Source organism: Nicotiana tabacum, chromosome 16 (assembly GCF_000715075.1).
Source record: "Nicotiana tabacum cultivar K326 chromosome 16, ASM71507v2, whole genome shotgun sequence".
In the NCBI taxonomy this organism is placed as follows: domain Eukaryota; kingdom Viridiplantae; phylum Streptophyta; class Magnoliopsida; order Solanales; family Solanaceae; genus Nicotiana; species Nicotiana tabacum.
In genome coordinates, this window is record NC_134095.1 from 135,288,011 (window position 1) to 135,360,099 (window position 72,089).

A 72,089-nucleotide genomic window follows, 5' to 3' on the forward strand; every position below is an offset into this window, starting at 1 on the left:
TCCTTTGAGTTAGCTTTTCAACAATATATTTTTGAGCTCAAATAGAGTTCTGATAAAAAAGTTATGTTTATTTTACTAGACAGTGCGCAATATGCCTACTCGATTCTTCGTTCGTTCGTTCTATCATCCGTTGATCCCTGAACACGATCCCGACTTAATTCCTTGGGCTTTTACTCAGACTTCAAATCTCCAAATCACTTGAATTCATTCCATAATATCTATATAGCTTAGAATCACTCCTACAAAGCATAAAACACACAATTAGTGCAAGACACTAGCGATTAAAGTTCAAACTCAATTAACAACAACCCAGTATAATCCCACAAGTGGGGTATGGGGAGGATAGTGTGTACGCAGACCTTACCCCTACTCTAGGATAGAGAGGCTATTTCCAATAGACCATCGGCATCCTTTCCTCCAAGAACTCCCTACCTTGCTCTTGAGGTGACTCGAACTCACAACCTCTTGGTTGGAAGTGGAGGGTGCTTACCATCAGAGCAACTCAACTAAAGTGCAGTAAATTAGAGTGTAATAATTGACTAAAATACGTAATTATAGCCTATCATCAACACCACACACTTAAATCATTGCTCGTCCTCGAGCAATCAAACTTCACTTTATATAGACACGACCTTTTTAAAACAATTCTATTAACTCATCACACCAAGAATATTTAAAATAGACTAAGCACAAAAGCGTAACATCTTCACCTCAAGATTTGACTCACAAGTACTACTCATTATTCACAATTCACCTACTTACTTTAACATAGAGATCACTGACATTACCTTTCCTTCATGATCAAGTGTCCTCACACAATAAAAGAGAGTAGTTCCACACAATATAAAAGTTAAGAACAATTAGGAACTCAAGATAGAAAGAATTCACTCACTCTCAGAAACGACATTCATATGCCACAAAAGATGCACCATAGGCTTGCTCGTAGTATACTACTCTACTAATCGAGCTTATTCAGTCTAGGATCAAGTAGGACTTTATTTGGTTGTAATGTAGGCTGCGGGACAGGTAGGATACATTTAGGTATAAGAGTGACTACACCTCCCTAAGCACTTTAATACATATACTTTAACATTCAAACCCAATATTTATGTCAAACCAAACTCCACCTTCATATCAATGTATATTACCTCATACTTCTTTAAGTACCAGCACAATTACATCAAGAGTCACCACTTATCAAGGAATTTTTTTTCACAACAATACAACTTTTTTTCCTTTTTGTTTTTTTATTCATGCAGCTCTTACTTTTTCAAAATAGTGCACCTTTCTCCTTATTTCATTAGTTCCACTCAAAAGCCAAACCAACCACCCCACACTTTAAATTTTACACAGCTCATAACAATTCAAGTGCTCATGAGAGGTTAGAAGGTTCAAATAGATGGTTAATTCAAATAAATGGGTAAGGCTTATAATGTGGTTGCCACAAAAACAGGATTACAGGCTCAAAGGGGTTAACTACGATACATAACAATTAGGCGGGTAAAATATACATATTTGGCTCAACAAAGAAACACATATATCACTTCTAAGACTGAACAAAACTACTATTTCTCTTTGCAAACACACGGGGCAAGTTCTAGGCATCAAATGCAATGCACACAATAACACCCAAACCTCATACACACATGGCACATAACTCACTCAGGATTGGATTCATCAAGACACTCTAGTCAAAGCAGTTAAACAAAGTTAAAATCATACAATTTAAGGTACTTATACCAGAGTCAAAAACTGAGCCTAAGCGTCACAATCAAATTACTCATTATTCTCAAGGCATAACAAAGTCAAGAGATATTGCTTCATTTCAAAATACAACACAATGGCTCCTATTCGTAAAAAAAAGATAAACTACACCCGATTCAAATAAAACCCTTGGAAAAGAACAGCGACACAAAAAAAAAACCAAAGGGGAATTTCTACACTACCTAACAAAAAAAATTATTTTTTTTCGTTAGACTTAAATCCCTCAAGAAAATTGTCTAATAGATCCATCGTCAGGAAAAGTCCAATCATTTCTATTTAAAAAAAAATATTCAATTAAACTAACATAACTAAAATAGCATAGAAAGTCACCTAGACAATCTCCTCATCCCACACTTAAAAATGTGCATTGTCCCTAATGCACACCCATACATACAAGAGGGTAAAAAAAACTCCCTGGTAGGCCAAAAGCCAAAGCACTAGCATCTCATAGGGTACTCAGACTTCTCCCAGACCTGGTCCTTCGTGCGGGTACCTCACACTTTGTTCCAACCATCTAGTTTGCTATTGCATCCTTCCAATTGTTTTGCTTTCCATGCTCCTAGAAAATCGAAAATCGACACTACAAAAATAATATAATAAAAAAATTAAAAGAAAGCAGTAAAGTTGGTTGCCTCCCGACAAGCGCTTGATTTAACGTCGCGACACAACGTGAATGACTTTTTGCCTCCACTTCGAACTTATGAATTGGACCCCAAGTTTTGATTCTGCTCTGTGATCATGCTCCTGGGTGGTAGAACGAACATGACTGACCCAATAAAATAATGTAGTATTCTGCACTTCTTGGCCTCGGATGAGATGTGTATTCCCAACTTTCTGGCACGAATAATTCCAGAATGTAGGCATCTCGTTCCTTACTCCTTGACTCCTCAAGTGGCTCGGACGACTCTATTTTCATATCATCATCCATACACAAGGTGGAAAAATACTTTGAGTGTGGACCAATGTGCTCAACTACACAAACACTGGGATTGTCAACATCCTTAACACTAATGATACTAGAGTCAACTAAATATGTATCCTCAATATCCTTGGTTGACTCTAGTATCTCTTCTACGACATCGGCATCTCAAAATCTAGTTCGATTGATTGTTGGTGTTCTATTCTGGCCTTCCCCTCTAGCTCATCCTCGTATTTTTTAAAATCCTCCAGTATAATGGCAATTTCTACAGCCAATTCATACTCATATTGGCTACTATCCACAATGTCAACTTGTTGCGCTTTACAAGGTTCAATTAATTTATTCGTTTGAGTCTCCAAGTTGTGAATAGTTGCCCCTTGCCTTTGTACCCGCAGTTATATCTTATCATATTGTTCCATAAGGCACTTTAGCATATCCTCGATCTCTTTCAGGTCTTCATACCTGGGTTCTTTGTTCCTATTAACTTCACAAGAAAAAAAAAGAACCATCAAAGTAAGGGGTTGGTGGAAGATAAGATATGTAAGCACAACTATGAAAGTGACCATCTTGATTACCACACATATCACACATATTCCACACATAAGATTGAGTTGGTGCACATAACTTGCTCTCGGAAATATTTTGATAATTTTGCCCTGCATGGTTTCCTCCACAATATGCATAACGAGGATCAAAAGTAGAATTACCAACATCAAAACTCTCATAATTCCAAGATGTCATGTCTCTCAGATCAAAAACCAAAAAAAATAAAAATAAACAAATAATCAAATACACGAAAACAAAAATAACAGTTCAAACTCGCTATCTAGAAATATGTACACCTACAGCTACACCGTTAGTTCCCCGGCAACGGCGCCAAAATTTAATCACGCCCAACTATGCCTTATAAAAAGGACTAAAAGGTTGTTGCAAATATAATCCGGTTTACAAGTCCAGAGTCGAATCCCACAGAGAACTAAGGCCTAGCTACAGTTGTTCACTATCACCAAGAAAACAAGCTTGAACAGTTCCTAACTTATAGATATTAAAATTCTTGTGTTTAACTAATTAATTAACAAATTAAAATAGTAAATTAACAACTACAGATACTAAGGGTTAGAGACAAGATTAAGGAGGTCTAGCTAGACCGCGCTTGGACCATGCATATCCACTTTGATTCTGCCTGACGTGCGCGGCCTGAGTGCGGTCGCGCTCTTGACGCGCACTTTTCACCTTATTCTGTTAGGAATTTGGAAAAACGTAAAACCATGAAAGTTGTATTCCTTTGAGTTAGCTTTCCAACCATATATTGTGGAGATCAAATGAAGTTTTGAGCAAAAAGTTATGTCCATTTTACTAGACAATGCACAATGTACTTACTCGATTCTTCATTCGTTCTAACTATCATCCGTTGATCCCCGAACACAATCCCGGCTTAATTACTTGGGCTTTTACTCAGGCTTCAAATCTCTAAATCACTTGAATTCATTCCATAACATCTACATAGCTCAGAATCACTCGTACAAGGCATAAAACACACAATTAGTGCAAAACACTAGCGATTAAAGTGCAAACTCAACTAAAGTACAGTAAATTAGAGTGTAATAATCGACTAAAATACGTAATTATAGCCTATCATCACTGATACATTTGAATACATACTGCAGATACATTTGAATACATATATACATCTGAATACATAAATTATATTAATTAAAAAAACATATGAATACATTCATGGAATACAGCGAGACAGTGAATACAATGAAATACATGGAATATAGCGAGATACATTGAAATACAATAGAATAAAAGACAATGAATACAATAAAATACACGAAAATACAACGAGAAACATTGAAATACAATTAAAAAAAAAGATAACAGAATCTTCAAGTTGCTCAGCCCCAAACTCCGTCGTCTTTGTTCAAGAACAACCCTAATGTCGTCTCGTCGAGAGGGCCGCACTAAGAGGAAGCAAGGGGAGAGAGCCACTACTCATCCTCGTAACAAGTACTCTGATAACCCACCAGATTTCTCTGTCTTGGCCTCTAAATACTCTACCTTTGCCCCTTACGTTTCTATTAAGGTGATGGTCGTCGACCAAGAATTGATTGGACCGACTTCAATGCCACTACTCATCCCCGTAACAAGTATTTCAGGAGGTTGCATTTTCCAATCTTGCTTCACTAGGCAGGAATTTCTGGAACCAACTTGCCATTGATTTTCCTTCACAGAGCAGGAGAGAACTCGTTAGCTATTCTACAAAGTGTTAAGAGAGAGAGAGAGAGAGGAGACAAATCTGAAAGAATGAGAGAGAAAAATAATACAAACCGTATTTTATGGCTTAAGGGTAGGAGGGGACCATAAATAGATATTTGACTATAAAAATCAAAAGGTAGCTATAGAATATAATTTTTTTAAAAGGCATTTATTTAAAATAAATAAGGTATCAACCTTTGCTATAGAAGGTAAAAATTCTTTTAAACTTCAGACCTCAATTTCAAGTGATTCTTAGCCATTGACAGATCTAATTTCAAGCCCACAATTTCAAGTGATTCTTATGCGATTAAATTTTAAACTTTTTTTGGGGGGATTTTCATCTATACCCGCTTTTTGGGTCACGTTTTAACTTGTGCCCACTTTGCAAAAAAATTACAAGTGTACCCACTTTTTCGCGTAACTTCAGCATACGGGGCTGAAGTAGCAAAGACAATCACGCAAAACTTCAGTATTCTAGTAGACGCGAACCAAGTGTGCTGAAGTTTTTGTTTGTAATTGCTGAACTTAAGCATAGTAGCTAAAGTTTTGTTCTCTATTTGCTGAAGTTTTTGTTTGTAATTGCTGAACTTAAGCATAGTAGCTGAAGTTTTGTTCTCTATTTGCTAAAGTTTTTGTTTGTAATTGCACTAAATAAGCTGAAGTTTTTTTGTCCTGGATTCATTAGTTTTATCATTAAACTTTTTCACAAGCTTCAGCAGAAAATGCTGAAGTTATTTAGTTCATTTGTAAAAACTTTAGCACTAAAAGCTGAAGTTTTTTTGTCCTGTAATGTGTATGATCTCATTCAGATAACTGCTAATGAGCATGTCCTTTACCATTTTTCTCAGTACCTCTAAGTCAATGACATTTGCATTCTTTTGGCATGGCTAAAAGTGTAGGCATTAGGATCCTAAACTTCATCGTCACTTAGGTATGATTTCCCCCCCTTTAAATTATAAGTACCTAGTCCAGTAAAAAGCAATTTATGTTCTTATTTTTTCATCAGGTCTTTGTCTTAATATGAAACGACGTCTTATTTCGAAACTTCATCTAATAATCTAAGGCAAGCGGCTGACTGATGCTTTATACAGTATGACACAATATTGATCTCAAAAGGATCAATATTGTATCGGTAAAAGTGGAAATTTGTGGAGGCATACATACACATTACATTATAAAGTCTCTCATGGGAGTGTTCAGGTAGCAGAAGAAAGAAAAAGAAGAAGAAAACGAAGGAGGAGAAGGAGGAGGAGAAGGGGGCTGAAGTTGTTTAAAAAGTGGGTACAAGTTAAAACTTTAAAAAAAAATAAGTATAGTTTAAATGGGGGCGACCAAATAGGGCGGCCCGTGCAATTTTTACCTTTTTTATGTTGCAAATTCGGGCTATTCTATAAATAAGGCCCTAAAATGGCTATTTGCGGACTTCCCATTTAACGTGTAAACCCAACACAACCCAGCCCCACACAATTCAACCCGTTTCCCAATTGGAAATCTTGCTTTTGCTTAAAAAGTTGCACCTCTATATTAATCATATTCAGTTTACTTAAGGTTCTCTGTTCTTAATTCTATTTACTGAAACCAGCGCTCGCTTATCAGGTTATTCGTTGATTACGTATCTAAACTTTGCTTTATGTACATATTCTCTTTTATTATTTGATTTAATATACTAGATAATTTTATCTAGTAATTTTTTACTTGATTTCCTCTACATTAAGAGAATTATGAATCTTTAGACAGATCAATTGACCACCCCTTTTTTGCTGTAAATTATAGATAATTCTGCTGGATTTGAGTTAAAACTGAAGCTGCATTGGACAGTCTCTGTCTTCTAAAGCGCATTATTAGAATCAATTGTTGTTGTTGCTGTTAATATTTTTTTTAGGAGCCAGGGCTCATTCATTAGGGTATTTTGTGATTATAGTGGACTAATTGAAGGATTCCAATTAACCGTTCAACCCACCCTATCTTTGGACATAGTCTTGAAACCTGTTTTAAACAATCAAGAAGAACACTCTTAGCATTGATAAGCATCTTCCCTAGTGTAAATAGGTTTTTCCTGTTTGCAGACTGAATCAAATTATTGAAGAAGTAAAGTGACCTTATATGAAATGGAGTAAACTGCTGTTGTTGTGCTGCTTCTTTTCTGAATTGTTTTTCCGTGACCACTATGTTTATTTCAATTCATATTCTAGGAAGATGGGGTTGCTTCTAATATAAATTGTAACTTCTTTGACGTAAAATATCATTGTATCTTCTTTAACAGTGTTGCAATACCTAAATCTCGAGCTAGTTGAAGTCGGCTATATGGTTTGCTCAAATAATCGTTTCGCCCCATTAGGACCCATTACATTCATTTTCTCTCCTGATGCTTTACAATTTGTTTTGTTGCCTTATAATTCTTGCTATTACAAATAACTTAAAGAATATCCTTATCAAGAAATGACTTAATGATATGCGGCGATAAAGATTTTGAAGCTATCATTAGTTACTAATCAACCTAGTCGAACGGTCTTACATAACACCATTCCCTAGTCTCCATCTCACGAGTAACTTAATACGGCACATCTAAAGTTTGTGATTTGAATTCTGGTAATCTTACTAAAGATGGATAAGTTCTAAGCTTGTTGTATACTTCATTAAGGTCTCACTTTTTGCTGCAGATAATACTATGAAGCATTCCAAGGATCCTTTTGAAGCTGCCATTGAGGAACAGGAGGGCTCGCCCCCTGAATCCCCTGTTGGCCTTGACGAGAATGAAAACGAAGACCAAGCTGCACCTAATGATAGTGTTCATGTAGATGATGATGTTAACATCAATCCTGGTCAAGGAAATCGTTTGACATCTATAACTGCACCAATTCCTGTTGGTACTGCTGGTCCAAGTAGTAAAACAAAAGAGGAAGATGAGGAGGAAGAGGAAGAAAACATGGATGTGGAGTTAGGAAAGTTCGCATCAAGCAGTGATCCTGATAAAGTGGTGAAGATGCAGTAAGTCTTTGATTTTATTTATTTTATTTTATTTTTAAGTTCCTTTTATCAACAAGAAGCCTATCGGTCCTTGTTCTTTAGCATTCTGCTTTATGGATTTCACTCTTCGAAAATCTGGTTGGACTACTTAATAAATGTTATTTGTACACAATGAAAAACTGCTTTTTCATAGTTATCAATATTATTATCTCGCTCTCCCATTTCCTTCCTGCTTGTCTATTTGCTACAAGAAATGCTTACGTCACTTCTGTCTTTAGTATGTTGTTATGCGCCTCTACCTTTAGGATATTTGCTTTATGAATTTTGGAGTACTTATAAGTCCATAACCAGTTGGATTCTTGTATTAAGATCTGTTATAAAATTTGATGAGGCATCTTGCTTAATATGATGCTCGTAAGTACCTGCGGGAAAAAGCAAATGCTATTTGTTCTTTTAAACTAGCTCTATCCATAAATGTGTGAGGTGCCTCCTGGTAGCAATGAAAATATTGCCTTTCCAGCAAGGTACCTAGTTTTGCTGGTACCGGGATTAGTAAGTTAGGGGCAAAATGGGAAGGTGACTAATGTAGATGGTATTGGAGTCATTGCATCACCAATAAAAATAGAAGTAGCTCATTGCAGTTAGTACTTTTCTGATTAGATTTTTCCTTTTGAAAGTGAGGGATGTCTAGGAAACTGCCAAACCTGTGCAAACCATCAAGAAAGCTGAAACTCATGATTTGATGTTTTACAAACCTATATACTCCCTCTATGTCATCTTATAAAACTTTGTTTGTTGGATGCGGAGCTCAAGATGTTAATTTGACTTATGTATTGTATTAGTGGAAAAGGAAGAAAATATAAAGTTAATTTGATAGAGGAAACATCAAATGAAAGTTTAAAATAAGATCCAATGCAAAATTTTGGCCAATTCCCAGTATTCCTCTACCTGGTAATAGAGAGTTGCTATCACATTTTAAGGAAGAGGGTCAAATTTGGTTTGAAAACATGTTGTCGATCTGTTAGGTAAAGACTATGTTGTTTATTCCATGTTTTATGAACATTAGAACAACATGGGTAAGCATGTTTCTGTGGTGCTTTCCTCCCTACAACAACAACCCAGTATAATCCCACTTAGTGGGGTCTGGGGAGGGTAGTGTGTACGTAGACCCTACCCCTACCCTGGGATAGAGAGGCTGTTTCCAAATAGACCCCCGACATCCTTCCCTCCAAGAACTTCCCACCTTGCTCTTGGGAAGACTCGAACTCACAACCTCTTAGTTGGAAGTGAAGGTTGCTTACCATCACAACCTCTTAGTGCTTTCCTCCCTGAGGAGGACATTTTCAAAATTGTCGTCGTCTTAAATGTCTCTTGTTCAAGTGCTAACATAAGCCATAAGAAGTAGGGGTTGAGATTTGGAATCCTTGTGGCTGCTAATCTCACCGGCATTTCTGCATTCACAGGCCCACTCATGTGATGCTAATCTCATGTGGCACATAAACAGGCCATTGCAAAAAACTAATAGTTGCGGTCCTTGACTGCCTGCTTTGTTGGCATGAAAAATTTGGTTCCTACAAACTATACCTTATCAGAAACTTACCCTTACCCTCTCCAGAGGAATTAACCTCACAGCACAGCTACCTTAGTCCGATTAGCTCATTACTGAGTAAATACATTATTTTTACTTATTAAAAAAAGATACATCATTATTGGCATCCATATAGTACTATTTGGATGCTATTGTATTTCAATCTTTATATAGATTCTTTTTTGCAGGTCTATACTATCCCAATTTACAGAGCAGCAAATGAGTCGGTATGAATCTTTCCGTAGGTCTGGTTTTCAGAAATCTAACATGAAGCGGGTATGTCTTTGATGCTCTCGCTATCTCCTCCTTTTAGCCTCTTATGTTTCCTTTTCTCGATGTGTTACAGATGATTGGTATTATCACCCAAAAGTACCATAGAGGATAATTTCAGACTGTTTTCTTCCCTCTCTTGTCGGCATGTATTGCCCTATTCAGATGTTTGTCGTTCGTTGTCCGGGAGACCGGGACAGGGGGTTTAGACAAAATGGGGTATACTGAGAAGAAAATGGGGTAACGGCTCTTCATTCTCTGTCAATTAATCTTTCTAATATGTGCCTAGGCTTTCTAAGTGAACAGTTCAGTTAATACGAACCAATAAATTAACAACAGGAATAGAATAAGTAGAAAAATGCTAATCTCCGTTACAAGAAGACTCTTATTTGCCAACTCCAATTTTCACGTCTAGTCGTAATGCTAGTTCTGCTTCCAGACTTCCATATTTTAAGGTTGGAGGGCCTTCTCATCTGATATTTGACCAGTTCCTTCCATTCAGCCAATTAAAGCAATTAGTATTTTGTCTTTCACCGAGAACATACATTTTTAGAACCTTAAATCTTAATGACACCATTGAGATATTTGCTTGTCCACTTTCATAATGTATTGTGCATGATTTGATTTTATGTGTCATCACTCTTTGCCTATGTTGTCTATGCAGTTACTGACCAGTATCACAGGAAGTGCAAAGATATCTGTTCCAATGACAATTGTGGTGTCTGGTATAGCAAAATTGTTTGTCGGTGAGCTTGTTGAAACAGGTTGGCAAGCATTTACAAATTTATATTAGAAAAGTAGATGAGCCCGAAATATCTTTTCCAGTGAGGCATAATAGACTTAGTCGATTCAGTAATGGGTAAATGCAGTAGCAGCCTTTAGAACCATCCACGAATGAGCATGCTGCCCAGTAAAGTGTTAAAGCACTTTATCTCTTAAACTTGATACTATAAGAGTAACACCAAAATGGCTTCTATTGACAGACTCATCACAATTCAAACTGTAAAGGAAAAGGACTGTGCTTGCTAGCATCTGTGACGTGTCTGAAGTAGCATTTGACATGTGTTCTGTTGATTCAAAAAGCTAGACGTGTCATCTAGGGATAGGAAGATTAGAACTTTTAGACCGAGAAAAAGTGTAATGATATTCTTGCCCCTTTTGACCCAAGCATCCTACCATCTCTTTGATGCCGCTGCCCTCTCTTCATCAGAGCTCAATTTCACTCTCTTTAACTGCCTCTCCTGTACCTTCTTCCCACAATTGACTTACTGAGCTTTATGGCTTCATTAACAGAAAGGTGCCTGGACCAATCTTTTAAGTAGTAGTTTTAGTTGAAAATGCATCATTCTATCCCAAGTAATCACTGTATCTTTCCGTGGAATTCTTTTATCCAGCTAGAATGGTGATGGCGGAGAGAAAGGATACAGGGCCAATCAGGCCGTGTCACATGAGAGAAGCGTATAGAAGGCTAAAACTTGAAGGCAAGATTCCAAAAGGATCAGTACCGAGGCTTTTCCGCTAGCCAACTACAGAAGCAACTTGTGCTTTTATTTCAGGTTTTCTTTGCCCTGTTTTGCCTACTTGACTTTCAAGATCATTCACTTTTTGGATTGCCATAGTAGTTTCCTTGCTCTACTTTTTCATGCCATATAGACGTTGCTGGGCCACAGAGTTTTGGAAGGTATGCAGATGCTTTCGGATTGCTTGTCTAAATTTGTGGAGCCTGTTCGTTATGTACTTCCATCAGAAGGAAGTCACTTGACATCTGGAAGAGAAAGGATGTTATTATTCATGCTACCCCCTGTTTCGGTCTAAAAATGGGGAAAGAGAACCAAATATTTTTGAATTTCTCGGGTAAAACGTCACATCATTGTTTTATTTTGTACCCAATATCCAGAGCGTGTCTATGTAAGAGATGATTAGAGCCTAACAGTATCAATTTTTTATTAGGTACTGTCCTTTGGTTTCTTTTGTGCATAAATTACTAGTAGTTTGGATGTTCAAGCCTTTGGCATGATCAAACAGGCTAGTTGATCGTGTATTGAACACACTCAAATAAAATGAAAGATAGACAATAATGCTTATTCATTCCCTATGTTGTTCATTCAACGAGGCAAAATGACGCAAAATTGTTTATTGACTAGAGAAGAGGTCCAAAAGCAATGAGGAGTAAGTTTGAGTTCTAATTTGGGAACCAGCAGGATTCAAATACCTAATTTCTTATCTTCAAAATACTTGCTCTGGATGTAGCTGAGAAGATGACAAATGCCTTTTTTTTGTATGTTATATTTCACGGGAACTGTGAAAAAAATTTAGCGAGAACTCACATTCAGAGGTACAATTTTTGTAGTTTATGCTATTTTTGATCCATTTCTAGAGTCTAGAGTAGGTTTTCGAGGCGTATTTTCTATTACTTTTCATATATTTTGGTGTCTAGTATAGTTTTGTGCATTACAATTTTCAAGATTTGATGGGACTTTCTTGGTGTTTAAGGTTAAATTCCCCCACAGTTTTCGTCAAATCTAACGAATATAAATTGTTAATTTTTATGGAAGCCAAAGGTGCTAACTTTTGATAAACTTAAAAGGACTAAAACTTTACAATGCACACCTAAGGGATCATTTTTTCTCGGATGTTGCTTTTAAAACTAGGATATATTGGCAAGATTGATTGAGGTAGAAGGTTTGCTTATTGCTCCTCACTGTTGCTCACAGCTGCCCGTGGGGTTGACCTAACTATTTTGTTTTGAAATCTCTAGATGTTTAGATTTCTGTAGCTTCCATATTTTACGCGTTCACTGTAATATAGTATTAACTAGTACAGTACGTTTTAAAAGTTACCCATTACACATCCAATGTAGACATTTGCCTCCATTTATTTTAATTAAGATTAAGTTGTTTGAGACTAAATAGATAGCTTAATATTAAGATTTTGCATTTAGATGAACATTCACTGAATAAGTATAACTACTTTGTTATTTGAACTTTATCTTTATTACTCTCACTATATCAGTTTATATGACAATTTTTTAATTAGTCCCCTTAAAAAAAGATATATTTTTATACTTAAAAATAATTTAATTTTAAATTAGTTATTTTACTTTTAATAAGAATTTTTATAACCACACAAATGATATCAGTACATGTTTAAAATCACAAGTTTCAAAAGAGTCAAACCACGTCACATGAGTTGATGAGTAATTTTTAGAACAACGACATAAAGGGGTGAGTTTGGTCCAATTTTTCATGTTTGGTTAAATTAAATGCTTAGAAAAATATTTTCCTAAAGAGAACTATTTTCTCTCAATTTGTGGGAAATGACTTGAGTAACATAGCAAATGCACTGTGAGCTACCCACCCCACAACCAATTAGTTCAGGTTTTCATCTGTTATGTCAGAAAATGGTCCAAAATATTTGTCACTTTAGAAAATTAAAATAATTTAATTTTTTCAATTTCACCTTTACTACTCCGAGGAGTCATATAATCATTAATTACACATTCAAGATGCATGCGGTGCAACGACAAAGCTAATATTGCACGGTAATTGTAAAAATTATACGGGTCGCCCTATTTGGTCGCCCTCATTTAATCTATATTCATTTTTTAAATTTTTTTTTAACTTGTACCCACTTTTTAAACAACTTCAGCCCCCTTTCTCCTCCTCCTTCTCCTCCTCAAAGTTATATCCGCCTCTTCTTTCTCAAACTTCTCCTTCTCCCTTTTCTGCAAGAAATCTGTTATGGCTATGTATATAACTTGTATTCACACAACGATTTTATTTAGGATTTCGTTTTCAAGAAATTAATAATCATTTTTAGAAAGAGCCTCTAGTACTTGGGATTTTTCCAACATAATTTGTGGAGAAACTTATTGCTATAGCCAGAAGCATAATTGAAGCAAGTAGAAAGCTAACCTTGTATATGTGAATTAGATGTTTCTATGTTCAGAAAAAGAAAAATTTGCGTTATCTGAATGTATAATAAAACTGTATAATGTATTTTCGAATATCAGTTGTTTAGCAATAAAAATGGTTGAGCAAAGTTGAGTGTGAGTTAGACGAAATGAGGTTGCTGCATTTAAAGCGGACAATAAGACGAAATGAGGTTGCTGCATTTAAAACGGATAATAACATAAAAAGCTGATTTTCCAGAAAAAACTTCAGCTCTAGAGCTGAAGTTCGACAGTTACAAAACAAAAACTTCATCTCTATAGCTGAAGCTTACAAACAAAAACTTCAGCTTTAGAGCTGAAGTTCGCCAGTTACAAACAAAAACTTCAGCTCTAGAGCTAAAGCTTACAAACAAAAACTTCAGCTCTAGAGCTGAAGTTCGACAGTTACAAAACAAAAACTTCAGTTCCAGAGCTGAACTTCAGGCCCGACTACTAGAATGCTGAAGTTTTGCGTGATTGTCTTTACTACTTCAGCCCCGTATGCTGAAGTCATGCGAAAAAGCGGGTACGCTTGCAATTTTTTTACAAAGCGGGTACAAGTTAAAACGTGACACAAAAACGGATATAGATGCAAATGCCCCTACTAATTCTACTCTCACGCCCCGTAAAGACAAACTCTGATATTTTACTCCTTATTATAAGTATGGACTTTAATTTACAAAGATTAAAAAATAAAAAAATTCTTAAAAGAGGGGATTAACAATATCTACTCAATATAACTTTCAATAAAATGCAGATATTGACAAAATATTAAAGAGGAAATCAAATATACTCAAATGATGTATCTAGACCAAAAACTGAATATAAAATTTATTGATGAAGAACAGTTTTCAAATTCATCGACAAAATTTATGAATAATCGATCGACAATTTAAAAGGATTATAGTGGAAATTATTATTAATATATGTTTTCTTCTTTTAAAAGCACGATTCTGCTTTTAATGAAACGCTTGATCGATCCTCGTACTATCAAATAATATGATTTCCCACTCATCATCCTTTATTTTTGGGAGTGGTTGATGAGCCTGTAAATCCATACATTTTATTGAGCAAAGATTCTATGCACTGTCAATGTAATTCAAGTCATTTAAAAAATAATTATAAGTCACTGTTTAATACCATCGATTAGTAACTTAAAACAAATGGTAAATAATTTGTTAAATTACACTGGTCAAAAATTCATTACCCTATCAATGTATATAACTTACTATCATATTTTATTAGGGCTGTATAAGGAAAGGCAGAACCCCTAAAATTTTCAAGTTAAGGAAACCAAATTAAAAGCAATTTAGTTATCTAGCTATGGCTTCTGTTACTCCACCATTGTGCAATAGTAATGTCACACCTCCTTTTTACCGCGCCCGCGAGGGTACAAGGGAGTTTTTCCAATTAAAGGACAGTCGAAATGGGATTTATTTGTTTTGTTTCAGAGTCGCCACCTGAGAATTTTAAGGCGTCCCAAGTCACCAATTTTAATCCCTGAATCGAGGAGAATATGACTCTGTTTATTATTCTGCGAACCAGAAATCCTGAGTAAGGAATTCTGTTAATTCGGAAGAAGGTGTTAGGCATTTCCGAATTCCGTGGTTCTAGCACGGTCGCTTAACTGTTTTTATTATTGGCTTAATTATCTTGATTTTACTAAATACGTTTTTATTGCATGATTTTATTACCGTTTTTTTTTACTTATTGTTTACAATTATATGGACGAATTACGCGTACGTATATTCGTATTATATACTTTTTATAATTATCGGGGATCATGCCACGCGTACGTGCACACAATAAAATTGTTCATGTTTAGTTTTTATAAAAAAAAAATATATTTTCGAGATTTAAAACAAAATCAGGAACATCATCACCCTTTTTATTTAAATAATGAACTGCACACCTCGGGTTATATGAAATTATTTTGACATCCGCGGAGAAATCATTTTTATTAAAATATTCGCTCGAAATTGCGCGTACGCATAATCCGAATTTGCTCTTTTTTTTTATATAATCAGGGTGCGCGAACGCATCCCGGATTGCGCAAAATCTTTGTTAATGGCCTTTTTCTCCAAATTGTTTATTATATCATGAGAAATCTCCATTTAAGATACCCTTGAATTCTTGAAAAGAACTTGCAATTTATTAAATGTTACCCGTCGATTATAATTTCCGGATATAAATTATATTCAGCCAGACTATTCAAATTCAAAGAAAAGCGTAAAAATATGATTAACACTATTTTTTGCAAATACAACATATGTATCTATATGCCCAATAATGAATTGTATATGAAACTAAAATGATTTATAAAGGGAAGAATATTTTTCAAGAACTTTTATTATTTCTATTTAGTGCAAGTCCTATTTCTAATTATCGTTGATATAAAGTGTTGCAATTTGTATATCTCATCTTATTCTCATATACTTGCTTTTAATCTAATAGGCCTAATTATTTATTTAGGATGGTAAATAGGCATCAAATTGATAAGAGAGGGAATTATTATACAAATTGATTAACAACATTGCCTTACATGCCACATATTTGTATATCTTGAAACATTCGTAGTACTTTAACATCATAATGAGCCATAACAACTCAACTTACCATCCACTAATGGTTCTATAGATACCTGTTATAATGCCACATAAGAACGTACAACTTATATCATTCCTTTCACAACTAAATCAGATATCAGAATAAACTAGCAATATGGTTTGACATTTTCACGCTATTCTTTATTCAACTAACAACGTCGCGAGGCCTAGTTAATGGCCAATCTTTATGTCATGTTTCCTACCTTAACAGTTCAAACATGACTAAACTAATGAGATGAAGGGCTAACATTATTACAAAGCTTTATACGAATTTCAAAGTAAGATAATTAACTCATAGCTGTCAAATTGAATTCACTATTAATTAACTAACATGAAACAAAAAATGAAATTTAAACTGATGAACTTGGACAAATGGAAAACAGAATTGCAATTCAAACTTCATTGATTAGTCATGTTGACTCTCTTTCCAACATAAAATTTAAAAGACATGTACCTGAAAATGAAGGTAGAAGGAGTAAATTTCAGCAGTAGCAGCAATAACAAAATCAGTAGAATGTACCGATAACACAGCAAGTCTGAACAAGAATAGGATCCGAGGAGCCCAGATGCATAGTAACAGGATTTTTGGGAAAACTTTCAGATTTAATCCAAGTAATATCAAACAAACAGACCCGGACAAATCCAAAGAAAAGTATGTTTCTGATTTTCTTTTTCGTTTCTATATCTGTTTCAGATTGTGCGTATAGGTGTGTATTCTTATTTTTTTTTCTCTGTTTCTTTTCTGTTTTCTTCCTCTTTTTTCAGATTTCTATTTCTGATTTTTCTCAATGTATCTCTCTTTATTTTTCTCTTTCTCTGGAAACTGATATTTCTTCAGATTTTTTCTTCCTCTCTAAAGCTCTTAAAATCTCTCTCTGTCTGAAAACTGCCCTAAATCAGTCCCAATTCCCTCTCTGAAAAACTGACTCCTTCAGTCTGTCCAGCTCCCTGTATTTATACAGGGCTGGTCCTATACAGTTTAGTGCTGGATGGACCCTTTTCTCCTTTAAAAATCAGAAAGTTTTTCCATTAAAACTACTTTTGAATAATTTAAAACTAAGTGCTATTTATCCTGTTTTTCAGCAGCCCCATTATCCCTTGTTTCCCATTAGTATCTTAAATTATAGCCAACCAACATTCCATTGAAAGCACACTATCACATTACCCTACTGTTTCATTTCAAAATAAACCTGAAATCCTTCTGTAATTACAGCCTTTAAACTAAAATCAGAATATGTTGCAAAACAGATTTTAAAGTCTGCTTTAACAGTTATAACCAGTCCTAGGATTAAATTCCTATTACAATTGTATTTAACTAACACTTGTAAACTTGAATTCAAACTTAACATCACAATCAATTATACTGAATTCAACATAGCAATCAAACTGAATTCAACATTGGACTAAAGTTAAACAAACACATGGGCATTGTTAGTATACTGACAATGCCCTGTTCAGAAAATGATATATACAGCACACATTTGAATTCACTGATTCGCAAACAAACATGATTTAATTGACGAGTATTAATCAGTTGATTACTTATAATATTTGTCCATAATTAGTCTAAAACAATAAAAACAGACTGTTTCAATTAGCATTGTCATAAATGAGAATTCATAATATAACTAATCGACGAACTTAATCGAGTCGATTACTTACATTGTGAATAATCACAACCAACAGAAATAGTTTCATATTTTGATCATATAGACGGGTATGAGACAAAGATGACAGAATTTAATCAAAACAAAAATATGAAAAATCAACGAGTTATTAAAACAAACAAAAATACATACAGAATATACAAACAGAAATAGAAAAGTACCTCTGAATTTTAATCAGACTCGAACTCAACTCGGCTTCGGATTTTGTTTGAAATCAAACAGACCTTAGTCGAAGTATTTTCCACTGAAAATACTTCGACTAAGGTCGATTAAACCTCAATCTTTATTCAATCTAAACAGAATCCAAAAGTTTGGTATTTTTAGGGTTCTTGAAAGTTCGATTTGGGACTTAACCATTTCTGGTCAGATTCGAGGAGAACCAAATATGATACAAGGGTGAGGGTAGCCTAGGGGTCATTTGGTGTCAGCTTAAAACGGATCTAAGTTTGTTCTTGTTTGGTCTGAATCTTCAAAAGAAGATTCGAGAAGCTCGGAACTGATTCGAGCCAAACAAACTTCAGATCCATAACAAGGCATGCTAGGGGGTACTATGGTGTTATTTTGGAAGCCATTGGAAAGGTTGGAGTTTTCAGACCCACCTTCGATTTAATATTCGAAGAGTTGGGGTCTGATTCGAATGAAACTAAGGTTGGATCTGTGTAGAGGATGTTCAGGGGATTCTAGGGTGTTATTTTGGTGACCGGCGGCGTTGATGCCGCCGGGTTTCAGACGGTGGGATCCTAGGGCGGCTAGGGTTAGGGAGGGGTCTGAGGAAGGTGATGATGAACAGTAGAGAGGGGGGTTTAGTTAGGGGGCCGGGGTAGGGGTCTGGAACTTATATAGGGGAGGGGTGGATTGATCTTGTCCGTCCGATCAAGTAAGATTCACGGTCAGGATCGTCTCACTTAATCAAATGACATCGTTTGGGTTATCGTTGGGGTCGGACTGAATCAGGTCAATGGGTCGGGTTACGGGTTACGGGTAAGGGGATGAGATCTTAACCGTTGGTTGGATTTGATCCAACGGTTCCTGAGAAGCCACGACCAAACGCTGTCGTTTTGGTTCGTCTGGTTTGGACCGGACCTGGGCTAAAGGGGGTAATTTGGTTTGGGCCTGGATTTAAATCCAGGTCCGATTATTTTTTATATTTTTTTTATTTCTTTTTCAACCATTTCATTTTTCTAATTTAAATTTCTAATTTTAATTATAAAACAATTTTAACTTCACAAAAATATATTAATTACTCTATAACAATTACTTAACACATAGACAAGACATCAATCACACAAGTGGAATATTTAAAATAGAACTATTGCATATTTTTTGTGATTTTATTTAAATTATCTTTTAAATGCATAATTAAATCCTATATGCATGCAATATGTATTTTATTTTATTTTTTATTTTATTATGACAAAGTAAACACTTACGGACATAACACAAGTATTTAACACCACGCAAATTCAAAAATTACACAGTAAAAGAAATTTATTTTATTTTTTTGATTTATTTTGGAGTAGTTTTCGTAAGGCAAAAATCACGTGCTCACAAGTAACACAAACCTCAAAACTCCCTTTCCTTCATCTTCTTTAGCTTCCTCTCAAAAAACCTCTCAGTTTTTCCTCCATGCAAAATGTAACCAAACCTTCAAGGTCTCATGCAAGGTGTCCAACAAAAACCATGATCACAATAACCACGAAACAAACTCTGAATCATCGCTCGATCGGAGAAATGACCTCCTAGGTTTAGAAGGACTCTATAGTGCTGCTTGTATGAGTCAAAATTAGATCAGAGAAATTCGGCATGCAGAGATATAAGGTCGAGGTCGGACAGGCCGAGGTCGAACATGCCGAGGTCGGACAATCATCAATAGTCGAGGTCGGACGGTCACTAATAGCCGAGGTCGGACAACCATCAATAAGGCCGAGGTCGGACAGTGATGAAATAGCTAGTTTGCTTTGGAATCCTCAAAGGGAATATTCTACTGAATATTCCCTCTAATTGTACTTTTTTAGGATTTTCTATGGATACCCCTTATAAATAGGAAGAAGGGACTTCCAAAAAGGGGCTGACTCTCTCTCCCTCTCCCTCTCTCTAGAAAATATATAAACATACCTCTTTAAAGAAATTAGAGGATCTGTGATCCCAGACCTTCATCAGATCTAAAAAGGGTCTTAAGGTTCTTGTATCTGTTACCATTCGTCTTTATCAAATAAAAGAGGATACACTCCACTCAAGATTTGGTGAATCTTTTCCTTTATTTACATTTTATTGCCATTTAATGTTACTTAATGTATCTTTCTTTATGCTATTAAATCTGGCCATAATCACGGCCAATGTTTATACTCGGCTATGTTTTTCTATTCATATTATTCATCTCGGCTATGTCCCCCTTTGCCACCAAAAACAGATGACATTCCTTATTACAAGTTTCCCACTGGTGCAAAGATCCGCTGCTCAGAGTGGGGATGAAGAGGACATGACTACAACTTAGCTATCACTAAAATGAAGGAGTTAACTGAAAAAGATCCACGGAAGACATTAGGAGGCAAACGCAAGGACAACAATAACCCAAATTACTTGAACAATGAATTATCCTTTCATGACGAAGACAAGAACACTTGCTCGGGTTAGAGTCCGAGATTGTTTGGACAGTAGGAAAAATGGAATATGATTACCAACAAATGCCAACCCCATGATGCCATTTTAAGCCACTGAAAAGGAGCAAGATCACCGTTGATCCAAGTTCAGGTCCACCAGCGACTCAAGTATTCCCAATAACAAAGTTGGACAAAATCATTTCATTTTCTGCTCGTAAGCCAACTCCTGGTAGGACTCGGCAGGAGAAAGATGAAAAAGAAGAGATGTTAACTTTGAAAAAAGTCAAGTACAATGATAGCAAGCAAATAAGACTCGATGTGTTTCTCAACATGGGCAATACCTTCAAATGGCATGAGCTAGATAAGGCTGAGTTTGCAGGAAGCTATAGTAACTTATTAAGGAACCAGAGGACTTTCAGCTGGCCATAACCGAGTTGCTTGTGGAAACTGCTGAGATTGAACTTGCAGATTGTTGATCAATTTGTCCAAGTTATTACTACTGTATTAGCGGCTGGCCTGCTTTTGCTTTTCCTTTTCTTTGTGTTGAAATCAGTAATGCACTGGTGTTGTTTTTACTCTCTTAATCTTTTTATACTTTAAATTTTGAGCTGCTTTTATCTTGTATCTAATGAAGAAAATAAAAACTTCTGGTGAGCTAGCCCAAAAAAAAAACATAAAGTAAATTGACATGGTCCTAAATAAGAGTTTAAGTTCTACACAGTACAGTGAAAGACTCTTTATATTATTACATCATCAGAAAGATAACTATGGGTAACCATCCATACAAGTGCGATTGTTAACTTGAAAAGTAAGGCATACTAGTAGCGTAAAAATTCTATACAACTATCAATGTATACAAGTTAAATCCTTCAAAATAAAACGAGTTTTCCAAAATGTGACGAATTTGACTTATAGAAATGAATTTTGAATTGTTATGCAGTAGTTAACTAACATAATAGCACTTTCACTTACGTGTATTCAGTCACACATAAACTACAGAAATCCTAAATAAAGAGTTTCAATTGACTAAGAGAAGGTATTAGGCTCTTTTCAAGTCTCGCATTGCTTTGATTGCCTATGTACTTACATTAATCTGCTAACCAACTAATTAAATCATGGAAAAGGAACTAAAACAAAAAATAAAATTATTACATGCCAAATTAGAAGAAATGGAAAAGCAAAACAGAACTATTACGCCATTAAACAAGAGAGAAAAATAAACAAATAAGATAAATTGTTACATCCTAGTAAATTAACTGAATAAATGGAACTCAAACCAGAAAAACATGTAATCTTTCATTTTCAAACATTGGACGAGAATGTGTCTGAAAATGGACCATTTAGGAGGGGTGTGGACATGTCAAGTTTAAGGGGGGTCTCGAGGTTTTTTCGCCATAATCTTAAGCAAAGAGATTGGCCCTATGTAAAAATCATTTAGGCAGAGGTCCAAAAGTAATAGAGAGCTAAAAAAATCAATTTGTTTTTTACAAGATCATCTCAAAATGTAGCCCTTAGCAATTTTTCTTTTTTTACCCATAGGATTTCTCACAATCCTCATGAAATAAATAGCCAAAAGCTAACAGAGTAGAAAATGAGAATTTACTGACCATTTCCTCAGCCTTTGCAGTAAAGGTGTTTATTCCAGGAGCTAAAGAAGCTGCAAATCTGCAGAAACAGATCTATAGAGGTGGTCTACCTTGGGATTTTAATGTTCCGTTGCCCTTGGAACAGAGCCCCTTGCTGGACACAAGATCGAGACCTGTATACATGAGATAATCACACAGTTTAACATGGTAGTAGAGCAGTCAAAGTCTTCGGTTCAATTCTCAATGCCGCCCATTATCGGAAAAAAAGTTCCACCAAGGCTGGTTGAAGATATAATTAGTAAACTGTGACCTACATGCAAACTAAGCCTGGTATTTAAAAGGATAAGGGTAGAAGACCGAGCCTATTATCCCCGACTTTTGAAGGTTGCTATTGGTCCTAAGAGCTGGCTCCAACGGATTTCTCGGTCATAAGAAAAACATAATATTAGTAAACTGTGAGTCCTCTCTAAATAAGATGGTAATGCAATTCTAGATACAAGTCTCGTTTGCAAAAATTATTATGATCAAAACCCTTGACAAATTCATCACTACAAGACTACTCGTAGAGAGAGAATAAACCGTCCATTATAGTCCCCGGTACAGAATTAAATTTGTTAATCATACAAGAAATGAGTTTAGGAAAAATAGGACTACAGACTTCATCACCCAAAGTTGGGTAATAAAAATACTATCAGATTTCTTCAGAAATGAAGTCACACAAAGAACACTTTAAGGGAAATGCCTTGACAATTGGCAGTTACTTGCAGTTAAAGATAGATTCAAACTTATTGGCAATCAACATAGTACTCCTTAAAACCTGCCTCCTCCATGTCTATCGATAGATCACTACAACTTACGTATAACCTGCTGTCACTCCTCTACATCATTTCCCATTTTCCCTCTTAAGAGAAAATTCAAGCCACTTAGGGGCTAGGGCCACAAGGAAGCAATTGATTCTCATCGAAGATTCAACAATACCTTTTCTCTCATTCATCATTTTGTTCTCATGTTCTGTACGATCTTTCTAAAAATTGCCATGTAGGCAGCTTTATTACACTCTCATCGTAACTTATGCAGAATATTGTCCTGTTTCATCAGTTAGGTTCTTTTTCACCTCATTGCTCCCCTGCTTTGTAGCGCGCTAGCACAATAACAGCCTCTACTTGGAATTAAGAGAGGTATTCTTGGTTTCAGGTACCAGAATTATATAAAGGAAGCTTTGATGAAGTAAAATTGTAATAATTCTCAAGCAAAATGCATGAAGCTAAAAAGCAAAAAATTCAATATTTTCTCTAAATACACACCCAATTGAATTCTGTAAGATATTCCACCACCGTCTATATAATTTACCCACAGCTGAGCAACCCACTGCAGTATAATTGTAAGGGAACTCGTCATGATATAAAGTTAAAGTTTGTGTTTGCTCATTCCAAGGGAATTAGATCATGGCCCTAAAACAGAAGTACAGCCTACATGGAGTTCTTTTTCCAATTATATCTCAAGGAAAGGGAACAATAGGTGAGAAGATACCTGATCCATATTGCAAATTTCGGTCATTTGTAACCTTTTTCATGGTATGTGAATACGCGTAGAAAACAGAATCACATAAAAAGGAGAGGAAACTAGGGTCCAGCAAAGTAAAATTCAGTTACAGTCCAATAGCCGAATATGAAAGAGTATCCTACTAAGTTTTACTGTATACCAGAATATACATCACCTTCCTTCTGCTGAGTTCATGCTCCGGGCAGTAAGCACTGCTTTACATCCAACAAAAGTTCCTTTTCTATGCATCCTCCTATTAAGCTAAATCTTCCTCCCCCCATAGAAGTGCAATAAACACGACACAGAATCAGCAGAAAACAACATTTAAAACCAGGCATAATTTGGAAAACTCCAAACATCTGATATCCTGAAATACAGAGCTCAAAAGCACCGCTTGGAAGCAAACTTCACAAGATTCAGCATGACAAACAAATTAAAGCAACTGTCACATCAGCCAAACTGTTAGTACAATTACACATGAAGATGCATATCAGCTTTCCTTATTTTCAGTTGCACATTTAGATGTTAAGTTTTTGAAACAATCTACCTTGGGCTTTTTTCGCATGCAGCTATAAGCCAGTGAGTCCCTTTATCAATGTCATTGCCCTTATATTTGTTTGAAAGAGATCGCGACTTGCACAAAATAGCAGTAGGCAATTCATCACGAAACATTACTGTTAACAGAAAGTCAGACTCTAAATTCATTGGTTGATATGTGAACATTATAGGGTAGAGCAATATTTTAAACATCATAAAAGTTGTAACAATTGTAATAATTCTCAAGCAAAATGCATGAAGCTAAAAAGCACAACAACAACAACAAACCCAGTTTGATCCCAAAACTAAAAAGCACAAAATTCAATATTTTCTCTAAATACAGACCCAATTGAATTCTGTAAGATATTCCACCCCCACCTATATAACTTACCCACAGCCGAGCAACCCACTGCAGTATAATTGTAAGGGAACTCGTCATGATATAAAGTTAAAGTTTATGTTTGCTCGTTCCAAGGAAATTGGATTATGGCCCTAAAACAGAAGTACAACCAACATGGAGTTCCTTTCCAGTTATATCTCAAGGAAAGGGAGCAATAGGTGAAATATACCTGATCCATATTGCAATTTTCGGTCATTTACAACCTTTTCATGGGATGTGCACACGCGCAGAAACATAACAACAATAACAACAAAAAACCCTGTGAGTTATCACAAGTTGGGTTTGGGGAGGGCAGTGTGCACTTGTTTGCGATAGACCCTCGACTAAGGAGAAGATGAAAAGAAGCATTGGCAACTAGTAGTAACAACAACAAGATATTAAAAACACGCGCAGAAGACATAATCACATAAAAAGGAGAGGAAACTAGGGTCCAGCAAATTAAAATTCAGTTACAGTCCAAGAGCCAAATATGAATGAGTATCCTACTAAGTTTTAATACCAGAATATACATCACCTTCCTTCTGCTGAGTTCATGCTCCGGGTAGCAAGCACTGCTTTACATCCAACAAAAGTTCCTTCACCGTGCATCCTCCTATTGAGCTAAATCTTCCTCTTCCCATAGAAGTGCGATAAACACGACACAGAAACAGCAGAGAACAACTTTTAGAACCAGGCATAAGTAACGTTGTTCCACCGGAAAATGCCAAGCATCTGATATCCTGAAATACATAGCTCAAAAGCACCGCTAGGAAGCAACATACAAGATGCAGCATGAGAAACAAATTAACAATCATATCAATCAAACTTCTAGTACAATTACACATGGAGCTGCATAGTTGCACAGTTAGCTGTTAAGTTTTTAAAACAATCTATACTCTTAGACCTTGGGCTTTTTCCACAATGCAGCTATAAGCCATTGAGTCCTTTATCAATGTCATTGCCCTTATAATTGCTTGAAAGAGAACGCGACTTGCACAAAATGGCAGTAGACAATTCATTATGAAACCTTATGTTAACAGAAAGTCAGACACCTCAGGTTTATCTTAGCAGCACTCACGTGTTTATCTAAAGTAAATACCATCGAACAAGACTAGAGTAAAGGTGTTGATCGTTGAAAATTATAGGCAGAGCAATATTTATCACTTCATAAAAGTAGAGCGTCAAATCTAATATTATCAAACATATGTTCAATGAAATAGCAAGTAGTGACAGAACTTGATGAACCTCAAAACTGTAAGCATACTCGAGCAAATGCAAGTCACAAAAAAATGACACTCATACAATAAGTAGTGAATAGCATGAAACTTTCCATTCTATAACAAATATCACCAACTCAAAGATTGCAAAATTTGAGGCAAATACCCCCAAATAATTCAATATCTAAGTTGTTGCAAATGCACCACCTAAATTGTCCTTGCTACATAAATAGTTCAGTAAGACCTCCCCAATTGGGTTGGTACAAATATCAATAACCCCAACATATCCTAATATCTAAAAATTAGAAAACTAAGGTTCCTAAAAGAACATATAATCCTACTTATTAGTAACTGAGACACCAAGTTTCCCAGCCACGATCACGGTCGTCGCCATATCAAGAAACATGCCATGCTCAACCACACCAGCAAGCCTCAAAATTGCATCACTTGCAGCTTTTAAATCACCCATATCACTCTTGAAATACAAGTCAATAATATAATTCCCGTTATCTGTAACATAAGGCTCACCCCCAACTGTCCTCCTCAGCTTCCCAACACAACCAGCTTCAATAAACAACATTTCCAACCTTTTCAAAGTAAATTCCCAACAAAAGGGCACAATCTCAACAGGCATAGCAAGTCCACTTCCACCCAAATGACTCACCAACTTTGACTCATCAACAATAACTATAAATTTCTTACAAGCAGCCTCTACCATTTTCTCCCTAAGCAACGACCCTCCTCTCCCTTTAACCAAATTCATTTCTCGGTCAACTTCATCAGCACCATCAATTGCCAAATCAAGAATTGAATGTGTATTTAAATCAGACAAAGGAATCCCTAATGAAACAGCTTGTTCATGGGTAATTGTTGATGTGGGTATTCCTACAATGTTCTTTAATTTCCCTAGCTTTAATAATTCACCTATTCTTGCCACAGCATGTTTAGCTGTGGAACCTGTACCAAGACCCACAACCATACCTGACTCAACAAATTCTACAGCTTTATATGCTGCAATTTTTTTCAGCTCATCTTGGGATAAAATGACAGGTGGTGATGATGGGGTAGAAGAAACCATCAATGATGGCTGCTGCTTCAAATTCTTGGACTTTTCAGAAACAAAGAAATGTGGGTATGCAATGGCCATATTTTGCAATCGCAAAAATCAAGAATTGAAGAATGGGTTTCAAGAAAAACGATAAAGTTTTCACCTTTAATGTAAAAAAATGGGGCTTCTTGAGGAGGATTGGGTTAATGGTAGGAGAGATAAGAGGAGATTTAGGGCTAGAAGATGTGAAGTAAGGAGAACCAAGAAAGCATGAAATGGAGTATATATATAGGGAAGTTAAAAGAGAAAAATAAATGAAATAAATATGGGGAAAAAGAAGGGGAACGAAATGGACAAAAAAAGATTAATATGGGTTAGATTGTATGAATCTTGTGGTTAGTATTGACTATAGAATGGGATAGAGAAAGGTGGAGGAAATTGAGGGGTTTTGGGGAAGGAGCGTAATACAGCATTACAGCTAGAAAAGCGTGGAGGTGGAAGCGAGGATTGGTTGGGGGAAGGAGGCACAATATCTTTGTGATTCAATAAATCTAGTTACCGGACAAAAAATTGTAGGTTTCTTCTTTTAATTTGTTGTTTGATATTGTATTGACTCTGGGCCCCACCAAGTGAGTGCCTGAGGTTCATAACTAAAATATGAAAATTTTACATTCCTATACGCTATATGAAACTATATTATCATCCCTACTCAAGTTTTATTATAATTACATTTTATATATCTAATTATAATTAATATATATTTTAAAGGAATTAATATTAATTAGTGTCCTAAAATAATTCTACCGTATATTACCACTCTCCCCACATTTCTCTCTCCACATCTCATCCGCTCACCCACATATCTTGTACAAGAGAGCAACAATTCCACCATTGATAATTATTAAAAAGTTTTGAAGCTTTGAATCAATTTAAACAAAACTGATGGTTCGAAAATCAGTCGACAAAAATATTTATTAGTTGTTCAAAGTTTTGAAAGTTCACTATAATATTTTGCACAATCTAAACTGGTCACTACACATTTGAAGTCAGGAAAAAAGTTTAGCCTTTTGTTTTGTTTGTTTCCCTTTAATTCGAATTTGGGTTTTTTGAAAAACATTATTTGTTTGAATTGGGTGTTGTTGTAAAGAATTGGAATTCTATTTACGCCTCTCTCTATTTCTCAATCCCTAATTTCAGTAATGTAAAACAAAGGAAAAGAGAGTAGCAATTTCCCCATTGACTGCCATTAAAAAACTTTGAAACTTTATATTCGAATTTGGGTTTTCAAAAATTATTATTTATTTGAATTGGGTGTTGTTGCAAACAATTTGGACACATGATTTGGAGTTTATATCTCAATTTTGAGGGTGTTTTGGTGAAGATTAGACTTGATTTTGGCTGAACTTCAGATAGAAACTTGAATAAGAAGAAGAAAAAGAAAAAGAAAAAGAAAAAGAAGACATGATATACATTATATTTACTAAATTGTAATAAAATTGTAGAAAAATTATATTATGTTGTAGAAAAATTGTAGACATGATATACATTATATTTAGAAAAATTATTATTTCACTATTGTATGAAAGTTGAACAATATTGTATAAAATTTGTATTTAAGTTGTTCAATATTGTAGTTGCATATAACCGAGTAGAAATAATGTATGAAAGTTGTAGATAAATTGTATAACATATAATTAGTTGTATGAAATTTGTTTTTACTATGTATAAATCATATACAAAATATACAAAAGACATATTATATAAAATTTGTATTTAAGTTGTATGTTAATGTAGTTGTATTTAACTGGATAGAAATAATGTGTGAAAGTTGTGGATAAATTGTAGATAAGTTGTATAATATATAATTAGTTGTATGAAATTTATTTTTATTGTGTATAAATCAAATACAAAATATACAACTTATGGGAACAATAAAATTACAAATAGTTTTGGTTCTGTAATCACCTTTCTATCTACTCCAGCCATCAATTTTCCCCAAGCCATATGGATGTGGGGTTGTCCCGACACATCGCATTTTGAAAAATAATGCAACTAAACATCAATCAAAAGAAATGTTTGTTTGAACTGTTTTCTGTAACTCAAAAAAAGAAGAAGCATACTTGTTGTGTAATTTCCAAATAATTAGGGATGCTAATTTTTCATCCAAAAATGCAGTTAATTTTGAAGGACAAAATAATATATATAGAACTTCAAACAACAAGTTGATGGTTTTGTTTTCTTAGTACTATCTAATATTCACTAAGTTGGATTCATGATTTGACCAGTTTAATTACCAGACGGCGTAAAAACTCAATTTTGGTGTTTATAGTATAAAACACAAACGAATTAAAGGTCCTCTGTAACAATAATCTGTTCAATTCTACTGATCTCATGGCCTTATAAATATGGATAAAGCAAAGAATCAGACACTTATGAATGATTAAAACTTGAAGGAGGAATAATAACTTTCTAAAATAGCTCACGGCATGATCTGTTTCATTTTGATAAGGAAAACATATTGAAGATATATTCATTAAACGTCACACAAAAAATTTATTTGGAGTGTGGGCCCGTATTAGTTCTTAGGATATAAATGAGTCCAAAAAAAAAAGCTACCCTACTCATGTAAGAAAACAATTCATTAAAAATTATTCTATTCTCTAATTATTACAGCGATCCTCTCATTAAAGTTATTTTACTTTCGCTCCAAAATTTCTATTTAAATTTAAATGTACACATATATATTTTTTTAATAATACATCTTTACAAAAAAAAAATGTAGCCCCCAAAAAGTTGGGCCCCAAGCGATTGCTTTACTGGCTTTATAGTCGAGCCACCCATGGTTCCTGCATATAAACTTCCAGCATATTATGTTGGAACGCCAACACATTATGAATTTCAGCATATTATGCTGGAATCTCATATGTAAAAAAATTCGAACTCTAACATATTATGCTGAAGTTTTTTCGAATTCTTAAGGGTGCTTTTGTTCAAATTTTTACTTTACACTAAAAACTGGCTAAATTTCTATTACTTTTGAAATTGTGGCTATTTTTCAATTATGAGTTGTAACTGACTATTTCTGATTTTCCCCTAAAAATCTCTTGATGGTCGTAACTAGGCATGTCAACTGGGCTGATCCGGAATAAGGGTTTAGCCCGTGGGCCTCTAGTCCTGGCCCATATAAGTGGCTGGATTTCGGGTCCGATTTTTTTGGTACTGAAGCTCTACAGAACTCATGACCCATTAAGCTAATAGGTTGGGCTAAGCTGATATGTGTTTAATTGGGTCATGTTTTTTTTTTTTTTTTGAGTTTGGTCTAATTTTATAAAAGGAAAATATCAATTATGTCCATTTATAAGTAGCTTATTATATAAATTGGGCAATTCATAAAATATTACTAATATTAGCCAAATATTATCAATATTAGCCAATTAGATATTTGTAGACAAAAAAGGTCAATTTTTTGCTTTCTTTTGAGTGAGTGTTATTAGAATAGATTGAGTACATCTTAAGGAGCATGGATCTCAATTTTTTCTCAATTTTGAGATGATTTGGCGGAGTTTTGAGGTGGTTTGAATTGAAAATTCGAAATAGAAGCTGAACTTGAAAAAAAGGATAGGTGTATCACACTATGTATCACATATGTATCATATTTATATCAAATATGTATCACATGTATATCCGTATATACATGCGTATGAGATACATGTGTGGCGGGAGAATTTTTTTAACTCGATTTTAACTACGAAGATACCAAATCAGCCAAATCACCTCCAATCTTCCTCAAATTTTGTATATTGACTCTTCTATATATTTTCAATGAATCTCAAATACCCATTAAAAAAGTCCATTTTTCTTAGATTTTTGAAATATATATATATATATATATATATATCATCACCTTATTTGCTACCCCATCCATGAAATTTCTTTTCCGTCTTGCATTTAATGTTGCGAATCAAGCTTAAAAAAATATGGAAGGAGATATTTGTGTGTGATTCTTGGAGAGAACGAACCTTATTTCTTTGGATTTCTAATTTTTATATGTGCTTGGCTTATTTTGGTAAGTCTATGATTAATGACTAGATGTTGACAAGTTAGGACTTTTTTGGAAAATTTTTGTGAGATTCCCTTTTATGGATAAACTCAAGCTAAAGTAAAGTGTGGTGGCCACCATTAATTAATTTGCTTCTTCAGGTTTCAATTATTGTATGTCTAACTCTCCCTTGCAAAAAGGAAAAGAAATAATTAGCAGAGGGTCAAAGAATTCATACCATGAATGGAATTTTAAAAAATTCACAAGTACAAAACGAAAAAAAATCAACTTTATACATATTCAATATACTAGACCCACAAATAACAAATAGCATTTTCTTATTCATTTCAATTTTGAATCTTCAAATGATATTAACAAATCAAAAGAATCAATCTTAAAGCCATATACATATAGTAGTCGCACAAAAAATAAAAAAACAAAGAACTTTCTTCATCTTTTCTACATATACTTCTGCTATTGAGTCTTTAACAAATATGAACACCAGCCAAAACCCTTTTAGTAAATTCTACGAGATGAAAAAGCACAACAAAAGTTGATGTGGACACACTCAATGCAACAAGTACAACCATCCCTAAAGCCAAGCTTGGCCTTGTATTCATCAACAAAGATTGCAATAATCCCATAGCTTCACAAATACTCGAATTATAATTCCCATAAATCTTCTTCTCCCAATCCATCCACTCTGCTGGTGGCTCGTAATTCTTCTCAATCATCTTCATCTCTTGAATCCTTTTTCTAAGTATAATCATGTTTTCGTCCACATTTCCACCATTATAATCGTTTTGATCATTGGCTTCTCTTTTCATAGCCAAAGTCATTATTCTTGTATGTATCGATCTTCTTTGAGAAAATAGTTTGGATGGAAGTGATGGTATTGAAAGAATAGAAGTTGATGATGCCATTTTTTGAATTTTGTTCTGTCATTTAGAATGTGTTGTGTTTCATTTATAGAAGATCATCATATTTGAAATGTAAGCACACTTTAATTTAATTTCAAGGGAAATGTCTTAGGAAATAAGGAATGAGGCAAAACCGTGTCAGAAAATATAAATTAAATTATGTGTTTTTTAACGTCACAAGTCACGCTAGAAGCTGATAATATATTTAGGGCTCGTTTGGTACGAGGAATAAGAGATAATTTTATCCCAAAATTAAATTTGAGATGAGTTTATTTCACGTTTGGTTGAAATAAAATTGCGGTATAACTAATCTCAAAATTCATTATCCCGAGATTGTAGTGTATTTTTATTTCTATGGGAAAATGAAATAATAATCCTGGAATAATTAATTTTAGGATAACTTGTTTCCCGACCAAACACCCCTATACTTTATACCTTAACTAGTACAAAACAAATTCACGCACGAAATTAATTACTCCCATTATCATCCTATATTTGTTGAAGCAAATATCGGGAGTATCTAGTACTCCTTTTCACATTTTAAAAGAAAGTCTTTTTTTGTTGTATAATCAGTGACAGAACCAGAATTTTCATTAAGGAGGGTCAAAATATAAAGAAATAAACTTACCAAAAAGTCAAGGAGTGTCATTATATAGTATATATGCATATATTTTTAAAAATTACCGAATTAAACGGTGTAATTCCGACGAATGGGCACCCTTGGGTGCACGTGGCTCCCCCACCGGTCATATTATTAGATATGGTCAAAATAAATATACTAATTATTCTAGAAACGCATATAAACTTGTAACTCATGCTCTTATCAGGTGTCCTCAGAACTTGTCAAAGAAAAAGAGAGAGAAATTGTTAGTACTTTTTAAATCGTTTGATATCATAAAAATATATAACACCGCCAGATATCTAATGAAGGCATATATATATATATATATATATATATATATATATATATATATCCCTTATATGTTGTAGATATCTTTGGCTTGACTTTTGATGATTTGACGAGGATGGCTAGTTTATTTATTCTAAGTGATTTCCAACGTAACAGAATCATTTCTGGAATGATGTTCTCTAATTAAAATAAATTACTAGTAGTTTACTATTAATTAATAATGTCGTTTAATTAAGTATTTGTTGGATTGATGGTGTCAAAGAAGAGCTATATGGCTGTATAACACAAGGATGTTTCCTAGGAAGAAACTTTATTAAAATAAGACAAAAGGAGGAAACCTTTTTTCTTTTTTCTTTTTTTAATTAAGAAGTAATTGTTTGGCAAAATTTCAGAGCTTTCTCTGTTGTTTCTTGCAGTTTCGTCATACCAATTTAAAGGGTGTCCTCCTCCTTATTTTATTCTTTTAATTGTTTTATTTTCTTTTCTTTTTCTTTCGCGTTTTATTCAATTTTACTCCAAATCTCTTCATCTTCACACCGCTTTATTCCTATACAGTTAAAATATAATATTACGCATATAGTAATATGATTAATACTCAAAGACGATTAAAAGTACTACAATGTGAGACAATAATGATTAAATTTATGCATTTTTGGCCGAACATCAAAGGGTTATGTATTCAACCTTATTGAGCCAACAAGGTAACTTGGTAATTGTCATCTACCATTGGAGCTTGAGCATAGAGCCTTATGGGCCTTGAAGCAGTTGAATTTGGATATGGAAACAACTGGCACAAGTAGAGTTACAGCGTTGCATGAACCTGAGAAGTTTCGATTCCATGCATTCGAGAGTACAAGATTGTATAAGAAAAGGATGAAGATGATGCACGACAAGCACATTAATTCTAGAGAGAAACTTTAAACCCGGAGATTTGGTGTTGTTATATAACTCGAGATTGAGGTTATTTTCGGGTATGCTAAAATTTAGTTGGTTGGGACCATTTAGAGTTGTGCAACTGTCCCCAAATGGAGCCGTGAAAATAAAGTCCGAAGATGGGACTAACAGGTTTAGACTGAATGGGCAAATGTTGAAACACTATCTTGAAATGATTGAATAAAAAGGAGAGAAAGATGTGATGTACTTGAACGAACCTCAATATGTGAGCGAAACATAATCCTGAAAGCCTGCATCATGCTTCGACGTTAAATAAGGCGTTGCGTGAGAGAAAACCCACGACTTTAAGTCCTTATTGGTATTTTATTTAGATTATTTTAGTTGTAGTAAATTAATTTTAGTTGATTAGTTTTGTTTGTCGTGCAGGATTAATACACAGCTGCGAAGTTCGTGGAGTAAGTAAGGTAACCCGAGAAGGAATTAGCTTGAAAAATTCCACGAATTGTTGTAACTGTAATTAAAAAAAAAAGGTAATTGAACGCATGGACACTGTACAAATTGCTAGAGAAGATTTTCTTTTTCTAAGTCCCGTGCATTGCAGCAAAAGCATGGGCAAGGAGAATTTTTTTCTCCTTAACAGTGAGCTAAATGACTATAGCACAGGTATAGCACAACAGGGAGAATTTTTTTTTTCCTCAACGGTGAGCTAAAAGACAAAGGCATAGTTACAACACAACAAGTAAGTGAATTTTTTTTTTTGAGTCCGAAACTTTTCTAATGCCTTTTTGGGCAAAAAAATACATTTCTACTATTAGAAAAAAAATTACATAAATAACTAAAACGCAGTATAATATTGCGTTTTACTTTAACGGAAAGTTAGCCATTAAAGTAAAACGCAGTACTATACTGTGTATTATTAAAAAATTAATTTTTTTTAAGGAAAATGCAGTATAAATTAATTTAAACGCAGAATTGTGCTGCGTTTCCCTATTAATATTGGGCCCACCTATATTTAATTAAAGGGAAACACAGTATTATACTGCGTTTTCCTTTAATAAAATAAAGCCCTTCTTCTTCCCCAAGACAACGACATAACGTTATCTCCATTAAAAAACACCCCTGCTCCACTGCTGGTCCCCCCCGTCAAATTTTTTAAAAAAAGTTTGGGCCCCACCCTGACCCAAAAAGCAAAGAGTGTAGGTCCCGCACAAAAGACAAGCTTTGGATTCCTTCATTCGGGTGCAAAAATTCGATTTGAATCAATTTCAAAAAACTTAAATCAAGGTATTTCGATTTTGTTTATGACGAAACTCGTATAGTACATGCATATTTGTATTGTTGAATATGTTTCCGTGTTATGTTTGTGTTTAAATTTGTATCTTATTTATACCCGGATTGATTTATTAGCTTTGAGACAAAAAATTGTTAAAATTTGATAAATAATTTTTATTGTTAATGTTATGTTTTTATTTGCTTAAATAATAAATGAATATTATTTATTTAGTTTGTTGTTCATATTTGTATGTTATGTTTGTTGTTTTTATATGTAATAGTGACCTTTTAGCGTAGTAAAATATAGAGCCTTTTAGCGTAGTAAAATATAGAGCCTTTTAGCGTAGTAAAATATATAGCCTTTTAGCGTAGTAAAATATAGAGTCTTTTAGCGTAGAGTCTCTGTAGTTTAAGTATGTAGTAACTGCAAACTCTATCCAATTACACTTTACAAAATTAATTATTTAATTTATAAAAATAATCTTTCAAAAGTAAAAAATTAATATATGTTGTCAAATTAACTCAAATATCGAGCCTGGAACTCATAGATAATTACTCAGTCCAATTCAATAATTAATTATTTAATTTATTAAATTAACAAAATTGTAAAAATGCTGAAATTGACACGCATAATAATTAAGGATAACTTGGTGCTACCGGACGTCAAATATCGAGCCTGAAACCCATACATAATTATTCAGTCCAATTCAATAATTTTTAATTTAATTCCTTAAACTAACAAACACAAGTACAGACACATATTAAAAAAAAACCAAAACAAAAGATTAGGGGTATCCTTGATAGTTGGGTACATTCGACGAACTTGCACCAGGAGCTGAATTACCACCGCCACGCACACCACCTGAAGGACATTTACGACGGTCGTGTCCTGGCTGCGAGCATATGCCACATTTACGCGCATAAACGGTGTCACCAACATCCATTTGGTTCCGTATACGCGTTCTCTTTTTCACTTGCAGCTTGCGTAAATAGTCCTTGTTACATACCATCTTAAAAGGTTCCGGCGGCCAATAATGCTCAGCACCTAATGGCTGCAACTGCCCGCTATACGTGTCTACGTACTCAACAACATTGTATTGCCTATCAATATAGTTGGTTGCCCCATATCCAACTTGTTGAAAGCACTTCAACGCATGTGCGCACGACATGTGGTAGATGGTCCATTTACCACATGAACAAAACCTTCTGGCTTCATTCACCGTTTGTAGATTATTCCCACGGTGTCCGCGGATAGCGGTCTTAACTTCAAAAACATCCCGGTCATCATCGTACTGTAGAAACGAATGCCACTGTGCTCGCCTCCTGTACCCTTCAAATCTTCTCATGGGTATTGGCATAAATTGAACACCCCTGTCCATCAATGCCGATGCAGCTCCATGCCTTTCAACTAACCTCTCCGCACTCTGTTTGAATGTCATGCGGACCATGACAGTGACAGGCAGTCCACGGGCAGACTTCAACAAGCTGTGAGCACGTGATTTTTGCCCTATGTGAATTACTCTAAAAAAAATTCAAAATAAAATAATTTTTCCGTTGTTTGCAATTTTGTGGATTGTTGCGGTATTTTCTGTTATTGTTTGCATTTGTCTGTGCATGTTTATTTGTTAAATTAATGAAAATACAAAAATATGTTGCGTTTGCATTTAAGATTTAATTTTCCAATTAGGATTAGTTAAGTAAGTTGTTTTACAAAAATGAAAAAATCACAAAACAATAACGTACTTCGCATTTTAGCGTTTAATGTCAAAATGGTATGATTTTCTTTTAATTAGGTATTTAGTTATTTGTGATAATAACTACTTAGAATTAATTAATATTTTTTAGGATAATTTGGTCAAGGTTAAATTTAGGTTTGTATTTTTATTTTAATTAAAAAGAAAATTGAAAAGAAAAAGAAAATAAGAAGAGGAAAATCTGGTTTGGGCCAATTTAGTCAGAATCCCAGGCCCAAAACAAAAACCCACCCCAGACCTAATCCCCAGTCCAGACCAACCCGTTCCCTACCCGGTCCGCCCCTACCAGAACCAAACGTCGTCATTTGGACACGCTTTGATCAGGGTCGTCGATTTCATTTGATCGAACGGCCCAAAGCCTTGCCCATTACCCGACCCCGACCCGCCCCTGAACCGGTCCAGCACCCATGAAACAAAACGACCCCGTTTCCCATTCACAGTTTGATCAGAGCCGTTGGATTCCCATCATCCAATGACCCTAATTAAATCAATCATTTTAATATACCAAACCCCCCTCACTCGTCTCTCTTCAGAGATCAAACACATACACCACCTCACACCACTGTCCGCCGCCCGCCGGAAATCGCCCACGGCGGCGGACAACCTCCAATCACCCCCAGTTTTACACCATGGAACCCCCTTGATCTTTTCTTTCTAAATCCATAACCCATTCTCTTCAAATCCCCCTCGAATCCCTCGAATTTCAGATCGAAGTTTGATCCCCGAGCCCTAGCTTACCCAATCGACCCCAAATCAACACCACATAACCTCCATAACTCCCTCATACCAAATCCATCATTGGTTTCCTTCGAATCTGACCGGAACTCGTCGAATTTTAAATCTAAGTTCGAACCTTAAAAGTTCAAAATCAATTTCCGTTGAGCCTGATGACATGCATCGATCCAAGCCTCTAGTTTTTGTGATTAGAAGATCGATTCACTACAAAACTGATGCTGTTCATTTGTTCTTGATAAAGAACAAATGATTAACATCAGTTTGGGGTGAGTCAGAGTATCAAAGCCAAATCCAAGTTCGAGCCCATCCGGTGAGTTCTTTTTTAGATTTTATTTATTTACATTAGTGTTATTCTGATATTCGCCTTCCTCATCTCTTTTTCTTTTCCTGGTCAATTTCAATTGAAATTCGATCAGTTCTTTGGTATAAATTATTCCTGTTCACTGTTGTTTCTTTAAGATTTGGTTTTGTGGATTTGTTTCGATATCAGCTTGTTTTAAGATTGTGAAGTTATCTCTCGTTAATCACTTAGTCAAAATAGTTAGGATTAGTTCAATAGTCTGGTTTAACCTCTTCTCTAATTATGTCGATAAGAAATGATTAATATAAGTATAATTCAAGTGTTTACCTACTTAAGAAGTTTCTAGTGGATAGTAGGGTTAAGATTGCGCTAATGGATTAGATAATTGAGTGGACAATTGAGTGGATGGTTAATGAAATGAGAAGTTGAATTGATAGTGGTAAATGCACTAAGATGAATGCCTATAAAAGGCTGAACTTGAGAAGTGTTAGAAAACAGACAGGAGAGATTCTGAAATACTGGAAATGAAGAAGAACATTCTGAAAATACTGAAAAAATACAGAGTGGAAAGAAAGGAAGAATTTCTAAAAATATTGAAAAAGACAGAGATTTTAAGATTGAAACATACAGAGATAGATATAGAGAGAAATTCTGAAAAAATACCAAGCGGCTGTAGAAATTACTGTTTCATTAAGTTACCTTGGCGATTTCTTAGATTTCGAATTCCTGAAATGAATCCTAGTTTACTGTTTCATTGATCTCTCTTGTTTCGATTTTTAAATTTTCAATCTGTCAAATCTATTTTGGTTCATTTGAGTATTTGAAGTGGATTGGATTTAGTTTTGAGTGGGTGTGAAGTTTGCTGAATAAGTCAATACTCTACTGATTTCTGGGTTGATCTCAACACTTGGTTGTTTGAATCTGAGGCTTATTTGCTGTAATGCTGTCGCTTGAGCTTGCTGAATCTCATTTCTTCTTTGTTTATCCTATTTTCCAGGTATATGATCCTGAACTCTATTGTTTTTGTGAGGTAAATTTGAAGAAATGAAATGAGAATGAGGTCTAAAGCATGGCTCTCATTTAGTTATTTAACAGCACTATTTCAATTTGTCTCTTTTCAATAGGTTCTTCATTTAACCTTAGTTTGAATAAGTTAATTTTTCATTATGTGTCAGCTTTTGGACTGTTACAAAGCTTGGAAAACAAATTATCAATTGAATTAGACCCTAGATTATGTGTTTGAATATAAGTAAACTTGTATTGTGAATGGTATTGGGTCTTGTTAATTTGGTAGTTCATTCGAGCTTTGATAGCATGATTAGTTGTCTGGGATGATTATATATTCAGGTGATGGTTTGAGTTGAATGTGTACTAACTGTGGCAAGAATGAATGAACTCCAATAGAATAGGGTGAAAGCAATTAAGGTTTGTTTTGTGTTTGTAAATGGTCCTTAAGGTTATTGTTAAACTTGTTGTCAAGAATACTTAGAATTGATATGGCTTGGGTGCTTGCCTTTATTCTTACTTGAAATGGCCTTTTGAGTATACAATAGTACTAATTTATGGAATTTGCTAGTATAAGAACTAGAATGGGATTGAATCAAACTATAGTTCAAATGGATTATGGAATCTGTCTTTAATGTAATAGGAAATTCAGGCTAGGTTACATATATCTCTTATATTATGGAATCAATGTTTGCATTTTCCGTTTTGTGTTAAATTTGTTGGAATTTTTGCCCAGGCATGTAATTATAATGGTCTTGTGGGGATATCTATATTAGCAAAGGCGTGTCCTTTACTTGGGGAATCCTGATTACTGTGGTGTCCTTTGCTAGATTCCAGGAGTTTAAATCATTGTGTTAAAATGGATGTGATTAAGAACTGCATTAGATAAATTCAGCACCATGAATAGGCTTGTTTGAAATTGTAATTATATTGTTAAACATGTTGATCAACAAAAATTTCCTTTTTCTTAAAAGGTGATTTGGACTCATTTACTAAAGCTGGGCTGTGGTTTCAGCCCAGCTATTAAAGGCCGTCTTGTGTGCTATGGGATGGTTTGGGCTTCACTCGAGCCCAATGGTTTATTCCAAGGTTAAGATGTTAAGTGTCCCATGTAGGCAGTTGGATCAATTTTGTGGTTTGTTCATTCGCATATATAAGCTAAATTTCATTCTCTTAGACTCCTCCGCTAAAATTTCATAAAATTGGAATTGAGGAGCCTCTTAGATAAGTTACCATTCTTGGGCTTTTCCTTTATTTCTATGCAAATGTTGTCATGGGCCCAAGTCGTTTTCTTTAAGCATTAAAAATAAAAATAAAAAATTTCGAATTCCGCTTAAGGTTCAAGTAATTAGATTCCTTAAAATGAGTTGGATGTGCGCCATGTTAGATCATATAAATAGTTTACGGTCCTCTGAAGCTTAGTTTGAATATCTTTTTATATTATAATTAATGTGTGCCATGCCAAAATCACAATTGCATGGCCTTCATTTAATTAATTTTAGTCTTATCCTTAAAACTCAGGGCGAGCCATTCAGTGAAATTTCGCTGCCCTTCAAAGATGTGTTTTTTTTGATGAATCAAATAATTATAGTTTGCTTTAGGCCCGATTTATATTAGTATTGTGATTATGTATACGTTCGCGTAACACAATTACAAATTAAATTCTTAAAAGATTTGAGGTATGCGTTCACGCAACTTCAACCAAATTTTTAATAATAATAAAGCATTGTTAATTTTGGAAAAAATATATATAGTATCCCTAAGTCATAAATAGGTTAACTTTTTCTAACCATCCTTGCGAATAGACCATAAACTATAATAAATTTTATTTATAAGATTATAATAAGTTTCCTTTACATAAAGAAAAGCTCTCCTCTCTGAGTGTACAATTTTTAAACTGCTTAGCCATGAAAGTTGAAAATTTCTAAGTAGGAATATTTTTTTTTAAAAAAAAAGGGAGAAGAAAGATTACGTTTTTAAGATATATAATTCATAAAGTGCGTTAGGTAGCTTGTTTGAAAGTTTTGTTTTAATATCAAAAGACTATAAAGTTTCATTTTTTATGTTTTGCTCAGTTTTCTAAGTTAGCCAGATTTGTTGCTTTGTGTGATAATATTTTTGTTTTCTATTAACTTAGTTCTTAAGAATGCAAGTATTTAATTTTGAGATTTTAATCCTAAAATGCGAGAATAAGGAAGGCTCACTGTTGAGCCATGAAAATCTTGCTTCCATATATTTACCTCAAAACCAAATCGATAGTATGCTTTTAGGTACGTTCTTAACAAATCAATCATCGTGATTGTGTACACATTCGCGTGACATAATTACGATTTTCAAAATAAATCAAGGTACGCGTATGCGCGACTTTGACCAAGCTTTTTCTTAAATAAACTAAGTGTTGTGAATTGTGTACACATACGCGTGACATGACTCTGGACACGCCAAACCATACAAGTATACGTACGCGTAACGCGATAATTCTTTAAGTACGAATAAATCACGCAATTAAAAGCGGTAAAGGTAAAATACATGTAGGTTCTAAACACGTAATTAAATAATTTAAGCCAAGTATAAATTGTTAAGCGACCGTGGTAGAACCACGGAATTTGGGAGTGCCTAACACCTTCTCTCGGGTTAACAGAATTCCTTACCTAGATTTCTGGCTCGCTGACTGTAATACAGAGTCAATATTTTCCTCGATTCGGGATTCTAACTGATGACTTAGGACACCATAAATTATCCCAAGTGGAGACTCTGAATTTAATATAAATAATCCCGTTTCGATTGTCCTTTAATTGGAAAAACTCCCTTATATCGTCCTTCGGGTGTGTAAAATGGAGGTGTGACAGCTTTGGCAACTCTGATGGGGAACGAACCCAGAATCTCTGGTTCAGGGTTTAAGAATTTGAGCTTAGAATAATTGTTATATTTGGCTTTATTTTTTTTATCTAGTTTTGTCCACATGTTTGTGCTTAATGTGCGAAATTTTGCTTTTTACCGCTTTGATATTATCTGAACTGTATATATAAACTGTTACGAAACCCTTCTTCTTTCTGAGTCTTCTGAATTTATGGTGCACACGTGCGCGTGGCCCACCTTTCTGTTAGAAGTCATACCAAATAGAACAAAGTTGGGCCAAGTAACTAGGCCGGGTAGACTTTCGTCCTCCCGGTATGTTGCCCCACTTCGGCTCAAGCTGTCTGCTTGGGTAAGCCAGGTCTAGAACAGTATACCCCAGGTTTTACATTTAGAATAAATCAGCTTCATGTCGGATCCCTAGTAGGAACGTTTGTTTGCATCACGTGCATTTGACTTCGGAGACTCAACACAGGGGTTGACTCTGTCTAGGACAGGTGTACCCGAAATGAAAAGACCATCTTGATGCATCTTACTTGCTACTTGTGCATTCATTTGTTTCGAATTTGCATGTTGACCAGCTTATAGGAAAAGTTAGAAAAGGAAAATCAACGTGAGGACCGAAAAAGAAAATTGGATGTTTTCGAAAAAAAAAATCAATTTCCAAAATATTTTAAAATACTACCGAAATTTTGAAAAAAAAATAAAAATTTGTGGCCTTTTTATTACGAACTACGTAAGTTTGATTCTCGCCGGATGTGAGATATGTAGGCAACCCACATTGGGCCCAACTATTTTAAATAAAAAATAAATAAATAAAAATAATTAGATAATAAATAATTAAAATGTGGGTACATAAATGCCATTGTGTTGTCATAAGTAAGGCGATGCCATTCTTGTCCAAAATATGCCGAACGTCCCCAAAAGGGCGCCGAAAGGCTGATTTTGCAAGAACAACCGCTTTTGGTCGTTTTTTTTTCAAAAAAAAAAAAGAATTTTTTTTTGCCGGTTAGCAAACACAACCTTTAAATCTTCTTCATCAAAGTGTTTTTTTCATGAATTGTTTAGAAATATTAATGTTTTTTTCAAAATGAGTCTTGATTTTGTTTTTTTAAAATTAAAATCACTCACAGGTACAAAATGAGCACCATCCAAAACCCACCGTTCACAGATGTAGATGAGTTTCTATTTCGGGCTTCAGATGTGGTGGTATGAGTTAGGAGGATATGGTCAAAAATGGGTCATTAAGTATTTGGGAGCTCTCACAGATATTATGAAAGTTAAACCGCGCAATGATTTGATTACGACACTAGTGACTTTTTGGGACCCTGTTCACAATGTCTTTCGCTTCTCTGATTTCGAGCTTACTCCCACATTAGAAGAAATAGTTGGATATTCCGGTTTTGACGGAGATTTGAGAAACCAGAATCTTATATTCCCAAAGGCTCCCTCAGTACACCGATTCTTTGGTCTTCTGAATATTAGTAATCAAATCAGAAAAAGCAATGTTGCCAAAGGGTGTTGTTCTTTCAACTTCCTATATTCAAGGTTCGTAAAGCCGGATGGATTTGAAATTCATGCAAAGGGCCTTACTAACAAACAAAACAAGGACACCTAGCAGATTCACCGACGCTTCGCTTTCATGGTGGCTTTTCTGGGAATCATGGTCTTCCCAAACAAAGAGCGAACGATTGATATTCGCATAGCCAGAGTCGTACAAGTCCTCACTACCAAGGAACATCACACTCTTGCTCCGATCATTCTCAAACATTTATCGAGCGTTGACTTTGTGTAAATCCGGGGCAAAATTCTTCGAAGGGTGCAATATTTTGTTGCAAAATGTGGTTGACTGAACATCTCCGACATCACCCCAAGTTCATGCAGTATGGTCCGAGCAAGGACAATTTTATTGAGAGTTATGAAGAAAGAATAAAAGATTATAAATCTTCAGAAGGGGTGGAAGCCTGGATATCCCATTTTAGATCTTTAATGGCAAGTCAAATTGAGTGGACTTTGGGATGGCTCCCGGTAAGAGAGGTGATACACGTGTCAACCTTAAAGAGTTATTTGCTGCTGTTGGGTTTAAGAAGTGTCCAGCCGTATGCGCCACAGAGAGTTTTAAGATAGCTAGGGAGATACCAAATGGTGCCTGATGATGAAGATTTGAGTGTGCAAGTGATTGAGCTACACCCCGAAGCCACTCTCCCTGAGGATTTAATCCAGCAGATTTGGAATGGTTGTCGATACTTAAAATATGATACCCAAGTTCCAGATCCTGCGAAAGGTGAGATAAATCCGGGTTATGATAGGTGGTTTGAGAAAAGATCCCATGTGGATGATGCACCAGAATCCGATCCTAGAAGGCCCATAAAAAGACCGCATGTTCAAGCCTTTGATGACAAAATCCAAGAACGGTTGGCTTGGGGTGAAAAGGAAAAGGGGTACAAAGCAACTATTCGTGCCTTAGAAGAAAGCCTGAGGAACCTCAATTTTGAGAGAGACTTACAAGCACAAGAAGCAGAAGGTGAAAAGAAGAGTCTGATTAGCGAGAATAAAACTCTCCGCGCTCAGTTTCAACAGATGAAGAAAGCCTCTGAAGCGCCAGTGAGAAGTTGGAAAGATCAGAAAATCATTGCCAATCTGATGGAAAAAATGCAAGATTATGACTCCATCTTGACAAAAACTGAAAAGGCGTTAGACAAAGCTAAGGAAAAAAATCATACAGTTAAATGAGGAGGCCAAATCTAGTAAGGAACGCCAAGTAATGAGATTCGAAGAAGAAATGGCTCAATTCAAGAGAGAGAAGGACCATTGGATACATTTAGAAGCTCAACTCCATGCACAATTGGAAGAAATGAGAAGGTACAATAGAGAACATCAGCATGCAGATATTGATAGGGAGAGAGCACGAGCAAGACTCGATCAGGCCAGACTTCGGGCTCAATTGGAGTCGGCTTTAGATCGCGAGGACCACATAAGAGATATAGCCACCAATCGCCAACAACAGTTACAAAACCAAGACCAGAATCTCCAGGACTTCAGAGCACAAATCCATGATTTGGCTGTTTACACCTCTCAAAGTTTTGTGAACTGCCAAGTGATGGATTATGAGAGGTTTTTAGAGCATGCACCTACTTTGGCCCATCATCTTGCAATGGAGTTAGAAAGAATGTACCGTACACTAGGAGGTCATCCGGGTCAAGCCCCACTGTGAGCAGATGTTCCAGTTATTAAAAGCAAAAGATTGTGGAGTGAAGCGTGGTCACAGTTGTTGGAACTTTTCATATAATAGTCATGTTTAGTTTAAGTCCATGTTGAGTCTTTTAAACCATTTTTTTAAAAGTATTGTCCAAATGTAATGTCATTTATGTCTTTGTACTGTTTTGTTTGTTAAAACAAATAAAAGTATTAATAATTGTTTCCATCAGAACTACGCTCGGTCTGATTCATGCAGGGTCATGATACGTAGGCAATCTTCATAAGATTCGACCACAACCAAAAGAAAAGAATAAAATGAAAAAAGGGGAGGGAAATAAATATAGGCGTGAGTGACAATAAAAGGGAAAGGTCAGGAAAAGTTAGGATGACACAAGCAACCGAGAAATACATGGTAGAAATGACTAATTGCCTAGGTGCATTGCATCCCTATGTGTGGTTGTTTATTTGTTAAAACTCTGATCACTAACAAGTTTGGTTGTTGTTATCCAGAATTCAAGCAGTTAGTACACCTAAGCATACTGGCAACCCACCCCTACCAAACCAGATCCAAAGGAGAAATAATCATGTCTATCCCAATGTAGACACCAGTGTCATTGAAGGAGAAGAGTTGGACATTAACGCCATAAAAGAAGAGATGTACAAATTAAAACAACAATTGGCCGAAATGTATCAGGCCTGGGCTAAAGGATAACCGCCATCCGCCTACCCGGCTAACCCTACCTTCACTCCACCACCGACTCAAACTCAGGATCATCCTGCCACCGATCTATCCCCGAGCTTTCCCATTTACCAACACTACCGGAGCACCACTTCTCATACACCACAATCTCCACCCCTAAACCGATTCCATACCCCCCTCCACCAGTAACTCTTGTCTTCGTAGCATCTCCACCAGCTACACTCCACAAATCTCCTAGCGAGCCTATGTTCCAGGCCCAGGACAACCAATACTACCCCTCGGAGCCCACTTTCAAAGCTCCAGAAACCCTTTCTTATACTCCTCACTTTGACCTCCCGATAGAAGCTGATAAACCAGTCAAAAATACCGAACATGAGGAGATGTTCAGGAAAGTTAAAAGCTTAGAACAATCATTCAGAGACATGCAGGGGTTGGGAGGGCAAGTCAGCGTGGCCTACAAGGACCTATGTCTGTTCCCGAATGTGCAATTACCGGCAGGTTTCAAGATGCCCAAGTTCGATCTATACAACGGGCACGACGATCCAGTAGCCCACTTGAGGGGTTTTTGCAGCAAAATGAGGGGAGCTGGAGGAAAAGATGAATTGTTAATGGCTTACTTCAGTCAGAGTTTGAATGGATCAACATTGGAATGGTATACCCGCCAAGACCATGGGAGATGGTACACATGGGATGATCTGGCGCAAACATTTGCTTGTCACTTCCAATACAATCTTGAGATAATTCCAGATCGACTGTCCTTGACTAAACTTGAGAAGAAGCACAGTGAAAGCTTCAGAGAATATGGTTTCAGATGGAGGGAGTAAGTAGCAAGAGTAGATCCCCCAATGAAGGAAAGTGAGATGGTAGATTACTTCCTACAGGCTTTGGAACCTACTTACTATGGCCATTTGGTCTCAGCTGTGGGAAAGTCATTCAACGAAGTAGTAAAGATGGGGGGCATGGTAGAAGAAGGCCTCAAGTTGAATAAAATCATGAGCTATTCGGCTATCAAAGCGACTACTCAGGCTATTCAGGGCGGCATAGGAAGGATTGGGAAGAAGAAAAGAGAGGAAACAACAATGGTTGATTCAGGAACTTGGTCCGGATCCAGAGGTTCACCTTACCACTACAATCAACCTCGACCCCACCAACAAACTTATCACCACAATCCACCCCAACACTACTATCCCCCAGCAGAACCTCATTTTTCCGTCCACCATGCACAAGCATACAACCAACCTCCTGCCCACACTCAATGGCGTGCTCCTGTCCTACCAAACCTTATCCACATCCACGAGCCTACCAAAACACTCCTGGACCAAGTTTCAGGCTTAGTCAAGCATTCAAGGGTGAAAGGTTGCAAAAAAAGAAAACCTTTACTCCGTTGGGAGAATCATATACTAGTCTGTTCCACAGGCTAAAACAACAAGATATGCTAAGGTCGATACAGTCCAAACTGCCAAATCCTCCTCCAAAGAATCTTGACTATACTGTCAGCTGTGAGTATTGTTCTAGTACACCTGGACATGATACAGAAAAATGCTGGCATTTGAAAAGTGCGATACAGGAGCTTATTGATACCAATAGAAGTGAAGTTCAAGCTCCCGAAGCACCCAATATCAACAGGAATCCGATGCCAGCCCATCAGGAGGCAAATATGATCGAAATAGTGCATGCGGAGGGAGAATCCAAGAAGCCATCACAGACTGTCATGATGATTCGGTCTAGTGGAGTCAATACAGATGAACAATCAGCAGATGAGAAGTTGGTGCTCAAGTAGAGCAAAAAGAGTGTTGAGCCATCTGTGGCAGTTGAGAAAGGGGTCTTTAAGCAAAGTTGCAACGAAACAGGAAGGGGTAAAGGTGATTGTACCGGGAGCGGCCAGCAAACCCATCATAATCGTGGAAGGAGCCCGCGCAGATCGGGTTATTATCAAGCCAGTAACCCAGTTACCAATAATCAACAGCAAGGCTATTCCATGGAATTACGAACGGGTAACGGTGATGTACAAAGGGAAGGAAGTCAAAGAAGAAATCTGTGAAGTACAGAGTTTGACTCGCTCGGGAAGGTGTTTTACTCCCGAGGAGTTAAGAAGAGCTAAAAATAATCTAGCACTAGTAAAGAAAGCCGTAACTGAAAAAGAAGCACAAGAATTCTTGAGGAAGATAAAGCTACATGACTACTCTATCGTGGAACAATTAAGAAAGACGTCTGCTTAAATTTCCCTATTGTCATTATTGATCCATTCGGATGAGCACCGTCAAGCTTTAATGAAGATCTTGAATGAGGCACATGTTCCCGATAAGATCTCCGTGAATCACTTAGAAAAAATAGCCAACAAAATCTTCGAAGTAAACAGAGTCACATTTTCCGATGATGAATTGCCTATAGAAGGTACTGAGCACAACAAAGCTCTTTACTAAAATGTGAGAACTCTGTGGTGACCCGGGTATTGGTTGACAACGGGTCAAGCGCAAACATCTGTCCTCTCTCCGCTCTAAGCAAGTTGAAAATAGAAGATGAGAGGATCCTAAGAACAGTATTTGCGTGCGGGGATTTGATGGCGGAGGTAAAGATTCAGTTGGGGACATAGTGTTAGAGCTGACGATAGGGCCAGTTGAGTTCACAATGGAGTTTCAGGTGTTGGATATAGCTGTTTCCTATAATTTGCTATTGGGTCGACCATGGATCCACGCCGCTAAAGCATTCCCATCAACACTACACGAGGTAGTCAAATTTGAATGGGATATACAAGAAATAGTTGTGCATGGGGAAGACAGTTTATGTACTCGCAGCAATGCCATTGTACCTGTTACACCCTATGTTTTCGTATGTTAGAGTATCCGTAAATCAATTGATGTAAACTCAGAAATGAGATCAACTTTGAAAGTACGTAAAGTAAGTTAATCATTTTATAATGGAGGTTACAAATCTTTATGATCATGAATAACGAGTACCAAAAGGGTTGGAAAGCTTAGGCGCTAAATGAATTAAAGAAAATAAGTTTCGTCGAATGTCGACAAGTTTGGAATGTTATAACCTATACTTTTGGGGTGAGACAAGGGTGATTAACATGATGATAAGGTTATATTATGATTTATTTTAGTCATATGATAGTCGTGTGTTATGTTTTTAAGCCAAGCAAGTTGTGGAACAAAAGTTGGAAAAGGTCATCACAAGTTACATTCAAAAATGAGTTGAAACTTAGGTTAAATGTAGCTGAGCTTTTCTCCCAACATACTTTGAATAAAGGGATGATCTACATATTGAATTTAAGATCTATGAGTCTAGTTTTCAAATCATTAAACCGTTTATCAATATGATCTCGGAGTATAGAGAAATTCGCATTTTCGCGAGACCGCGCAGCTAGTAGGTGACAAGTAGGTGCATCACCTACTTGCCAAAAAGAGAGGCCTCAACTAAGTCGGTCAAGAGGGGACTTTTAAGGGATTATAAACTCAATTATTTAACCTATATTTCAAACCAAGAAAACCTAATTGAACCCCTGCAACTCCCCCCCAAAAATCCCACACAAACCCTAGGGTATTCCGGGTGTTACGACGCGATTCTAGTGCTGAAAAGTCCGGACAACTTGCTAGTTTCTCTTTCTCCTTCTTGTATCCGTGTTGAGGAACTTATTTTTGATGAAAAAGGATCAGGTTTAGTGGGTTATACTCAGTAAGGTAAGTTTATGCTTCTCCTTCCATTATCTATGCGTTTGCGAGTTGTAACTCGATCGTAAAGAATAGACCTAGCTAGTTTCGAAAGAATGGTATGTTGTTTGTTCTTGTGTAATGGTTGGCTGGTTGTAAATTTATTTTTAAGTTGAATTCATGGCTGGTTTATTGGATAAGAGGTATAATGATGTACTTTTGGTTGTATTTCCCAATTTGAAAGAAAAGACAAGTCGAAACATGTTTAAGTAAACTAAAAAATTATTTTTGAGTTGATGAACTTGTGGGAATATTTTTGGGCTGTTTCGTGTTGGTATTGGGTTGTCTCTTTTACTACTATTTTTATGGAGTTGAGAGGAGGAAGGTTGTGGATAAACACCACATAATGGCAAGGTTGTTTGTTGATCGTTCGTCGTAACATTTTCGGGTTGGTTGACACTATTATGGTTGTCGTGTTGTGTATGAAGTGATAGGGGTATGTTGGGATGTTTATGATTGTTTTGACTAGTGTGAAGTCATATATATAGGGGAGGTTCTGTCCGTTTCATTGTAAAATAGGTTGTGGTCGATACATAATAGTTACGACGCTTAAACGATAACGAGAGTGTCATTTCTCTTATTGTAGACTAAGGAGCCGTAAAATTGCATAGCTTGAGGTTGGGAAGAATATACAAGGTATGTTAAGGCACTTACTTCTTTCTTTTGGCATGATCTAAAGTGACATGAACATAAACTGTACGCTAATTCATAACGGATTTACTCCTAGAAACTAAGGTTGTCCATGTTGTTCTTTCCTTATAAAGTTATTCTAAACAAGTGTGTATGATCCATAAATCCCACTAAGGTTCATATTGATGGTAGGGATGTCCATAATGTTAATCGAAGGTACAATGACCTTATATCACTCCTAAAGGGTTAGAACGTGATTCCATGAGTCGAGCATGCATTATATATATGTATCTATTTTACTCTACCGAGCCGCGCTATAGTCGGCCAGGTATGACACCTATTGTGCAACCACTGATCAGTTGGGTTTACCGAGCTCCACGTGGCCGGGTATGATTCTACCAAGCCTTATGATGGCCGGGTATGTTTTTACCGAGTCCTCTTTGAGGCCGGGTACGATATGATGATGATGATGCCCACATAGGCAAATGTTTTTAAAAAAGTTCATGTATATATATGTATTATGCATTTCATGTCAGTAGCCCCCAGAGGCACTCAGATGTTACATGTTGTATCTCCTCTATCTCTCTTTACATTACTGTTCTTGTTTATGCTTTCATACCTTACATACTCGGTACTTTATTCGTACTAACATCCCTTTTGCCTGGGGATGCTGCGTGTTATGCCCGCAGGTCCCGATTGATAGGTTGACAGTCCTCCTAGTAGGCTTTCAGCTCAGCAAAGGTGTTGGTGCACTCCACTTGCTCTGGAGTTGCCTAGTTGGTCAGTATGCTTTGGATATGTATTGATTGGTATGGCGGGGCCCTATCCCAATCTTTATGATTTTATGTACTCTTAGAGGCTTGTAGACAGATGTCAGGTGTAGGGACACTTGTATGGCCTTGTAGGCCTATGTTTTGAGTTTACAAATGGTCATGTCGGCCTTATAGGCCCGTATGTCACATATATAAGTTTGTATATCATTTTGGGTCTTCATATGTTGAGTATTCCCTTATGTTTTATTCTTGTTATCTCATGACCAGTTTTCTGGCTCATTTACTCATGATTGTATGATAAGAAAGATATGTTACGTTGGTACTCGGCATGGGGAAGACAGTTTACGTGCTCGCAGCAATGCCATTGTACCAGTCATTGAAGTGGAAGATGACCAGGGACCATGGGTCTACCAGGTTTCTGACACGATGTTGGTAGAGAAAGTTTCGGAGGGGAAATACATTCCAAATCCAAAGATAACCGCCACATCAGTCATGGTAGCCTATGAGATGTTGAAGAATGGTTTTGTACTCGGTAAAGGTTTGGGATCATCTTTGCAAGGCATCATACAGCCGGTGTTTCTTCCCGAAAACTAGGGAACATTTGGTTTGGGATTCAAGCCCACTGTCGCAGACATAAGAAAGGCCAGAAAGCTAAAACAGAAGGCATGGGTCCTTCCAAATCCAGTCCCACGTCTTTCCAAATCATTTGTCAAGTCCGGTACCAGAAGTCGCCCAATAACAACAATTCCCAGTTCTATGATTAATCCTGACGAGGAGTTAATTGAAAGATTTGAAAAGTTGTTTGACGGTGTGAACATGGTGGAAAGTGGTGAAGGTCCTAGCAACGCAGAAATTCAATTCGTTGGGCCAGAAACAAAGCTTAATAATTGGAAAGCCACTCCTCTCCCCATTCGAAAGGAGTCTTGGTAGTTTATTTTAATTTTCCTTCAGTTTGTCTGGATCATTCCAGGGTTGTAATCCAGATTTTTACCTTTCAGTCTGTTTGAAGTGTGAAAACCTTGTTATCTTTCATCATTCAATGAAATGCAGTTTCCCTTTCTTTATCATTCCTGATAGTTTTCTTTTGTTTTTCTTTTCTTTTCTGTACAGTTCTTTTTACGCTGGCTCTAATGATATGGCATGCATAAAGAATCCTCAGCCCAGTCTTAAAAATCAATCTGATTTCGAAATAATAGTTCAAGAAGTAGATTGTGATTATGAATCAGAATACGATGAGGATGAGGCATTCGAAGAGATTAGTAATGAGTTAATTCACTTCGAAGAAAAACCCAAACCCAACCTGAATGATACAGAAGCTGTCAATTTAGGAGATACAGATAATATCCGAGAGACTAAAATAAGTGTCCACCTCGAGCCAAAGATCCGGGAAGAGTTAATCAAAGCACTCATTGAATTTAAAGATGTTTTTACATGGTCATATGATGACATGCCAGGTTTGAGCACTGATTTAGTGGTCCACAAATTGCCCACTGATCCAGTGTTTCCTCCCGTCAAGCAAAAGTTGAGGAAATTCAAAACTGATATGAGTGTGAAAATTAAAGAAGAAATCACCAAACAGTTGGATGCAAAGGTCATTCGGGTCACTCGATATCCTGTTTGGTTGGCTAATGTCGTGCCTGTGCCAAAGAAAGACGGCAAGATCAGAGTATGCGTTGATTACCGCAATCTCAACAAAGCAAGTCCGAAGGATAACTTCCCACTACCCAATATCCATATTTTGATCGATAATTGTGCCAAGCATGAGATAGGATCTTTTGTGGATTACTATGCCGGGTATCATCAGATTCTAATGGATGAAGAAGATGCAGAAAAGATGGCATTCATCACGCCGTGGGGAACTTATTGCTACAGGGTAATGCAATTTGGTTTAAAGAACGCCAGGGCAACTTACATGAGAGCAATGACTACTGTGTTTCACGATATGATATATAAGGAGATTGAGGTATACGTGGATGATGTGATCATAAAGTCAAAACGTCAAGCCGACCACATTGGGGATTTGAGGAAATTCTTCCTGAGACTTCGCAGGTACAACCTCAAGCTTAACCTTGCCAAGTGCGCATTTGGTGTTCCATCCGGAAAGCTGTTGGGATTCATAGTCAGCCGGTGAGGCATCGAGTTGGACCCATCAAAGATCAAAGCCATCCAAGAATTGCCACTACCGAGGAACAAGACTGGAGTGATGAGCCTGTTAGGGAGGTTGAACTACATCAGCAGGTTTATTGCTCAACTCACGACAACTTGTGAGCCTATTTTCAAATTGCTGAAGAAGGATGTTGCGGTCAAGTGGACTGATGAGTGTCAAGAAGCATTTAATAAGATAAAAGGATACTTGTCAAACCCACCCGTGCTGGTTCCGCTAGAACCAGGAAGACCTTTGATTCTTTACTTGACAGTCTTGGAAAATTCATTTGGCTGTATACTGGGGCAACATGACATTACCGGCAGAAAGGAACAGGCTATCTACTATCTTAGCAAGAAGTTCACGGCTTATGAGGTTAAGTACACTCATCTGGAAAGGACATGTTGCGCCCTAACTTGGGTGGCTCAGAAATTGAAACATTATTTGTCATCCTACACTACTTACCTCATTTCGCGCTTGGATCCGTTGAAGTATATCTTTCAAAAGCCTATGCCGACAGGGAGACTTGCGAATTGGCAGATATTGCTCACAGAGTTTGACATCATCTATGTGACTCGGATTGCGATGAAAGCCCAAGCATTGGCCGATCATTTAGCCGAAAATCCGGTCGATGAAGATTACGAGCCATTGAGAACTTATTTTCCCGATGAAGAAGTGATGCATATCGATGAACTGGAGCAAATTGAAAACCAGGCTGGAAACTTTTCTTTGATGGGGATACCAACATGAAAGGAGTCAGAATAGGAGCTGTGCTATTTATGAAACATGGCATCACTATCCTGTTACGGCTCAGCTTCGGTTTTATTGCACCAACAATATGGCTGAGTATGAAGCCTGTATTTTGGGTCTAAAACTAGTTGCAGACATGGATATCCAGGAAGTCTTGGTCTTGGGAGACTCGGATCTTCTGGTACATCAAATTCAAGGAGAATGGGAAATGCGAGATTTGAAGCTCATACCGTACCGACAATGTTTGCATGATCTTTGTCAACAGTTTTGATCAGTGGAGTTCAGGCATATTTCAAGGGCCCATAATGAGGTCGCCGATGCTTTGGCTACCCTGACATCAATGTTGCACCATCCGGACAAAGCTTATGTCGATCCTCTGCATATTCAAGTCCGAGATCAGCATGCTTACTGTAACATGATTGAAGAAGAACTTGATGGCGAACCATGGTTCCACGATATCAAGGAGTACATCAGAATGGGGATATATCCAGTGCAATCCACGGGGGATCAAAAGAGAACAATTCGATGGTTGGCAAATGTGTTCTTCTTAAGTGGAGGAGTTTTGTTTAAGAGAACACCAGACCTTGGATTATTAAGATGCATAGATGCTAGACAGGCTACGGTTGTCATGTCCGAAGTACATTCGGGAGTCTGCGGACCACATATGAGCGGATATGTGTTGGCAAAGAAAATTCTCCGAGAAGGCTATTATTGGCTTACCATGGAGTGAGATTGTATCAATTTTGTGCACAAATGTCATCAGTGCCAGATACACGGAGATTTGATTCATTCTCCACCATCGGAATTGCACTCAATGTCGACACCATGGCCCTTCGTTGCTTGGGGCATGGATGTCATTGGACCAATTGAGCCAGCAACATCCAACGGGCACAAGTTCATTCTGGTAGCCATTGATTATTTCACCAAGTGGGTTGAGGCCAAAACTTTTAAATCGGTGATCAAGAAAGCAGCGGTCGATTTTGTTCACTCAAATATCATCTGTCGATTCGGAATCCCAAAGGTGATCATCACAGATAATGGTGCTAATCTTAATAGTAACTTGATGGAAGAGGTATGTCAACAGTTTAAGATTACACATCGCAATTCTACCCCATATCGTCCCAAGGCGAATGGATCAGTTGAGGCAGCCAACAAAAACATAAAGAAGATACTTCAAAAAATGGTAGAAGGTTCGAGGCAATGGCACGAAAAATTACCATTTGCGTTGTTGGGATATCACACTACTATTCGTACTTCTGTAGGTGCAACTCCTTATTTGTTGGTGTATGGCACTGAAGCAGTAATACCTGCAGAAGTTGAAATCTATTCCCTTCAAATTGTCGCTGAGGCTAAGATTAATGATGATAAGTGGGTCAAAACTCGTTTGGAGCAGTTGAACTTGATTGATGAAAAAAGATTGGCAGCAGTATGTCATGGCCAGTTATATCAAAAGAGGATGGAAAGAGCATACAACAAAAGGGTACGTCCTCGAAAGTTCGAAGTGGGTCAGCAAGTGCTAAAACATATCCTTCCACATCAGGTTGAAGCAAAAGGCAAGTTTGCCCCGAATTGGCAAGGGCCATTTATTATAACCAGAGTATTATCCAATGGTGTTTTATGTTTAACAGATATCAAAGGAAAATGCATAGACATGACTATCAATTCTGATACAGTCAAGAGATATTATGTATGATTTCTTTGTTATAATTGTTGATTGTTTGTACCGGGCATTGTTTCGAAGATTGAAATGACGAAGACAATTCGTTCTTCTATCTAAACACTTTACCCTTTGTTCCCCTTTTTTGATCTTTATTTATTTCTTTCATACCCCTCTTTTGGAATCAATAACGAAAAGAGAGAGAATAAAGAAAAAGAGAAAAAAGAAAAGAAGTGAAAAGAGAAAGTATAACAACAAGGAAATTCAAGTGTGAACTACGTTTAACCTGATTCCTGTTAAGGATACGTAGGCAGCCTCATGGCTCGGTCATAGTAAAAGAAAATATCAAAAGATCCCCAAGCAAGAAATTGGGGCAGAAGTTGTACTTGTAATAAGAAATGTAATTCCAAGAATTGTAAACCCATGTCAAATTGTTTTGAGCCTTTAATACCCTTTCTTTCTAACCCCATCCAAAAGCCCACATTACGGTCCAAAGAAAGACCTTCCGATCAGTCTTCGAGAGATGCCAAGTTGAGCAAATAAAGGTGATCCATATCAGGATAACACTCTGGTCCTAGCAGGAAAAGTAAAAATGAGAGAGTCTTATCGGTGAAAACCTTCTCGGGCACCATGAGGCGACGAAAGCTGAGAGAAAGTAAAAATGAGAGAGTCTTATCGATGAAAACCTTCACGGGCACCATGAGGCGACGAAAGCTGAGAGAAAGTAAAAATAAAAGAGTCTTATCGGTGAAAACTTTTGCGGGCACCATAAGGCGACAAGGAATTGAGGAACAAACGAATGAGAGAGGTTTGTCGGTGAAAACCCTTCAAGGCACTGCAAGTCGAACAAGGTCCGTAAGTTGGCGGAAAGTAAAATTGGGTTGTGGAAATCTTGGAGAACAAAGTAAAACAATTGGAAAAGAGATTGGTTAAATAGACTGGGCTGATTAATCCAAAATGCATACCATGATTGGTGCCAGTGACTCCACTTAGATAAGTTCCTTTTTCCTATCTCCAACAGTCATCCAAATTTGGATTTTCTTCTTTATTCTTAATTCTCAAAATCGTCGCATTTCATTGCTGTTAATTTTTACTCCTCTAAAGCTCTTCGAAGGTTAGCCTTGTTCCAACAAATAAGAAGGAATGTCAAAGTGTACTACCGGATTCAAAATTACACAAAGTAAAATACGACTAGGACATGCTGGAGATAGTATGACGAAAAGTGGGACCTAGGGTGTAATCAAAGGTTAAATCAGTGGAACGGTTCAGTAATGTCATGAGAGATGTATGGTTACGAATAAAAGGGGCAGAAGTGAAAAACAACAGTTGGGGATCTTGCAGTTGAGGATCAGTCATGAGGTCAAAACAGTCCTTTCGACCAGTTCAAGGCAGTCTGTTGAAGAAAAGCATGGCAAAGAGAAAACCATCCCCAGCAAGAATGCCACAACTAACCACCACGTTTTAAACTGACAAGATTTTCTTTGATTTGAAAAAGGGGCAAAGATGACATTTATTTCAGGAAGCACCCTGTGAGGAAAGCAAGTACCATGCAGGTTTGATCGTATAAATTCTCAAGACCCTCCTAGAAAATGGGACCTAGTTTAAAATTCAAAACAATCATGAGTAGCAAGATCTGGTATAAATGTACCCCAAAAGAATATAAGTTGGCTTTAAAGCTTTTATTGTTAGGATAGGATTTAATTTGAAGTTTTCAGAACCCTCCTGGAAAATGGGACCTAGGTTAAACCCTAAAACAATCATAAGTAGTAAATATAGGACAAATGTGCACCAAAAGGAATATAAGTTGGCTTCAAAGTTCGCATAAGAGTTGTCAGGACTCTCCTGGATAATGGGGAGTAGTTTAAGACCTTCTTAGATAACAAGATTTAACAGAAGTCATACCTTTAAAAGATATAGCTTAGATTTAAAATTGTCGTTTAGTTAAGAGTTGTCAGGACCCCCCTGGATAATGGGACCTAGCTTTCAAATTCTTAGTAATATTTGGTAATATGCTTCAGTTTAACACTCACAGATGTGCCCAGCTACCAAACCGGGGCAGAAAATTTTCTTTTGTTTTGTCTATTTTTTTGAAGTCAGGTGCCCATCTGAAGAACATGGAGAACAACACAGATAAGAGCATGACCAAGTACTAGCAATCAGGCGTCCACCTGGAGAACAAGGAACAATAGTTGAAGTATCAGCAATCAGGCGTCCACTTGGAGAACAAGGAAAAACAGTTAAAGATTCAGTAATCAGGCACCCACTTGGAGAGCAAGGGAATACAATTCAAGTTTCAGCAATCAGGCACCCACCTGGAGAGCAAGAGAGTACAATTCAAGTTTCAGCTTTCAAGTTCTTTCTGATATTTGGTAACATGATTTAGTTTACACTCATATATATGCCCAGCTACCAAACTGGGGCAGAAATTTTTCTTTGCTTTTGTCTATTTTGTTGGAATCAGGCGCCCACCTGGAGAGCAAAGGAACACAATTCAATTTTCAGCAATCAGGAGCCCACCTGGAGAACAAGGGAATACAATTCGAGTCTCAGCAATCAGGAGCCCACCTGGAGAACAAGGAAATACAATTCAAATTTCAAGTAATCAGGAGCCCGCCTGGAGAACGAAGGGAAGAAGCTATTCAAATTTTAAATAATCAAGAGCCTGCCTGGAAAACAGAGGAAAGGAAACAATAGTCAAATGAAGACATTTAAAATGTTCAGCAATCAGGTGCCCGCCTAGAGAAGAAGGGAAAACATTTCAAAGAATACCATTCAAGTCAGCCACAAAGGAAATTCTAAGGAAAATACAAGTCAACGAGGCAACATCAGTCACAAGATCAAGTTTGAAAATAAATCTTTGTAAAGCATAGATCATGGCTTAGTCTAGCTTCTTTATTTTTGGCATGGTGTAATAAGGAGGTCAGTAGGCAGTAGCAGCAGCAGCAACAACAGTAACAGTAAAACCGCAGCTTCATGGTAGTCTCAGCTACCAAAACTTCCCGAATTACATTGACCTGATTCCTTTATAGCCAAGGATATATAGGAAACCTTTGAAGCAGAGGTTCGGTCAAATCTTTCAGAAAATGCTTCCTACGGAGTATTCAAAACGGGCAAAAATCGCTCGTATCCGCTCACTTTATCTTTAAACGAAAACTCTTTGTGTTTTCGGGCAAAGAGGGGCAGCTGTGAGTACGTGATTTTTGCCCTATGAGAATTACTCCCAAAAAAATTCAAAATAAAATAATTTTTCCGTTGTTTGCAATTTTGTGGATTGTTGCGGTATTTTCTGTTATTATTTGCATTTGTCTGTGCATGTTTATTTGTTAAATTAATGAAAATACAAAAATATATTGCGTTTGCATTTAGGATTTAATTTTACAATTAGGATTAGTTAAGTAAGTTATTTTACAAAAACGAAAAAATCACAAAACAATAACGTACTTCGCATTTTAGCGTTTAATGTCAAAATGGTATGATTTTCTTTTAATTAGGTATTTAGTTATTTGTGATAATAACTACTTAGAATTAATTAATATTTTTAGGATAATTTGGTCAAGGTTAAATTTAGGTTTGTATTTTTATTTTAATTAAAAATAAAATTGAAAAGAAAAAGAAAATAAGAAGAGGAAAATCTGGTTTGGGCCAATTTAGTCAGAATCCCAAGCCCAAAACAAAAACCTACCCCAGACCTAATCCCCAGTCCAGCCCAACCCGTTCCCTACCTGGTCCGCCCCTACCAGAACCAAACGACGTCGTTTGGACACGCTTTGATCAGGGCTGTCGATTTCATTTGATCGAACGGCCCAAAGCCTTGCCCATTACCCGACCTTGACCCACCCCAACAAAATGACCCTGTTTCCCATTCACGATTTGATCAGAGCCGTTGGATTCCCATTATCCAATGACCCTAATTAAATCAATCATTTTAATATACCAAACCCCCCCACTCGTCTCTCTTCAGAGATCAAACACATACACCACCTCACACCACCGTCCGCCGCCCGCCGAAAATCGCTCACGGCGGCGAACAACCTCCAATCACCCTCAGGTTTACACCATGGAACCCCCTTGATCTCTTCTTTTTAAATCCATAACCCATTCTCTTCAAATCCTCCTCGAATCCCTCGAATTTCAGATCGAAGTTTGATCCCCGAACTCTAGCTTACCCAATCGACCCCAAATCAACACCACATAACCCCCATAACTCCCTCATACCAAATCCATCATTGGTTTCCTTCGAATCTAACCGGAACTCGTCGAATTTTAAATCTAAGTTCAAACCTTAAAAGTTCAAAATCAGTTTTCGTTGAGCCTGATGACATGCATCGATCCAAGCCTCTAGTTTTTGCGATTAGAAGATCGATTCACTACAAAACCGATGTTGTTCATTTGTTCTTGATAAAGAACAAATGATTAGCATCAGTTTGGGGTGAGTCAGAGTATCAAAGCCAAATCCAAGTTCGAGCCCGTCTGGTGAGTTCTTTCTTAGTTTTTTTTATTTACATTAGTGTTATTCTGATATTCGTCTTCCTCATCTCTTTTTCTTTTCCTGGTCAATTTCAATTGAAATTCGATCAGTTCTTTGGTATAAATTATTCCTGCTCACTATTGTTTTTTTTAAGATTTGGTTTTGTGGATTTGTTTCGATATCAGCTTGTTTTAAGACTGTAAAGTTATATCTCGTTAATCACTTAGTCAAAATAGTTAGGATTAGTTCAATAGTCTGGTTTAACCTCTTGTCTAATTATGTCGATAAGAACTGATTAATATAAGTATAATTCAAGTGTTTACCTACTTAAGAAGTTTCTAGTGGATAGTAGGGTTAGGATTGCACTAATGGATTAGATAATTGAGTGGATGATTAAAGAAATGAAAAGTTGAATTGATAGTGGTAAATGCACTAAGATGAATGCCTATAAAAGGCTGAACTTGAGAAGTGTTAGAAAACAGACAGGAGAGATTCTAAAATACTGGAAATGAAGAAGAACATTCTGAAAATACTAAAAAAATACAGAGTGGAAAGAAATGAAGAATTTCTGTAAATATTGAAAAAGACAGAGATTTTAAGATTGAAACATACAGAGATAGATATAGAGAGAAATTATGAAAAAATACCAGGCGGCTGTAGAAATTACTGTTTCATTAAGTTACCTTGGCGATTTCTTAGATTTCGAATTCCTGAAATGAATCCTAGTTTACTGTTTCATTGATCTCTCTTGTTTCGATTTTCAAATTTTCAACCTGTCAAATCTATTTTGGTTTATTTGAGTGTTTGAAGTGGATTGGATTTAGTTTTGAGTGGGTGTGAAGTTTGCTGAATAAGTCAATACTCTACTGGTTTCTGGGATGATCTCAACACTTGGTTGTTTGAATCTGAGGCTTATTTGCTGTAATGCTGTCGCTTGAGCTTGCTGAATCTCATTTCTTCTTTGTTTATCCTCTTTTCCAGGTATATGATCCTGAACTCTATTATTTTTGTGAGGTAAATTTGAAGAAATGAAATGAGAATGAGGTCTAAAGCATGACTCTCATTTAGTTATTTAACAACACTATTTCAATTTGTCTCTTTTCAATAGGTTCTTCATTTAACCTTAGTTTGAATAAGTTAATTTTTCATTATGTATTAGCTTTCGGACTGTTACAAAGCTTGGAAAACAAATTATCAATTGAATTAGACCCTAGATTATGTGTTTGAATATAATTAAACTTGTATTGTGAATGGTATTGGGTCTTGTTAATTCGGTAGTTCATTCGAGATTCGATAACATGATTAGTTGTTTGGGATGATTATATATTCAGGTGATGGTTTGAGTTGAATGTGTACTAACTGTGGCAAGAATGAATGAACTCCAATAGAATAGGGTGAAGGCAGTTAAGGTTTGTTTTGTGTTTGTAAATGGTCCTTAAGGTTATTGTTAAACTTGCTGTCAAGAATACTTAGAATTGATATGGCTTGGGTGCTTGCCTTTATTCTTACTTGAAATGGCCTTTTGAGTATACAATAGTACTAATTTCTGGAATTTGCTAGTATAAGAACTAGAATGGGGTTGAATCAAACTACGGTTCAAATGAATTATGGAATCTGTCTTTAATGTAATAGGAAATTCAGGCTAGGTTACGTATATTTCTTATATTATGGAATCAATGTTTGCATTTTCCGTTTTGTGTTAAATTTGTTGGAATTATTGCCCAGGCATGTAATCATAATGGTCTTGTGGGGATATCTATATTAGCAAAGGCTTGTCCTTTACTTGGGGAATCCTGATTACTGTGGTGTCCTTCGCTAGATTCCAGGAGTTAAAATCATTGTGTTAAAATGGATGTGATTAAGAACTGCATTAGATAAATTCAGCACCATGAATAGGCTTGTTTGAAATTGTAATTATATTGTTAAACATGTTGATCAGCAAAAATTTCTTTTTTTTAAAAAGGTGATTTGGACTCATTTACTAAAGCTGGGCTGTGGTTTCAGCCCAACTATTAAAGGCCGTCTTGTGTGCTATGGGATGGTTTGGGCTTCACTCGAGCCCAATGGTTTATTCCAAAGTTAAGATGTTAAGTGTCCCATGTAGGCAGTTGGATTAATTTTGTGGTTTGTTCATTCACATATATAAGCTAAAAATTTCATTCTCTTAGACTCCTTCGCTAAAATTTCATAAAATTGGAATTGAGGAGCCTCTTAGATAAGTTACCATTCTTGGGCTTTTCCTTTATTTCTATGCAAATGTTGTCGTGGGCCCAAGTCGTTTCTTTAAGCATAAAAAAGAAAGAAATAAAAAATTTCGAATTCAGCTTAAGGTTCAAGTAATTAAATTCCTTAAAATAATTTGGATGTGCGCCATGTTAGATCATATAAATATTTTACGATCCTCCGAAGCTTAGTTTGAATACCTTTTTATATTATAATTAATGTGTGCCATGCCAAAATCACAATTGCATGGCCTTCATTTAATTAATTTTAGTCTTATCCTTAAAACTCAGGGCGAGCCATTCAGTGAAATTTCCCTGCCCTTCAAAGATGTGATTTTTTTGATGAATCAACTAATCATAGTTTACTTTAGGCCCGATTTAGATTAGTATTGTGATTATGTATACGTTCGCGTAACACAATTACAAATTAAATTCTTAAAAGATTTGAGGTATGCGTTCACGCAACTTCAACCAAATTTTTAATAATAATAAAGCATTGTTAATTTTGGAAAAAATATATATAGTATCCCTAAGTCATAAATAGGTTAACTTTTTCTAATCATCCTTGCGAATAGACCATAAACTATAATAAATTTTATCTATAAGATTATAATAAGTTTCCTTTACATAAAGAAAAGCTCTCCTCTCTGAGTGTACAATTTTTAAACTGCTTAGCCATGAAAGTTGTAAATTTCTAAGTAGGAATATTTTTTTTTTAAAAAAAAAGGGAGAAGAAAGATTACGTTTTTAAGATATATAATTCATAAAGTGCGTTAGGTAGCTTGTTTGAAAGTTTTGTTTTAATATCAAAAGACAATAAAGTTTCATTTTTTATGTTTTGCTCAGTTTTCTATGTTAGCCAGATTTGTTGCTTTATGTGATAATATTTTTGTTTTCTATTAACTTAGTTTTTAAGAATGCAAGTATTTAATTTTGAGATTTTAATCCTAAAATGCGAGAATAAGGAAGGCTCACTGTTGAGCCATGAAAATCTTGCTTCCATATATTTACCTCAAAACCAAATCGATAGTATGCTTTTAGGTACGTTCTTAACAAATCAATCATCGTGATTGTGTACACGTTCGCGTGACATAATTACGATTTTCAAAATAAATCAAGGTACGCGTCTGCGCGACTTTGACCAAGCTTTTTCTTAAATAAACTAAGTGTTGTGAATTGTGTACACATACGCGTGACATGACCCTTGACACGCCAAACCATACAAGTATACGTACGCGTAATGCGATAATTCTTTAAGTACGAATAAATCATGTAATTAAAAGCGGTAAAGGTAAAATGCATGTAGGTTCTAAACATGTAATTAAATAATTTAAGCCAAGTATAAATTGTTAAGAGACCGTGGTAGAACCACGGAATTTGGGAGTTCCTAACACCTTCTCCCAGGTTAACAGAATTCCTTACCTGGATTTCCGGCTCGCTGACTGTAATACAGAGTCAATATTTTCCTCGATTCGGGATTCTAACCGGTGACTTGGGACACAATAAATTATCCCAAGTGGCGACTCTGAATTTAATGTAAATAATCCCGTTTTGATTGTCCTTTAATTGGAAAAACTCCCTTATATCGTCCTTCGAGTGTGTAAAATGGAGGTGTGACACAAGCCGTTGAATGACTCCGACACGTTTGTAGTGAGGGCTCCCTATCGTCTGCCGCCATCAGCATGCAATGTCCATATGTGAAACTCATGTTCCATCAACCAAGTATAGGCTCTTGGATCTATCTGCCGGATCGCTTCCATGCGCCTGGTGAATTTGCACTGCTGGTGCTCAGTTGCAGCCATCCACATTAAGTCATGCAAGGCTTTGTCAGGATATTTCTTCTGGAAATTGGCCTTCAGATGCCTCACACAGTAACGGTGGTATGCATATGGTTCCTGCCATTCAGGCAAGTGCCGTATAGAACTTAAAATACCACCATGTTGATCGGATATTAGACAAATACCTGAACGCTGTTTGACAACGTGCTGCTTCAAGTGGTTCAAAAGAAAACGTCCATGTCGCTTCGCTTTCGTTGGCACAAATGGCAAAAGCTAGTGGAACTATTTGGTCGTTGGTATCAACTGCAACTGCAATCAAAAGCTTAATATCATACTTTCCATAGACATGAGTACCGTCTATGGAAATTACAGGACGACAATGCACAAAACCATCAATTGTTGCTTTAAATGACTAGAACACATAGTTGAAAATATATTCAGGTCTGTCCGGACTACGCTCACGCCTCCATTCAACAATGGTGCCGGGGTTAAAGTGTTGCAGTGCGGCCATGTACCTGGGCAGATTGGAAAAAGACTTATCCCAATCGCCATAAATAAGTTCAAAGGCACGTTTGCGACCGAGATATGACTTTCTTTTGGTTATAGTACAACCATACTCTTGGTGGATGGCTGTAATACACTCTTTAATCTTGAACCTAATGGACACTTCCAAATATGGAATCAAGACAAGAGAAATCAAGTCCACATCTAAGTTGAAGTGATTCTCATTGAATGTGTCCATTTCACATCTGTGGGTGCTAATAAATTTACCCACTTTCCACAAACCTGATTTCTTCTTGCTGGCACGCAACATCTAGTGACAACCCATAAAGTCTCTACGGTATACAGCCTTGTATACCTCCGTAGTTGACTCACTTACTATCATCTCACAACGCTCTCTTATACTGTAGATTTTTACAGCCCTAGTTAGGCGAGCTTTGTCGGGGAAATACATGCCCTTTGTCAGAACAGCTGGTCTAGACTCATCCCACATCGCTGACCGAATTTCGTCATCATCCCTTGTGAGGGCATCCACGTTTGACATATTTGACAAATTATCAAGGTAGGGAATATTACGCTCATGAAATGGCACGTGAGACTCGTACACTCTTGGTCTAGCGGGAGGTGGAGGAACATGCTCCCTCGTCAGCTCAGGTTCAACATTCACTTCCTCCTCATCATCACCCTCATCATGGAAGGGTGTGTCATCTCCAGACTCATCCGCATTGTTGTCATAATCACTATCATCTTCCTGACTCTGCGCATTTGCCAACTCACGAGTGAATACGTTGTCTATGGGCAACTGTGTGAGGTCAAGAACATCACGAAGCTCGTTTTCACTTCACAAAAAGAACAAAATGATAAGTTACCCAACTAGATAAATGCTTTAGAAATAGATATATCACTTTACTTAGTAGTCGTACTGTCTTGACGTTTCATTATGGATATTTTCTTGTTGGTGATGACTCCCGGATGGACCACCGTGGTCCAATACTCCAGAACTACGCATATTCCAACTAGGGGCGGGGTCATAACTTGTAAAATTCATATCCAGACGGTACCCCCTATGAAAAATATGAGTGTTAATAGAAATCCAATTCAAACATAAAATAAACATCGCTAAAGCATAGAAAAATTGAAGTTACCAGTCGTCTTGTGGATTATATTAAGTCGAAAAATTATTTTGTGGCTGCTCATTCGCTGGTGGTGACAAGTTTAAATCAAGGCAAGCTCTTTCATCGGAAATCTGTCCGGCAAAAACTGCTCCAGAATAACCACCCGATGACTGGGGGTATCCCTACTATGCACGCCCTCATTATTGTGAACGTCTTCCACCTTGACGTACATTTCCAACAATCTTATTACAATAAATTCCCTATATTCATCCGGAATTCGCAAAAAATCTCTAAGAGTTTCATCATCTTCGACGTTAAACTCAGAGTAATAAGCAAAATCCTACGGAGTCACTGAATACGAAATCTACCGGTTACTTTAAGGTTAACCGAATGCTTCCTCTGACTCATTTTTTACGTAACAACGATACCAATTTATCGTACTCCATTGTAAGCGGCAATTTAACCTAACACTTTGGAGGTGAGCTATATCTCACAGAGTTCTTCTCCAGCATAACCTCACCCCCCCCAAATATAATGAAACCCTTATTTTTGGCTCTTCAGACATTGTAAAAAAATGATTGATAAGAAGAAGAGAGAAGTATGAACGGAAGCTTAAAGGAAAGTATTGAATGGATTTTCATAAAATTCAAACGCCTTTAAATAAGCTTGGGGTGCAAATTTTTTTTTATTTAAAGCGCAGTACAATACCACGTTTTATGTATTTGAATTATTGATATGTCAGTTATCCGCAGAACACTTATTGATGGGCCCAAATTTTAAAGCAAAATGCAGTATAATACTACGTTTTCCTTAAACGCAGTATTGTATTGCGTTTTGCAATAAAAAAAATATTCCCAGCAGGTTCTGCAGAAGTGGGCCCAATATTAATAGGGAAATGCAGTACAATTCTGCGTTTAAGGAAAACGCAGTATTATACTGCATTTTCCTTAAAAAAATTAATTTTTTAATAATACGCAGTACTATACTGCATTTTACTTTAACGGCTAACTTTTCGTTAAAGTAAAACGCAGTATTATACTGCATTTTAGTTATTTATGTAACTTTTTTTAGTAGTAGAAATGTATTTTTTGCCCAAAAAGGCATTAGAAAAGTTTCGGACTAATTTTTTCCCCCTAAGTCTAAACGCAGCCTCCCCCCCAATAAACCCTTCCACTTATTTTCCTCCTCGCTAATTGAAACCCCTCTCTAAATACACTCTCTCTTTCCCCCCAGTCCCTTCTCCTCACTGCCGCTACTCCGACCAGCAACCACCAATCTTCGGCGACCTAGTAAGTTCTTTTCTCTTGTCTTCTCGTTTCTTTCTCTCTCCTCACTCTGTTCCCCTTTCCCGACACCGTTTCCCCTATATTTTGCCCCATCTACCATAAAATTGTAGCGATTCCCAAACGGGTAAAGCCATGAAAATGAATTAAGAAAGCAAGGAAAAGAAAACAGAAAAAACAAGAAGATAAAATTTGATTTTTCATTCAACATAGCTATGAAAAAGAAATACACGAAAATAAATAAGGCAAGGCTCCTAACCGATGGACACGTGGTAACTAATCATAAGGCCACTTGTGGGGACTGAAAGTGAAATAAGTACATGACTCAATTAAAATACAAAAGGTGGACTTAACTATAATAACAAAAACTTTACTTATTTTCTACCATTCGTTACAATCCTTCCCCCTTAAAACAACCTTGTCCTCAAGGTTGGGAATGTTGACAAAGAACACTCCAGAAGAAGCAACTTCTTGGCTATCGTGCTGCTTAACCAAACCTACTTTCAGCATGCTGTCCATTATAGACTCCAAGAGCCTCTTCCCTTGTTGAACCAATCCAAAATGACAGAGAGTAGGAATATTAACAGAGTCCTTTGGTGACTGTCCCTCGACTATAAACTTTTCAAATACAAATATAACTTTTATAAGGTAACCACCACGCGGATATGCTCCTTTTAACAAACTTCCTATTTGCAGCTGCGTATTTGATCCATAGATCCAAAACATCACAAATGAAGCAAGTAATAGTTTTCTGCTCAAAGTTACTGATCCTTGCTTCTGAAGGATTTCGAAATGCTCCATAGCTCTGGATGTATAATAGTGACCGAATCCAATTTTGCATTACTTAGAACCAGCAGTTTCATCTCCCAACAAATATACTTGGGTTGCACTTCCAGATTTCCACTTTAACAAGGGTATAATGAAAGAAAAATTTAACAAAGGCAAAGGCAACATCATTTTCCTCCAAGTATCCACAATCTTTACTGTTATTTGGACAACCTGAGAGGAACAATATTTTAACAGCTTGGTCAATTGGTTAGCTCTTTTTGACTTCAACCTTGCACTAGAGCAATCAAGATTGACATTCTTGATCACAATAGCAGTTCTCATTCCAACAATATTGACATATGCGTTGGATGTTTTGACAACTTCAGTTTTATCCCTTATTGTAACTACCCTGCCACTATTTTGATAGATAACTCTTGTTGTTAATGATCTCAAATTTCCATTTTTATGTGCCGCACCATAAAGAGAAACCTCAAGGATAACATCATTGTTGTTATAGATTGATCCAGTAAAAGTGCTTCCTCCAGGTTCAAAGACGAGGATTGGTTTACATAGTTTTAAGCTATGAACATAAAGATGGTCAAGCTTTATGTATGTTGGCCCATACGAATTGCACCTTGACATTTCAAACTCTATCCAAGGGTTCATGTACCCACTGTAGTGCATCATGTAAAAGATCTCTCCCATATCCATATCTTCAAACTCATGCATTTCAAATTTTCTATCAACAATCTCAAATGAGATACCAATTATCAACTCCATGTTTTCAAATGCATTCAACCTTTTGACTGATGCTAACACCCCCTCCTCATTGCAAGGTGTAGTCACTGAAACATGAAGGTTTTCTCATCAATAAAAGCCATAAAAGTAAAGTTGTGATAATTCTCTACAATTCCAGTGCTACTATTGGTAGCCTGGGCATTACACCCACTGAGAGGACCATCCATATTGGATCCAACAAGGTTCTTGATCGTGTTAAACTCTATAAGAGCAGATACATAAGTTTTTAGAACTTTTTTCACTACTTCTAAAGAAATGATTACTTTACAGACAACTGATTTTCCACTCCCCTGAATCCAGTTTACAACAGCAACCTTTTTATCAAGATAGAACATACTGGATATCACACCAACCTCCATTTGAAGAAACTCGAAACTATTTAGGGCCCCTTTGGATACCAAGTTCATTCCCACAACATTCTCCGTACCATCACTAAATCTGATATAAAGATTTTTTCTGGCAAGTGAACATTATATCCTTTGAAGCCTTGTGGATCTACTTAACTGATCGAACACCATGACAAAGGTATCAAAAGTAGCAGGGTATTCTAAGAAGAACATGTAATAACTAAGTTGCTCAGTGTTGAACCAAATGCCAAAGTAACTTCCAAGCCGCTTGACTCCACTAACTCCATTCTTTCTACTTTGGATCCTTGGTTGTTCATATAGCTCTCTCAGATTTGGATTGCGAAACTTAACAACATCTTCAAACATACCCAACTTGAAATACCAAGACATCAAGGAACTTCCCACAAAATCTTGATGAATCGTGGCTGATATTCACATTCAAATAACCTGACAATTTGAAGTTACTGCCATACAACCCTTCAACTAAGACAAACATTAGAAGTTGCAATCCCTTCTCAATTTCACCCTTCCAAGTAGAATTGCATATCATTACTATTTCAGGTACCATATTTCTAATTGACATTTCCTCGAATAGTCTGTTAGCAAACCAACCCTCTCCATATTTAGGGCATCTACTTGACAGAGAATCCTCCACGAACTCTCCACATCCAAATCCCAATTTCCAAGCAAATAAAGGAACAACATTCTTAACTTCGATCTCTACCGGTGTGGAAAACAAAGTAATTTCCTCCTTCCTTGATGGTTCATCGTAAATCTCTTTGGAAACAGATTTCTCAATCTCACTCGGCAATAGATTGCCCTGGTCACCTAAAGGAAGTTGACTCAGAATCTTAGTTGCTTCTCTATGGAGACTTTCGTCAAACAGCTGATGTTCATTTGATTTTTCCTCCTCCTCATCTTCATCCTTAACCTCCTTTCGTTCATCCTCAATGACATCATTTTTGGATTCCAATTGTTCTTGTGTTTCTTCTTTGCCCTCATGTACTGCATTGTCTACGACGTCTTTCTAGAGTGATGATGTTTCACACAAATTGCTGCGTTTGTAAGAACATCTCATACCCACTTTGCTGAAGTTACTTGAAAGGTATTTGTCGAAAAGCATTCTGATATGGTGCATTTTACCGCCATTTCCTTTACCCTTAGGATGTTTCCCGTGTTTCTGATACAGCCATGACATGCACTAAGGTATCCTCTCTTCTTTTTGTTCTTCCTAAATCTTGTTTATACTTTCTGTTGATCTCAGTATGTACAAGCAGTCGCACCAGCTGTCACTAACACTATAGACCCATCACCCAACTGAACCAAATAGGAACCTGGACAGTTACCATCAAAATGATAAGTATTTGGAACCTGGCAAGGAAAAGATTGCGAATAACCAAAACACTCAACACCACAAGGATTGGAATTCATAGCTGAACTGTTATACGGATGAGAGTAAGTGTATGCACATAGATTTTCATTGTGATTGTAGACACCGGATTTTTGACTCTCCCCGAGAATTTTCACGTTTTTAGCGTGAATATGTGAAATTGGGTCTAATATAGCCATTTTAACTATTTTTACTTTATTTCGTTGCAAAAAAGAAAAATTACAAAAAATATATATATAAATTTTAGTTTATGTATTTCTCATAAATTTGAAAAAAATACAAAAATTGCACTTTATTTTTGTACTTTATATAATTTCGAAAATAACCAAAAATATAGTTCTATTAATGTTTTGTAGTCATTTTAATTTTTGAAAAATACAAAAAAATATTACTTTATATTTTATCCTTATATAAAAAAACGAAAATTACAAAAAAAATAGTTTTATTAATATTTTGTAGCTATTTTAAATCTTGAAAATTATACTTAAAAAGATATAGTTTTGTTTAAATATTAGTCTTATTTTTGGTAGTTATTTTGCTTACATAGGACTAGTTAAGCAACGTCGTGTTCTTATTCTCGGATCCGGGCAAAAGAATAATATTCGGGTTCAAACTACCCGGCTTTATGCCTAATTTTCGGACCTAGCCCATAATAATCCGAGTCCACGACACACGGGGAACCCCACCACGCATGGGGGACACAAGTCTCGAACCCCACCACGCGTGGGGCTCATTTCCCTGGGCAAGGGTACTAAATACACGGACAAAACACATTTGGAAACGGGGGATTTTTAGAAATTTTTGGGGGAGGGGAACGAACTACTGTACATCTTCTTCCTTAGAAAAACCCTAGCTCACGTCCAAAACCCACCATCCTCCCACCAGCAAAGACCACCACCAAACCATCACGTCTCCTCCCAAACTCCGTCGCAACCAACTCCCTCCATCCCGTCCAGCTTCTCCGTCGACCGCTGCTCGTCGAATACCGTCCAAACTACCAGCCCAGCTCCGTCAAACCAGTCCGGCGTCCCCCCATTAAACCCGGTGTACACTGCTCGTCGCCTTCCTCCTCTCCTCAAGAACGAAACCCTACCCAAAAACCCACCTCGCGACCACCACCAGTCGACGACCCAACGACCCCAAAGCCACCACCTAACATCCCGCAACCCAACCAGCCTCCCAGCTCCCCTACGCACGACCAACCTGAGCCACTGCCCAAATAGCTCGTCACAGCCCCCAGCTTCACTCCCCCATCGCCCAAAACCACCTGAAGAGAGAGACCCTATCGACTTCTTCTTCAACTGCCCAAACGACCCCTCCTGCTGCAGCTTCACGTACCAGGTGTTGCGCCAGAAAATACCGCATCAGCCAAACAATCCTTGGTTGTTGACAGTTGTGGGTCCGAGCTTTCTATTTCCATCGAGGTCGTCTTTGGTTCATCGAGGTCTGGTACGTCGAGGTGTTTGTCCGAGGTTCCGTCGTTGTTCTTCATTCAGAGAGGTCCGGCTTGAGTCCTGTCGGGGTCGTGTTTGTCGTCCTGAGTTTGCCGGGGTTCAAAGGTTAGTAAACCTCAAGTATTAGATAAATAAACTTTACGTTAAATGTTCGAAGATGCAATATAGAAATGGTATGATAATTTTCTGCTTATGTTTCACCGTATGCATTTAGTTCATCTTTGTGTTATGTTATTATTGGTTACTTGATGTCATTTGATTTAGTTGTATTAGTAGTCCTAGGACACAGTTTGACGTTGATTCGCTCGTCCCTTCATTTTCTTAGTTTATTTGGACAAAAATTAGTATTAGTACCTGTTGTTACTACGCCCGAAACACTCATTCGCTTGACTTCTTTTATTAAACTTTTGACAAGTTATGAGATTTTAGTTATAAAGTGGCTGTAGGGTTTGGTATTGTTAAAGGCATAAAAATGGCATCCTTAAAAAATAAAAAATAAAAAATAAATAAAAAAAAACAATAAAAAGGAGACAAGCTTCGCCAAAATAAAAAATGTACAGATTGCGGAGCCCTCACAAAAATATATGTATTAAATACTTAGATTCCGGGACAGGCCGTTTAGCAAATTTCACGGCCCTACCCAAAATAATAATGCGCTAGTTGCTTTAGGCGCGCCTTTAATAATGTTATCTCCCTAAACTCGGGTGCACATTTATGTGACCCAAATCCAAATCTCAACAAAATCGAAATGTGTCTCTAATCACGGGTACATTGACTGTGACGTGGTCTGAGATGCATTTCCATGACGTTGCAAATTCATTTCTAAAATAAT

General features: G+C 36.6%; 3 protein-coding genes and 1 long non-coding RNA gene across 5 annotated transcripts; 1 reads left to right on the forward strand and 3 right to left on the reverse strand.

Moving 5' to 3' along the window:
- The first annotated feature begins 6,405 nt into the window (after positions 1 to 6,405).
- LOC107822076 (transcription initiation factor TFIID subunit 11) lies at positions 6,406 to 11,858 on the forward strand. Of its 2 annotated transcripts, none has more exons than XM_016648568.2 (6): positions 6,406 to 6,541; positions 7,606 to 7,933; positions 9,689 to 9,776; positions 10,435 to 10,534; positions 11,165 to 11,326; positions 11,424 to 11,858. In XM_016648568.2, exons 2-5 carry the CDS (start codon positions 7,614 to 7,616, stop codon positions 11,290 to 11,292), a joined length of 636 nt encoding a protein of 211 aa, XP_016504054.1. In that variant the 5' UTR covers positions 6,406 to 6,541; positions 7,606 to 7,613; the 3' UTR covers positions 11,293 to 11,326; positions 11,424 to 11,858. The 2 variants fall into 2 exon arrangements, with proteins under 2 accessions (XP_016504054.1, XP_016504055.1); XM_016648569.2 differs by having other exon boundaries at positions 11,441 to 11,579.
- Positions 11,859 to 20,498: 8,640 nt separating this feature from the next.
- Positions 20,499 to 25,442, reverse strand: LOC142170771 (uncharacterized). Its single transcript, XR_012700302.1, has 3 exons — positions 22,182 to 25,442; positions 20,916 to 21,199; positions 20,499 to 20,800 (listed from the first exon to the last, which is right to left on the reverse strand). It is a non-coding gene; the product is annotated as an uncharacterized LOC142170771 (long non-coding RNA).
- Positions 25,443 to 25,897: 455 nt separating this feature from the next.
- Positions 25,898 to 27,341, reverse strand: LOC107822075 (putative ribose-5-phosphate isomerase 2). The gene has a single exon (XM_016648566.2). The coding sequence runs from the start codon at positions 26,980 to 26,982 to the stop codon at positions 26,173 to 26,175; it is 810 nt and encodes a 269-aa protein (XP_016504052.2). The 5' UTR covers positions 26,983 to 27,341; the 3' UTR covers positions 25,898 to 26,172.
- Positions 27,342 to 31,407: 4,066 nt separating this feature from the next.
- On the reverse strand, positions 31,408 to 31,761 carry LOC107822077 (uncharacterized). Its single transcript, XM_016648570.2, has one exon. The coding sequence runs from the start codon at positions 31,759 to 31,761 to the stop codon at positions 31,408 to 31,410; it is 354 nt and encodes a 117-aa protein (XP_016504056.2).
- Positions 31,762 to 72,089: the final 40,328 nt, after the last annotated feature.

Excerpts from the sequence above, each read along its gene's own strand:
- LOC107822077 (XM_016648570.2), bottom strand. The coding sequence starts at position 31,761 with ATGACTTTGGCTATGAAAAGAGAAGCCAATGATCAAAACGATTATAAT.
- LOC107822075 (XM_016648566.2), bottom strand. The coding sequence starts at position 26,982 with ATGGCCATTGCATACCCACATTTCTTTGTTTCTGAAAAGTCCAAGAAT.
- LOC107822076 (XM_016648568.2), top strand. The coding sequence starts at position 7,614 with ATGAAGCATTCCAAGGATCCTTTTGAAGCTGCCATTGAGGAACAGGAG. Across the intron at positions 7,934-9,688 it reads GATAAAGTGGTGAAGATGCA|GTCTATACTATCCCAATTTA; the intron begins GTAAGTCTTTGA and ends TCTTTTTTGCAG. Across the intron at positions 10,535-11,164 it reads CGGTGAGCTTGTTGAAACAG|CTAGAATGGTGATGGCGGAG; the intron begins GTTGGCAAGCAT and ends TCTTTTATCCAG.